Here is a 72,089-nt window from a genome sequence, read left to right as displayed (position 1 = left end):
GGCGAGACAGGGTGGGCACACATAAGAAGAGAGGCTACAGTGGTGCTAACATGATTTAACTGGCAGTGGTGCTAACATGATTTAACTGGAGGCTGCAGGAACAGAGAGTTGAGAGAGTGTGACTGGCGTCAAGAGAGGACGGGCTGGTAAGTTGAAGTGAAGGTTGGCAATGGTTGGCGCAGAGCAGCGGCGGGCGGGGCGGGCAAGGGAGCTGCGTTGACTGTATTTTAGAGGGGAGCCGCCAAAGAAAGGCTGGCGCAGAGCTGTTGGGAGGCCGCCTTTGAGGTGTTGGCACAACAGAGGAAGAGCTGGATGTGCAGTTTGCAGGTGCAGCTGGATGCAAGACAAAGGAAGGTGACAGGCTGGCAAACCGTGGGCTGGTGTGGGCCGCGTAGGTGAAGCCGACAGTGGACAGCAGAGCGGGTGCCGAGTGAAGAGAAGAGAAGGACAGTGTGGCTGCTTGGCTGGTGGGGCCGATGGCACTGCAGATAAGCTGCAGGTGACAGAGGATCAGCACCACAGAGAGTGAGAGAGAGGTGTTTGGTGTAGCTGCTGCTGTGGCGACATATGCAGAAGTGATGGGCTACAGAGAGAGTTGAGGGTTAGTTGGTGGGGCGCCTTCTGAGCAAAGAGTGGCCGGGTTCTTTCTCAATCACCGCGAGAGGTTCGCGGTGATTGAGGATGTGGTGTGATTGGCACAACAGGCAAGCGAGAGGTTCGCAGTGATTGAGGATGTGGTGTGATTGGCACAGTAGGCAGGCGAGAGGTTCGCGGTGGTGTATCCTCGGCAGTGTGACAGGTCAGAGTGTTGATGTGTTTGTGGTTGCAAGGGCTTGGTCGTCAGACGCAAGGTTGTAATTCCTGAGGTGGTGTGGCCGTGGTGGAATTCCCTTGGTAGTAAATCCAGGCCTGAGTGTTTGTAAGTTGTGTGAGTGAGGCTTCTATGTCGGGAGAAGCTTGTATGAAGTGTATTCTGGGAATATATTGCTGGGTGTTTATCTTGGTCTATGGTGCCCCTATTTGGTGTTGTCTCTCTGGCGTGGGTTGGGTGGTGAAGTGTGAGAAGTGTTCCAGCCCGATGGCTGGTGGTGCCTCCGTTGTGTTTGTATTTCCAAGTTTGGGAGGTGAAGGGCTATAGAGGCAGTGGTCTTTCTTTCTTTTTTTCACCTCACACTAATCACCTAGCTAATTAGGATTAGTAGATAATTAAGATTTTTTACCTCTTTTTAACTAGCTCTCTGTACCCCCAGCCAGTGGAGGGGCTTGATCTCCCTCTAGGAGCAACATTAGGGCAAGTTCTTCTGGGCAAGCATAGCTAGCCTCCCCACAGTCCACTCCCCACAGTCTAGCCCATCAAATCGGCATGTCAAACCGCCAAGCGAAGCTCACGAAAATCGTAATTTAGCAGGCGTCGTTTTTTTGAGGAAAAAATGAAATGTCTTCTTCTCCATATCAAATTGCTCTAATTCCTCTTGGCCTTAGGGGTTTTCAAGGGTGCTCTACAAGTTGGTGAAGACAGATTTGGATTTGATCAAGTCTACAGTGAGATCCAAGCTCTTCATCAAATCTACAGGTGACTTTGGTAAAATAGAGATTAAGCATTCAATGTTTGGTCAAATCTTGTGTTTCTTAGCTTAATCCTCTACTAGACTAATTGCTATTGATGGCCTTGAAAGGATTTGAGCTCATTTAAACTCTAAGGCCTCAGATCTAGACTCCCTGCATACTCTGTTTTCTGTACATAAAACAAAGGATTAATTTGCTAATCAATGATTAATCAATACTAATCACTATATTTTGGTACAATTGAGGGTTCAAATTAACCAATAGGTATCTAATATAGATCCCTATAACTTTAGATTGCAATTCGGAGATGGTTTGACACTCCAACCATTCCGTACAGATTTATTACCCTTGGTTTAATGTAATTTTTGGTAAAATTATGCTGGTAAAATTATGCTGATCATCATCTTGCATTTAACCCACACATGAATTCAAGTTATTCACAGCCAAAGTTGCATTTGGGAATGTGCATAAGAATGAATGCTATATGCATTATGTATTGGGCACATTACATCATTGTAAAAATGCGCGATCAGGCACTACCCTTGTCCATAATAAGGCAAGAGGCAAGACCTCCCACATAGATTTGGGTTTGCATTGCATAATGATACAAGATAAACATCAAAAGCCCAAAAGAATTGTCAACAATACATTAAAACATGTTGCTCACATCATGGAGCAAGAACTGACGGTCAAGCTCATGGCCCCAGCATGAAAGAAGAAGAACATCTCTTTCCAAGAGGAAGATCAACACCGAGAAGAAGAGCTAGATGAAGTATTGAAGGAAGACATGGACGCGTGAAGAGAAGCTGCCATGACAAGAAGACTGAAGACAAGAGAAGATGTGAGGCTCTAAGAAGTGAGGAGCCATGTGAAAATCTCTGAGAGAGAGAGAGAAAACCCACAACCCAATGTAACCTGCCCCAACAGAGTAAAACCACCTCTAAGCCACCGATGATGTAGGCCATGTGGTAGATGTATGTGTGAGGACTTTAGTCAAGGTCACGGGCACTTATAGTAACCTTGGACACATAGAGAGAGAGAGAGTGTCAAGGACTATGAGTTTAGGGGCACTGGTCTCGCAGACTATCAAGTAAGAAGGAAACTTGGTATAGGGTCCAAGTGTACTAGGATTATTCACTTGAGGGGAGGTGCGCTAGGATTATTCACTTGAGGGGGGTGCGCGGACTATCAAGTAAGAGGGAAACATGGTATAGGGTCTAGGTATGCTAGAAGTATTCACTTGAGGGGAGGTGTTGAAATATACAAGTGAATAGGGTGTGTGCGGGAACAAGCCCTTGGCAAGAGGCTGTAAAAGAGAATCTGTAAATGTAAGAGAACCTGTGAAAAGGTGAGAAGTATCTACTGGGAGAGAATAAAGGGTAGCATGAGGAGATTTAGGAGGTGTGGAGATATTCTGCAAAAGAGGTGGAGTGAATCAAGGAGAAATCAGTGGGATTAGATGTAAACCCTATAAATTGAGGCATTGGCCTAATGAGAATTTGCTAGTTTTTGATTACCCATGCCTACATTAAGCTATCAATTAATTACTCACTAATCACATCTTAATTATCATCTAATCTCTTTATTCATGATGTTGATTCTAGCATTTAATCCACCATAGCTCATCACATTGCTGCAAATTTAACAAAGGGAAGGTCCTTCTTGAGCATAGTTTATACTTACAGTTCTACCATAATTTCTTTGAGGCCTTGGAAAATACAATTGCCCATGCCGAAACAATTTGGAAGGTAGAAGGAACTAAATGAGATCATAGTCAAATTTAGAAGATAATACTATAGCTTATAGTGAGAGAGTGGTAGTTGCAGTGAGTGAATGTTATAGGAGTGTTGCATTACAACATGTGGCTATACACACGGATATATCTGTCTGGATAGCCGCGTATTGTGAGTAGAATTTCCACAAACACAATGTGTGTTGGCTTGTAGTGGGATGTAATAGAGATGCCTAAGAGATACCAATTATTACACTAATGTGTGTTGGTTTTAGTTGGGAGATAATATAGGTGCCTAAGAGAGACTAATCGTGGTGCATCTTCACTTTTTAGGAGAACCGATATCAACACAATCATATTTAGAAAGAAGAACTCATAAAAAATATGAAATTAACATTGATATTGGTTTTGGGATGGGTCTTATCTGAGAAGGGTGAGGTACCTATGTTTGGTCCATCTAGTTAGGCCATCTAACTAGGCTTAAGAGTGATATCAATTGTGGTGTAGGTGGCTTCATGGTTCTTGGCTTTCTGCTTGGATCCGAAAGGAATATCTTGCTCATGTGTGTTTGAATATGGTCTCAAGATTCCATGAATTCTTCAAATTTTCCCGTACCCTTTGCTAAGGTTGAGCGTGAGGTTCTAGTTTCTTTGGTAGCCTTTGGTTGTGCCATTTCCAATTTTTCCTTGGTACTTTACTTGGTGGTAGAAGAAGCTAGGGGTAGTGATGGTATGATCTTAGGTACCCAAATGCTTATGTTACCTTCATAATATCATTGTGCCTCTAGAAGAGCATTAGGCACCCACCATCTTTGGGTAGCACGCCTCCACTTTGGGTAGCACGCCTCCACTTGGGTTGTCTTCTTTGAGGGGATGGTTTTGACTCCGTTGCTTTAGATAGCCAGAGTTGTGTTTGACCTGGATAAGATCCTTGGGCTTCTAATAACTCCTTCTTGACAAACCATGTTTTTGGTTCTGGGTTGGTTTTTCGTGCAATGGTGTGGTTGTCACTATCTTATGCTACTCCTTTCTCTTAGGTATCGAAATTAGCTTTTCCCCCTCATAGTATCCTTGCGCCTAGAGTATTTCCTTTGGGAACCACCATTTTCAACCTTCCTTTCTCTTAGATGTCCAAATTAGCTTTTCCCCCTCATAGTACCCTTGTGCCTAGAGTATTTCCTTTGGAAACCACCATTTTCCACCTTCCTTATGAAAATTTTGGTGTTTTTGGGGACTGGTGGGCTTAAGTACTTGTGAGTCAGATTCTGCAAGGTTAGGAACATTACTAGCAAGGGTGTTAATTGGGTTAGAGAGGCCAGTTGTGCCACGAGGGTGTTAATTGGGTTAGAGAGGCCAGTTTTGCCACGAGGGGTACATGATGAGGGTTAATCTGGCATGGGGGGTGAGTCTTTTGAAGGAACTTGGTTACTTGCGCCTTTGGGCAAGTAAAAGCTTTGCTAGACATGGGCTCTTCTTCTATCATCAGAATGGTAAAACTTGTTCGAGGAGGGGTTTTTGCAAGGTAGCAATTCTTGAGTCCCACTTGATTCTCGAGGGCTAATTGTTTGCAAGGTAGCCATTCTTGAGTCCCAATTAATTTTGCATCGATTATGCCCCATCCATCCTCGTCTAAGAAGTACTTCTTCATGCATGGTACCTATAGGCATGACATAAAACTTTCCCTCCAAGGGGTTATTCCTAATGTGAAAAAATGGTAGGGAAAGCTCCTTTGCATGTGGTTTGTAACAAATTCACTCCTTCCACCTGCTTTTATGGGGGTCAATGGTGGTTTCCTGTAGCATGCACCAAGTCTCATGGGACATTAGGTTATGGCTAGCTCCCATGTCTATGAGTGCTAGCTTTTAATTTAGATCAGTTTCTATGGTCATGCCCAATGGCAGGCTTCACCTCTCCCAATCTTCCTCTTCTAGGTTTGGGAAATATTAATGGAGATGTGACGGTTATTTAATTGGTCTTGCTTAGCCTTAGCTTCATGCCGGGCCTCCCTCTTGTTTAATTGTAGCCTCTTTTATTTTATCTTCTTTCTTTTGGTGAATGTCCTTCAAAGCATTTGCAGTCAAAGGACCATAATAGTCAAAGGACCATAGTAGCCTCTTTTATTTTATCTTCTTTCTTTTGGTGAATGTCCTTCAAAGCATTTGCAGTCAAAGGACCATAGTAGCATCCAAGTTTGCTATTATTGAAGAAACTTTCATTTCCACACCGTCAAGTGTTTCGATGTGCATGCAAATCCTTGAGGAGTGAGTTTACACACTAGGAATGGTCCCATTCCCTTGTACTTTAGCCTAGTCTTTTGGTTCTTGGTGTTGTAGATAAGAATTATATCCCCAACTTTTATTTCCTTGTCTTGAACTTATTATCAAACCATTCCTTAAATCCATAGCTTTTCAATGATCATTTCATAAACTGCATGTAGTTTGGCTTCTCCTAAGCATTCAAGCTTAAATATTTGATCAATTAGGATGTTTCATGTTAACCTTTCCTTGACAAAAATACTTAAACTTGGTACTAAGAATTCCATGGGCATGATGGCATTTGTTCCGTATGTCAAGTTGAAAGGTTTGGGGTGGATGGCCACCTTATGTAGGTAGTTATGTATGCCCATAGAGCAGCTGGTAACTATCTCAGTCATTATGTTGTGAGGCTGAGAAAGCAAACCCAAAAAACATGTATATATGTATAGAGTCTTGGTGTTTTTGTGCCAAGAAATAATGGTTGGCTTGTGTCTAGAGTAGGTGTTATGGCATGTCTGTTTTACAATGTAGGGGGGTGTGCCTTGATTTTGCATCATTACATTTTGTATACTTATAGCATTGTCTATTTGCATGAGTGGTATGTGTGTTTGAGCTCAAGTCATGAATGATAGTTCTTCCAAAAGACTCTTGATGTGATCTATGTGTGTTAGTACAAGGTTTTGGGACTAGCAATGGCTTGGAGGTGTTCAAACTAGTAATGGGGAAGAGACCCTTGATGGTCTCATGCATTGTTGTTGGGAAAGTCACTTGGTAATCTCAAAGGGTAACATGAAGGTGTTCCACAATTTAAAATGGGGAAGAGACACTTAATGGGTCTCATGCATTATTGTTGGGAAAGTAACTTGGTAGTCTCAAAGGGTAACATGAATATTATCTGAAATGGGTATTGGGATGTTGTTGCCCCGCTGCTTTGGCACATGACCATAGATCTAGTGGATTTTTTTGCATATGTACAAAGGCAAGATAGGTTTATGGGGTATTTATTTTTGGAGCACATGAGTTTTTTGGGTTATCATGGTAAAATTGTGGCAAGAAGGTGAGAAGGTGTTGAATAGAAATCCCATGGGCAGAGCGTCAACAGTGAACTGGTCATTGCGGGAGGAGATCAAAGGCAGATCATTAAAAAGATACAAGGAGAAAAGCTTGCGGGGTTTTTTGTCGAGCAAGTTTGGGAGGAAGTGTTGCTGAATTTTCTTTAAGCAGAGAATTATGAGGCTCATAGGATAAGTGGAGATAGTGAACAGCATGAACCTATTCGATGCTACACAGTTTGAAGATGTTATCCAAGCTAATGAAGAAGTTGTGATGTCAGGTGAAGGTGGTGCTTTTTTCAAGTGACTATCCTTGATAATCAGTAGAGGCCGAGATGCTACTGGAGAGGGCAAAAGTCTATGATGAAGACCTCCTTGTGAGGGTAATGAAGATGATGGAAACCATGAAGATCCAAGGAGTTTATGAAGTTCTTATCAACCTCAACTTGTCAAGGAGTTGCCTTAATTCTTACTACTAGCGGTATTCCTCTTGGTGATGTGTTTGTGAGTTGAGTGCATTCATTTGCATACTTACTACTATAAGGGTTAGCATTAGCAAGAGTTTTGGGTGTTATTTTGGCTTGCTTATTTCATAGCCAGTGGATCTTGTGTTGTAGAAGAAGGTTGTCTTCGGTGAGCTTGAGTCTAGTTGGTTGTGTGATGTGTTATGCGGTGTTGTGAGTGTACATTCTCTTTGTGTAACCACTTCTAAACATGGTATGGAGCTTAGTATGGGTTAGCAAAGCCAAAGCCAATCCAAGGAGTGAATGGTTTGTTGGAGTTCGTGAATGTGAATGTGGGGGTATTTGTAATAAGAGATTGGGTTATAAATATGCTCTTACTGTGGAAATGAAGAGACAAGGGAAAGCTTGCACATAAGCTGGAGTCACATCCTATTGAATTTTCTCAACTTGCAACCACCAAAGTTTTATATGTTGCGTGGGTGTGTGGGGGTGATCAAAATATTGGCATCATGATTCTATCCCTTGCATTAGAACAACCATGGATACAACATATCTCAACTGAGGGTTTTCCACTAGATATTCTATGTTCTTTCCACACAAACTATGAATGGTTCATCTTACTCCAACTACGAGCAGGATTGAGTAATGTACATATTCCTTGGGATTTACTAGAATGGGTAATTGCAAAAATAGTGCAAGAAGAAGATATGGACTGTAGCTGATTTTATGTGGACATCAAGTTTCTTTTGGTTAAACATAATCATATATGAAATTGGTGGACATGTCCAATAGTGGTTTTTTGTATAAAATCAAGTTCCTTTGCCATATATCAACAGTGTATGTTTCCTTGGGATGGCTATATTGATGGGTTGTTTTTCATCCCCCTCCTGAGATCTTATGTGTGAGGCTTAGTGCTATGGGTTTTGTTCCATTGAAGTGTGTTATTGGCTTTGCTTGTTGTCAATTGGGTGCATGTTTACCCAATATATAGCAAGATACCATATCAGCTTTTTTGGAGTATTATGAAAATTTCTTTGGGAGTGCATGTTTGTTGAGCCCAAGGGTTGTCATGATTGTCTTTGGAGTTCAACAAAGAGTCATAGGGTGTTCCTCTTGTATATTTTAAGGTTGGGAGTTTGAAAGAGGGTAGCTATAGAGGCAAAGACTGATTCACCTCACATCCTTTTGGTACCCCCATATTTCAGGCACCTTTGGTTTTCCAATTGTGCTGATATGGCTCAAGATTTTCCACTTTTCCATGGGTTGCTGCATGAAGATGCTAGAAACTTTGTGGAGCAATTGGAGATCACTTGCTTGATTAAAATAAGGCAAGAGCGTATCTTTATGCTAAGGATTCTTTGTTACTGCTTATTACAGGATGAGGCTTGATAATGGTTAAAGGGCTATGAAGCTTCTTTGCAAGCAAGAGATCCTCCATAAGAGCTCACTTATGAAGCTACAAAACAAGAGTTCCTACAACACTATCAGAAGACTGAAGATCCTGATCAGGTGTGGCATGAAATTCTAGGGTTGGAGCAGTGGGAGAGGAGAAAGATAGTGATTTGCAAATGATTCAAGGAGAGCAAGGGTGAGGGAGGTTGGTTGTGGTAGGTTTCCTTGATTGGGGTTGTGTTTTCAAGGTGTTTACACCTACCCATGACGATTTTCCCAAAAGCGAGGTAGTCACCCAAGAATGTCATGATTCTGACACGTGTGTGCCATTTTTTATGTGTTGTATTTACTGCTCTATTCTCCACGTTCCCATGCCTTTTCTTGTCATCATGTATCTTCTCTCCATTTGATGTCTCCCATCGGAGTGTTGTGCACGTGTCCTCATCTAGTTGCATTGTGTAGATGGGGATTGACATTATTGTGCACTGAGTTTCTGTGTCTGCCTCTATGGTCACTTAACCAGTTGGTTACTACTCCCCATCCGTTCTTTCTCATTAGGGTCTGAGTCTGAATCCGTTGAGTAGCATTTCCCCACTTATAGTATTTTCAGACTGAATGTGCCGGAGCTTAATTTTTCAGCTATTTGGTATGGACCCATCCATCGTATTTTAAGCTTACTCGGGTGTTGTTTGAGCTTTGAGTTGAATAATAGCACCTTGTCTTCCTCTTAAAATATCTTGAACTTTCTTTTTCTATGCACCCACTTCTTTCTTATTTTCTAGGTGATGTCTGCCACCCATGAACTATGGAGCCTGCTTTCCTCCATTTCCATCAGGTGCAGGGTTGAGTCTTTCAGTCAAGGCTATTCTGGTTAATTGATTTCTTAGGGTTGAGTCTTTTAGTCATTTCTATTCTGAGGCTTGGAACCACATGCTCCATTGGAACTACTGCTTCTAAGCCATAGACCAACGAAAACGAGGTGAATCCAGTGCTTACCTTGTATGATGTTCGGAACGCCCACAATGCAAAGTGCAGCTTCTCATCCCAATATGTTCTGTTTTGATTTATTGTTTTTATGAGGATCCACTTCGGCACTTGATTTGTAGACTCTGCTTGACCATTTGCCTACAGATAATAAGCAATTGACTTTTTATGGAGAATCATGTGCTGCAGAATCAGCTTCTAAATCACCTCATTTATGAAGTGTCCTCCTCGGTCTAACCAACTCCACTGGGCATCCAAACCTCATCATGATGTTTTCGTATAGAAACCTGGCTACTGCTGCAGCTGAATTATCTTTGAGGGCTTTTTCTTCCACCCATTTGGTGCAGTAGTCAGTCAAGAATGTACTTATTACCAGTCCTTCTTTGCTGATGGTTTGAATGGTCCCTCAAAATCTATTCCCCACTTCTAAAAGGGTTCAAGGGGTAGGATCGACTGATGAGGCATCCAATCAGTAGAGCTGACGACTGTGTAATTTGCTAACACACCACATTATCGAGCATGATCCCATGCATCTTTAAGTATATTGGGCCACCATAAGCCTGCTTGCAAGAGATTTCTTCATGTTGTTTCTTCAGCATAGTGTCCTCACATGACACTCCTTGATGTGCTTCTGTGAGGACAGATGGCTGTTCATGATCTGGCACACATTTGTGGACTACCTGGCACACATTTGTGGACTACCTGGTCAATTCCTTGCTTGTACAGGGCTCCTATAATCTCAAGGTAGTGCCTACTTCGAAGAGCCATTTTCTTCCTCTGATCTCTGCTCATGTCAGCACCACAGGCAATGTGTCTTCTGAGATGAATTGTAGTACGTCAAAGTACTAGTTTCTTTGCATGGGTGTTGACTGAACAGTAAATAGGTTTGCATTCGAAAACTGATCAGCCACCCCTTTGGGCTGCTCTCATGTGTCTATTCTGCCAAGGAAATCTGTCACTACATTCTGGTTGCCGGGGTTGTGCACGATGGTGAATTGAAATTCTTGTAGTAGAAGCATCCACCTTGCTAGCTTCCCAGTTAGATCTAGTTTATTCACCAGATACATTAGGGCTTAATAATTGGCATGGAGGAGTACAAAATGATTTCCCATTAGATAATGGCAAAATTTATTGACTGAAAAAATTAGTCCCAAGGCTTCCCTCTCAGTAGTGCTAAAATTTTTCTATGCATTTCACAACATCTGACTGGCATAGTAAATGGGTTTGTATCACCCTCCTTCCTCTGTGTACTACATCAGCACATTGCCAATTTTGCTGAATCTGATGCGTCCACGAAAACATGAAAGATCTTGTCCCATTAGGTGGTTAAATGATTGATGCACTGGCAGGTATTCCTTTCAAATTATGGAAGGCACCCATCCATTCTTTTGTCCAAAGGAATTCTACCCCCTTCTTTGTTAGGCTGTACTGTTGCTGTGCCACATCAGCAAGGTACCTGAGGAATCGGTTGTACCATTTTATTTGGCCTAGGAATCTGTTGAGTTCCCTAAGGTCCTATGGTGGATTCATCTTGTTGATCATCTTAACCTTGCCTAGATCTATAGCAATACCAACTTTGGACACTATGTGCCGAGGAGTGTTCCGCCCCTCACTTCTGCTGATGCACACTTCATTAAATTCAACTTTAGCTTCGTTTACCTGCACCTTTCTAGGCATAGGTGTAGCTGATGCATATGCTCCCCACACTACCCAAAGACATTAAAGTCATCCACAAACACACGAATGAATTCAGCTAGGCAATCATAGAAATTTCTTGTACCATGCATTGGAATGTTGCGGGTGCATTCCGAAGTCCAAAGGTCATGACATTTGATGTGAATGCTCCCCACTCCATGATGAAGGCAATCTTCTCCATGTCTTCAGGTGCCATTCTGAACTGGTTGTATCCACTGAATCCATCCAGGAAAGAATAGATTTTGTGGTCTGCCAAACTGCATCCAACATAGAGTCTGTGAATGGCAAGGTAAATGGGTCTAGTATTGTTTTTGCATTTAGCTTCCTGTAATCCACACAGACTCTGAGTTTGCTATTCTTTTTTGACACAATCACAATGGGGCTTACCCAAGTTGCCTTTTCTATTGGTTAGATGAAACATGCTGCTAGCACTGTCGATTTCCTCCTTGACTTGCTTGGCATAGTTGGGGTTCATCATGTACCTTTGTTGCCTGATTGGCACTGCATCCTCTTTCAGGTTTATTTTGTGTTGGTAGAAGCTTGGGTTGATGCCGGACATATCTGTGTAGCTCCAGGCAAAGACATCTTTTTATTGTGTCAGCAGTTCTTGGAGTTTATTCTACATTTCTTCTTCCAGGTTTGTGCTAATTTTTACTGTTTGTGGTTCCTCCTCTGTCCCTATATTGAGCTCCATGATCTCTTCTTCTTGTACACAGATGGATTGTTATAGCTCTCTATCCTTGCAACGTATTGCTTCCATCCATTCCTTTTGCTCTTTGGTTAATGGGTCTTCTTCCGTGTTTCCTGAGGCTTCAGCTTTTTTTGTTTGCTCTTCTAACACTGCTTCTATGTCATTTACTACTTCTTTTTTTGAAGTTTCTTCTTCTCTTATCTACTCCTTTGACATTGCTTCTGTGTCAGTTGTTGTTGCAGCTTTTTCCTGCTGTGGGCAGGACATTCAGTACTTTAGCTAAGTATTTGGACACAATCTTTTTTATGTCCAACTGGAATAGGGATATGAGATGTGGGTTTTCCCTAAGGATCCTTTCTTCCTCGTCTTCTTTAATACCTTCCAGCATGTTCAGCCCTTCTACATACAATAGTCTAACAAGTTGGATTGACTTCTCTCTTTAGATTCATGGAGATTTTCACCTTCTTTTTCCCTTTTCTGATTGTGATTTGTTGTCTGTGCCAATCGTGTTTGATCTTGCCTTGTTAGAGCCATGGTCTTTCTAGCAGCATTCGATATGATCCATCATTTTCCATGCAGAGAACAAGAAAAATGATAGGGAAATCATATTCTACAATCTGAATGTGTTCCCCTCGGACCAATCCTAGGGACTGGACTCTTTGTTAACTGTCATCTTCACAGAAAAATCTTCATAGAAAAAGGAGCATGGTCATAGTTTGTGAGGCCAAGTTCTTCGGGTTTGAAACTCACTATCTACTATCAGCTTAGATAGAAAGCACACATAGAACCACAATGCTCACTCTCTCACTTTTTGCTCACTTAGACAGTACGCAATGAAATAATGCTCACTCAGACAGTACGCAATGAAATAATGCTCAAGGGCTTTGTATTACCTACAGACTTGTACAATGCTATGTGCTCCAAATTAACTCTCTACCTACCGATCCCTTCTATCTCTCTAAATATCTACCTTCTAACTGCTAACTACTTCCTTCTTTCTATCTTGGAAGGTCCTTCTTCTTGTCCCTTCCAGCCGTTGCCTACTATTACAAGACTCATTCTATTAACATATTATTACAATAAAGTATATATAATTACAATGGGCATGCGTGTGCACTGTCATCGGTCTATTGGTGTGCCAGCCATTTCCAGTCAACATGTGTCTTCCATCTAGTTCTTCAAGTCCCACCAGTTAACTCCTCCTGTTGGATGCTCAATAAGCACATCTACCCCCACCAAGGTTTAGACCAATGCATCCTCATGCAGTGAAACATGTTGCACCTCCACCTACTCCTATCATTTATCATGTTATGCAAGTACCAGCTCTACCCACAGACCCAATTACTTTTTGCACAGGCCTTGGGAAGAGTGGTAGCAGAGCATAGTGCCTATTTTGAGAGATGGTGGTCGACATAACCATGGAAAGGCTACCTAGATAGGCAAGCTAACTCAGAAATTCACTCAAGATGGTGATCCTAGGAGACATTTGGAGGTATTTGATCAATTGTGTGAGGCGTTTGAAGAACGAAATGAGATTTCCAAGACCAATGCCTGTAGTATAACATTAGACGGTAAAGTTGGGGATTGGTATAGAACTCTCAAGGTGGTCAAGGAATGCTTGAACTTCACCACTCTTAGGAGATTGTTCTTGAAGCAATTTGTGCATGAAGGAGTCTTATGGGGGGGTGTAGCTTTATAGCTACACAAAGCCAAGAGAGAATAAGAAAAGTCGGTTAGAGATTTCATTAGCCATCTCAAGCATTTAAACTCTTGCTCCCTTCCGCATGAACACTATTCGAATAATCAAACACTTAATAGATTCATCCATGGGCTTAAACATGAAGCGATCTATAATGGCTTAGTCATTAGAGGGATCACTACATGGGATGAAGTCACAACAAATGCCATCCAACTAGAAGATAATCTGATGGTCAAGGGAACCAAAGTATCGGATTCTAAATCTATTGCTTAAGAAGTCACAGGATATAGCACTTCTACAGTTGAACCCCTAACTAAAGGTAACACTTTAGCGGAGATGAATTTCACAGATTTCATGAAAGCACTCCAAGTGGGAATAAAAGCCAATAAAGCTCCAGAAAACATACACATATATATCCAAGGATATTCGACCTGTGAGTGTCCAGTAGTCCTAAGGGCACACTATAATGGAAATTGTACTTTTTATGGACGTTATGGTCATGAGGCTTCACAATGCCGCACCCATTTGCAAACCCTTGCTAATGTTTCCAGACCTCAGTAGTTGGCTTTACCAACTCCATCATAGCCCACAAGCCATAATGCCTATTGTAACATCTCAACCCAATGCTAAGGAAACGGCACAACAACCTATTGTTGCAAGGGGGATTTACAATGCACAAAATGTGTCATTACCTCCACCGGTTTTGGGACCTCAATCTCCACCCCCGAGGATGACACCATCGAATCAAATATGTTTCGAGGAACCTTTTGAGTGTCTAGAATACGAGGTGGGCTTGGACAGTGCCTCACGTGTCACTAAGGACTCCCCCATAGAGCTTTACTTGGACTAGTATGTAGTCGATCCAAGAGGTGGAGTGAAACTAGTATACCAGCTAGCCAAAGTAGGAAGAGGTTAAGACATCAACAACTCTACTATCAAGAGAATGTCTCTTCAATGTTATCATTATCATGGACCACACCGAGTCTCTGAGTGTCTCATTAGAAACGAATCACCCATGTTACATCTTCCAACATGTCACCTGGAACCTGTAATCATTGTGGCATAGATCATTGGATCAAAGATTGCTCAATGAAAGTGGTGGTTGAAAATTAACAGAATGGTCCTACCATCACACCTCTTAACATGATTGGAGTGGATTTCTCAGAGATCAATTCTAAGAAATCCTAACCCACTTGTGAATGTAATAACGAGACTCATGGCTCAAAGCACACATGTTGTGTAAAAGAAAGTAGAAAACCAGGCTACTTCAGTAGTGGGATCCAAAAAGAAGAGGAGCCATAGAAGAAAGAAATCTATGAAAGGGAGAAAAACAGAGAAAATGGAATGAGTGAGCTTGGAAACACCCGACAAACTAGTATACAAGAATGATATTGATGAGGATTCCAATTCAGTGGACACTCATGCTAGTTCTGAGCAAACTAGAGACACTCAAACAAAAACTAAGGAGACTAAAAAAAGAAAGGATGCAGGCCCTCAAGAAACCAAACAAAGAGAAACTTGGTTCATACCCTCACCCTGTAAAAGAATTGGAACAACTTCATGAGCTCAAGGATATGGTCACACATACTCAGAAGGAGTTAGAACCAAGACTAAAACAAGTAACATCTTTAACATTGTTCATCCAAACAACCTAAAGCCTATCATAACCCACAAACCCTTGGATATACCTAGTGTCATCCTTGAGGTCAACGAGAACTTACTTGTCCCAAGCATGGATTCTTAACTATTTAGGAGAATGTTTGAATATGAGAACCCCGAACCCGTTCAAGAGGTGGAAATTCCAATATCACCAGCATCCTCATATGGTAGAGAGGTGACGTGTGTGCTCCCTTGAACATTCCTAAATTGTTGGAGTTCATGGCTTCTGAAACAAAGACCACGATGATGACACCCTTGTGTGGAGATCCCAAACTCTTTATAGAATTAAAAGCTCTTTTAAATGGAGAACTCAACATAGGACTACCACCATTTGCAAAAACCCACAAGACTCACTATGGAATTTTGCCAACTCAAGTCATAGAATATTCAGGAACCCAAGTAGAGGATGAGTACTCCAAATCAATGGGGTCAAAATTCCATTAAATGAATTGGGTCAATACTTTGATGGTGATGAATCCAACGCATTACTACCACTCATTGCCAAGGGCATCACAGTAATGGGAGCCCTTAATGGTGGTGTGCAAGAGTTAGTATAATCACCAAAAGATTACTAGGAAAAATGGCCAAGAAGTCTCAGACATTGTGGTTTAAATGGATGATGGGACTATTACCAAACCAATGGGAATGCTACGCAACCTTAAGATCAAGGTGTTGAAACATTAGGTGAGGCATACGTTCTTTGTGATGGACTTTTTCAAGCAGCCTAATTCTTATAAAATGATCTTAGGAAGACCATTTATGCGTGAAGCTAAAATGGTCCATGATTAGTCCAAAAAACCATGTCTACCTACAATTTGATGACTCAACCCTTAGATTAGACCTCATGATTAGTCCAAAAAACCATGTCTACCTACAATTTGATGACTCAACCCTTAGATTAGACCTCATGATTGGTCATGTACATCGAATGGGTAGTGGTGGGCTATTCGACTAGAGATCTAATACTACCATCTATTCAATCCCTTTGCAATATTGCTATACTTGTAGAGAAGAGACAGATGTATGGAAGGACCCACCCTACAAAGATCTTAAAAAGCAAGCTATTGAGCCTGAAGATGATCTAAACTGGATATATATGATGGCTACAATCGATATCTGGGGAGCTAGAGGATCTACATGGATTACACTTGATAGTGAGGAGCTCCATAAGGTTATGCCCCTACGAATGATTCGTGCTCTACCTTCTAATACACCGAAGGGACTAGTTATAGTGAACTTGAGTCCACATGGGATGACTCAAGCTCAAGCATCAATAATGGTGAGGATTCTGAAATAGAGATTAAAAGTGACACCAACTCCTTAGTTACCATACAAAAAATAGAGCTAACAACATCAAAAGAAATTGCATGGAGTAGCTTTGAATCTGATATAGATTCCCAATATGAAGAAAGGGATAAAGTTCTTCAAAACACTAAGGAGCATCTCTAAAGATGGCGGATACATAAATGTTATACATCAAATCATCATAGAAGGCAAGAAAGAACAACTACTGCCCAATGGCTCCAGTACATGGGTGTAGTAGACTTACATCAAAAGTTTATAGACGATTGGAGAGACGTAAACGCTCTGTAGTAGTGAATCATCATAGAAGGTTGCAAGAAAGAACAACTACTACTACCCAATGACTCTAGTACATAGGTGCAACATAGGTGCAGTAGACTTACATCGAAAGTTTATAGACAATTGAGGAGAGGAGTTACAAAAGGTCAAATATTGTAGGCCACCCCCAATTGATATATATAAGGTGAAAGTCTTTGATGAACCGAAATTGAGTCACTTAGCTAGGAGGAAACAAAATGCTGAGAACTTACAAAGAAGGATGAGAGGCTAAGGTTACAAGGAATGAGAGGCTAAGGTTACGGGTGAAGCAATTGATGAAGGAAAGGAAAATGAGCCTGATTTACATCTAGCACCTCAGCATTACATGTCATACACCATAGGGGAATGCAAGTTAGTGTTTGATAATGCCAAACATAACCCCAAAGTGAGAGTGGAGGAGTCTATGTGACGGACCTGCGGAGGTCAAGGAAGTAGACTTGGCTAAACTAGGAGAAGATCATATGCCTATCTACATAGCCAAGGATTTAAATAAGGCTAAGGAGGACTGAACTTGTAGCTCTCCTTAAGGAGTATAGGGATTGCTTTACGTGGAGTTATCATGACATGAAGGGAGTGCCTGCTAGTGTTGTACAACACACCATCCCAATGGTATTACATGTGAGACCAATCCAGCAAACGATCCTATCCAATGAATCCTAAATATGCCAAATTTGTAAAGGAAGAAATTGACAAACTTATTGAATGTGGATTCATTTATAAGATTAAACACCCATAGTGGGTTTTGCCTATTGTGGTTGTGTCTAAGAAAGATGGAAAACTTAGAGTGTGTGTGGATCTCAAGAAGGTGAATGTTGTCACCCACAGGGATCACTACCCCTTGCCTTATTTTGAACATGTGCTAGAGCGAGTTGTAGGCAAGGAAGCTTATAGATTTTTAGATGGATACTTAGGCTATAATTAGATTTTCATTACACCTGAGGACCAAGCTAAAACAACATTTGTTATAAAAGGTGGGGTGTATGCTTATCATGTTATGCCATATGGCCTAACCAATGCACAAACCATGTTTCAAATGTAGATAAACACTGCCTTTAAGGAATTCCTGAAAGGCAGATAAACACTGCCTTTAAGGAATTCTTAAGAGAGTTTGTTAAAGCTTTCTTAGATGACTTATGCATTCTTTCATCTTAGAAAGAGCATCTAGCATCCTTAAGAAAGATCTTTGAAAGGTGTAGGATTTATCATGTATCATTGAACCCTTTCAAATGCTAAGTTTGGGTCAAGCATGGAGTGATCTTGGGACTAATAGTGTCCAAAAATGGTATGTACAATGCTATGACTTTGGAGAGGATTTGAGGTCTAGACGATTGATCGCACATATTTTTAGTGATTGTTAGGCATGTTACATGGGGGTGAGGGGAGAGCATGTTTTCAGGGATCTATTGTGGGTCTTGTTCACATGTGATTGCACCCCGTAGTATGAGTCACGTGTGGGGCTTGTGTTGAGCATTGGTTGTGGTGTTTTTTCACACGCTTGTGCACTTTGGGTAGTGTTCACACACGACCATGGGTTATTATTCTTATTACTTTTACCCTTCAATTGGGCACCATGGTACCCTCAAACTATAAGGGAGTTCAAAGATTTATGGACTACTAACGACAATTCATATTATTCTATGCCAAGATAGCTAGACCTTTGTACAAGCTTCTCATTATATTTGAGTGGATAGAAGAATGCCAACAAGCCTATGACACATTGAAGCAAGCTTTGGCTCTAGCGCTTCCATACTACGAGTGCCAAACTGGGATGTTATCTTCTATGTGCATATTGATTCTTCTAACTTTACAATTGGATCCGTCCTAGCCTAGCCAAGGGAATATAAATTGGACTACACTATTAGTTTCACAAGCCGTCAAATTGAATGAGGCTAAAACTAATTATACCACCATAGAGCGTGAGGGTTTAGGAATGGTATATGCTGTTAAGAAATTTACGTATTACCTTCTTGCTAATAAATTTATTTTTTATGTTAATCATCAAGCCCTCTTGTACCTTGTTAACAAACCATGCCCTCTTGTACCTTGTTAACAAACCATGCTCCATATGGAGAATCACAAGGTGGTTATTGACTCTTCTCGATGATTTCACTATAGTTATGAGGCTTAGCAAAAAGAGTGGTTTAACTAAAACCTCAAGGACAAGGAGAGCGAGGTAGGAGATCTTGTACTTATGTATGGGATCTGTAGTGAAAGGAAAAGGCTGAAATATAATGAAAAGGGACCATTTAGGGTTTGTGAAGCTACTCCACAAGGTACTATACTTGTTGAGATTCTTGATGGAGTTGAAATTGTCGATTTCCTTAATGGTGGTAAGTTTAAAAAACAAAAGAATCCTTATGTGCTTCTCATGAGACAAGAAAGCTATCATGGAAAGGGCCACTCAAAAGAAGATCCAAGCCTAACAGGAGGCAAGAGAAAGACGGGCAAAACTTCAACATCCGGAAGTAAACCATAGACCTACTGCACAAGCTTATATTGGAGAGGTAATTGACAACATGGAGGATCCCATTGCAACTCTCATAACACCCATTGAATTTCCTAGCCCCTATGGTAAAGCGCTCTATAATGCTATGTTTGACATGGATGCTAGTCAAAATCTACTCTCCTTTGCTACATGGAATCAATTGGACAAACCTCAACTTGAAAAGTCAAACATGAGAATAGAGGGTATAAGTGCCAAAAATACCAAAGCACTTGGTTTGCTTAGAACTATAAGGTGCACTTTTGATTGGTAGCTTTTTGGTCATGCCCGTAGGAACTTTAAAAGAACATGTCGTTCTTGAATGGAGCTAGATGATAGCGCCTCAATGCAGAATCAACTGGGCCACAAGGAGTGTCTCAATGGAAAAAAAATTCTAACCCTACACTTTTACACTCCACAAACATTGCCTCGAGATTAAATGCGTTGGACCAGCAACAAGCATTTTAATTCCATAATAACAAAGCCTCAACATCAACATGATCCAATGTCGTTCCCTCCCTATCAACATCTACTTCACTACCATAAGGTTCTTCATCTTCAAGCTCCACATCTGTATAGACTACCTCCATATTGAACCAACTACTAGCAGGGCATCAGCAACAAAGAAACACAAAACCTACCCTTACGTGGGTCCCTAAAGCCTCTCCACTAGTTCTCAATCTCACCAACCCACTATTTAAAAACCCAAGAGGCCCTGTCTCGCCAAACATCGATCCAAACCACAGGTTACCTCTCGATGGATTCCAACTCGTCTTCTTCAAGCTTAAGGATACTACGAGGATAACACATGGATTTAGGTGCCCAAGAGGATGCAGATGTCTATAGCCTCATCATTAACAGACACATATGTCGGCCAATCAACAATCTCTGCTAACCCTAATGCCAGAGCAAACAAGGGAAAATAAATTGATATACCTTCATTGCCAACATCTCACAAGATCGAAAGCTATTCAAAAAATGATCTGCCCCTTAAGAAAAGAAAACTGTGATAAAGTCTCTAGTTCCCACCATGAGGCCTCTACTAGTTCTTCAATGCCTATTGAGCCTCCATTTTCAAAAGTACTTCAAGGGAGCCTAGTACTCGAGGAAAGGCCTACTACCTAACAAGTTCTCGCATCAATGTCAACACGTCTTCAAGAACCTGCAAGTCCTATCCGTACTTCTGAAATCATACTACCACCGTTAATCCTCGATTACTCCATGACATCAACAACCAGGTGCACCCCAAAGCAAGAGTCCCAAGTGGATAAAAGTTGGAGAGGATGGCTACAAAAAGCTTACATAAGCCTCCGTTAAGTCCAGGGATGACGTGCAATAGGAAGGGGGTTGTTTACATAAAGCCTAAATCTTTACCCCCTAAATTTTGCTCCTCGACAAATTTCATATCCATATCAGGAGGGAGCTTGTTGGCAAAAACTAACCCATGACAATATAGCTTGCACAAACATGTACATCAATATAGCACCTATACACATACTAAAAATCTGACTAACCATTTTAAAAAAAGACGATGAGAAAGAGCACGTCCAAATAAGATAATGAAGTACGACTCTGATGTGACTTTACAAACTATGACCATGGAATTTTTGTGGATTGATACGAGTGACTCTATCTAGACCTGAATTGCCTAGAATGGTATTATCAAGGGCAGATAAGTATTCCTCCTTTCCAAACCCATTCATGCTATTTTTATGCACCACTAGGGGAGTGATGTTGTGGAGCCACCTTTTATGAACATGTTCTACCTATAGTTTCATCCCCTTGCACCATGTTTTACATGTGCACATCGTATGTTGTACGTAGCGCATAGTGCCCTACGTATGCCGGTAATGTAGAACTTATTTTATGCGCTATGGGACAAGACTATTACAGTCCATGGTAGCAGAGACACCACAACGACATGATGACGTGAGTGTCCATTACCCAGTGTGCGAGAACTCTATCAAGTAAGAAATGCACAGGAAGAGCTTGTAAAGTAGGGGAGGAGGGCAAAAACTTATGCCCTTATATTGTCATTCTATGAAATAATGTTACCTACTCCTTGTCCCTTATAGAGCATCGTGGGTCATTTCCTAGATAGCTTAGGTAGCGGCAGCTACTTAGCTCACTTACCTATAGTACCTATGCTCTTTCATAGCCAAGATGCACACAGACCATTGCCTTCCCATCGAGCTGTTGTTGCAAGTTATGTTTTAGGAAACCTGAGTGAGGGGGAAGATCAACCCAGTGTCGTTGAATTAGAGCATGCATGTGAGCTATGGTTATTTGATGATAAGCTTGCTAGATGAGTTTGCTTTACAGGTTATTGAGGTGTAGTCATGCAGACCAAATCCAGATCTACAACTTGCAGTGGACGTGCAACCTCGATACGGACCAAATTTTTTCACTTTTTCAAGTGTATCCTCACGCACTCTTAACTTTAAAACTATTCTTGTACATCATTACATGCATCCTTAGAACTAAACAGTCCTTATGATGACTGAGTAAAATTTTCTTTCTAAGTGCCACTTAGAGAAACTTTAAGGCCATATTCTTTCTTAGACTTAGTAATGTTCCTACCTATCCATGACTGACCTTAAATTATGTCGATGAAGTATGTGAAGTACTCCCTCTGAGCTTTTAGTGACCTTTAGCTCAGTTGTAGGTGAGAAAACAATATTTTTTTTAAAGAAGATAAAAAACACACAAAAAAAAGACCAAGGAGATAACTATCGTTATATAGGATCCTAGTAGGACTCTTGGTTACTAGTGATGGTACCTTGAGACCGATGCCTTGTTTCTTATGGGGTAGGACCTTGTGTCGTGAAAAAACTAATAAAGAGAGGCTAACCATTACCGTCTTAGGATATTCCTAGCGGTCCTTAGATACTCTTGGCAGATGTCTCTTGACCGTTGCCCTTGTCTCCACGGGTTGGTGCCTTATACCTTATATTATAATTACTAAACAAAAAAAAGCACCTTTCTACTTAGCATTGTCCATTAAAGTTTAACTTGAGATTGAACCATAACCCATAGGTATATGACTAAGACTAGTTTAGGTATAGATAGGCTTATTACTAACCTCTAAGTTAAAATAACCTTACCTTTCCTCTTTGTAGCACAACTTGAATTTTACCTAGTCATTAAAAAAAATGCATGCATAACCATGTTTCATCTTATTGTTAAAAAGAACTCTTTACTAGTTGATTTGTTTTTCACACAGGTATCCAACACTTGGCCTATCATTACCTTCCTACTATCGACGGCATCGACTTATCTTCACCAACATATTATGAGGATGGAATTTGCATTAGGAAGGGGGGCATGTTAACCCTCATTGGACACCTCTCTAGTGTCGATGCCATTCATTGGCAACCGTCACTTCATTTGGCCATTGACATTGAAAATGCTAATATTGTATATTTTACGTGTGCGATCATTGCGTGTCTGTGAAAGGCATGTCACAGGATTAATTATGGAGATTGCATGCTTAGACTAAGTGTTTGCACAAGCCTAGGTGGCCTTGGATAGCCATGGACTATATTTTAAGTATGGCTGGTCAAGGTGTAAATGCTTAGGGCCAAGATAAGGGTCAATTTGCATTCTCACCATTCATTCTATTATGCATAATCAATAGAGTGCTCTTCTTCTCCACTCTCTTGCTCGTTTATGTCTTGCTTGCCTATTCGATTTGAGCTCTTGTGTGTGTGTAGACAGAGAGTGAGTGAGTGTGTGAGATTGATTAAGAGAGGCGTTGAGCTGCGTTTGGAGTGCAGAGACATCGGGGAGGAGTGGATCTCTCGGGTGCTTGTGTGATGGCGCAACCTACAAGGATCACAAGCACACGTATTCATGAGGTGAGTGACACACCCTGCCCCTGCATTTGTGAGCTAAGTCATGGAACATTGGCTTCTCGGTTGAGTTGTTTAATGCTCTTGAGTGTGGTTGGGCAAAGCCCCACGTTATTGGTTTGTTCCTACACTCTTTCTACAGTGAAAGGCCTTTCACTCTTAATATATCCAAAGGTTTAGAAGGTAACACATTTGGATGTATAATCTCAAGCCATTTACTAGCCTTTAATCTAGCCTCAAATATGTCTTTTCACTCACGTGTACCACCTTTTTGGCTTCCTCTAATGACTTATGTCTTGTTTAGGATCAAGATGTTCTCTCTTCCTTTAGATATTCTTACTTGGGTCCCTTTTTTAGGTAGTAGCAATCCTTAGTCTCGCAACCTATTTAATAGTGGAGGAGCTAGTAACACTCTGAGCCACTTTGTAAAAGGACTCTTTCATCTTCTTTATCAACCTTCGTCACTCTTCGTCTTCTCAAGGTCTTAACAACAATGTGAGTTATAGTTCCTACTTGAGCTTGCTTGTAACCTAGAAAGGACCTCTAGTAAACATGGTATAACAATACCTTCCATTTTTAGACACTAGGCACATTGATTATAGTTGTTAGATTAATAAAACTCACAATGGTTCTCTCATTAGACAAGTTTTCATTATGTCTATAATCATCTGCTACACCAATGTAGGTACTTCAAGAACTTCCTACTAAAATTATAGTTTGTGTAGCTAACTCTTAATGCATTCTTGCTCTTTTTATTGCTTTTATGTATATACATTGATAATTATCCACCGTTGGTATTCTTGGTCTTGTTTTGTAAAACCTTTTTTTGGAGTTAACTTCTTCTTCATGTTCTTAATTTGCTATGTTTCGATTTACATAGTTTTAAAGGTAACTCATCGCATTGCAACTATGTTTCAATTTATAGAGTTTCCAAGTTAAAGTTCATTGTTAACACCAAGGTCCCTAGTGTTGGAAATGGGGTTACATGAACACACACACACACACATACACATATGCGCACACACACATCCATCTCATGTTGATGCAAGTCATGCTCTTATTGTTGCCAGTTTATGTAATGAAGAGGAACCTGCTCCTTTGGTGAAGCAAAGGAATTATAACAATGGATGAGTGCTATGCAATTTAAATATGATGCTTTACTAAAAAATGGTACTTATTTTGGGACTTGTCTAATGACGCTTTTATGTGTATCTGCACACCCATATGTAGTAGATCTGATAATACTATTGTAGAATCTAATGAAGAATATCGTAAATATGGTCCTCGAAGATATCCGCAAAAAAAACTGAAAACCACATGAACGCCCCCACTACACACCTAGAACAAAAATCTGACTGCAAAACTATAGTACAAAGTACTGCACACTTCAAGGTTCTCTTTCTTCCAATTTTTGATCTTGCAACCTTGGTCAAGTTTGGGGACACTAAGAAGCTCCTCAACTATGTAAAGGAGGAAGTATATTGGGAGTAATGAGGTAAGAGCATTATTGAAGAACTCCTCGCCCCCCGGTGAGGAAGTACCTCAAGGGTTCAAGGCCTTTTGGAAACGGCAAAGGGCATCACATGTCTTTGATTCTTTCCCTACTCTTTGGAAAGTGGGACAAATGATTTAGAGAAGCAACCCCAAATGAAAGAGAGCTTAAAGCGCTTGATTTATAGGTACGAAATGGATTTCTTAAACATGTATGTCTATTATATCTAGTTTCCCATTTGTGCTTGATGAGAACTTTGTTTAAACTTGATATCTAATTGTAGATGGATAAGGTCCATGTACATGGGTGGTGACGTTGGAGAACCTCCTAAATCCTCTACGCGTATGGATAGATGTGAATAGTGTAGATTCCATGTACCTCAACATCATGGAAAGACAAGGAACTCAACCAATGGGGATTTCAGGAATGGCTTGACTACGCATATATGCTATTATAAAACGTAGTGCTAACGTCACATTTCTTGCTATTCTCGTGTTGTAGAATTCAAGCAATATCACTCTTCTTGAGAGCAGTTGGATGATTTTGTGCTTGTGTTATGTAATTATATCTTGGTGTATAGGATGAATAAGAGTATTTGTCCTTTGATTATATCTTAGTGTATAAGATGAACAAGAGAATGTGTTTTTTGAGTATATCTTGGTGTATAGGATGAACAAGAGCATGTAATACATGTGAGGAAGGTTCTAGACACTCTAAGGTAGCACAACTTGTATGCGAGAAAGAGAAAATGTACCTTCTTCGTAAACAAAGTTAAATATCTTGGTCATGTAGTTTCAAAGAAAGGGTTAACTCTAGATCTTGCTAAGGTCTAGGCTATGGTTAATTGGCCTACTCCCAAGTCAATTAGCGATATTTGAAGCTTCTCAGGTTTTAACAAGATGGTTTCAAACCTTTGTTAAAGATTATGCCAAGGTAGTTGTACACTGCTTTCTTTGTAGCTCAAGAAAGAGCTACCATTCCAATGGTTTACCAGAGTGTCAAGGTAGCTTTCAGAAGCTTAAAGTGGCACTCGTACTAAAGCTTCTTGACTTTAACAAATCATTTGAAGTGGTGTGATCGATGCTAGCACAATATTGCCATTAGTGCTATTTTGATGCAACAAGGCCATCCTATAGCTTATGAGTCTTAAAAGCTTTCGGCCATTGCATAAAATGAATTATTCTACCCATGATTTAGAGCTCTTGGCTATGATTTATGTACTTAAGATCTGGAGACATTACTTCCTAGGACACAGATTTCAATTAACCCCATTGACTGTAAAAGCTTAAAGTGGGTCTTATCTTAGTCCCTGTTCTTAATATGAGGCAGAGGATTGTACCAAATTTTAGGAGTTTTGACAGTTAGCATCTTAATGCAATGTTATTTCTTATAGGTGGTTGCTTAGCACTTTCACATATGAGAGCGGCATGATCATTGATATCTTTGTTGGATGTGGGGGGTTGGGACATTAAAGCAAAGAGATGCATTGGCATTATGTTGGCATTGAAAGGACAATTACATTGTTGAAACCCTCCTCTTAGACATTCCTCAACTTGATGGGTCACCTTAGTAGTTTTACTTCTAGTGGTGTATGACATGTTCTAAGGAAAACATAAACTTAATATTTTCTTTTGTCGTATATAGCATTGTGGGAGAGAGATAATGCTTTAAATAATGTCGGAGTGGGGTTGGTGGAAAATAGTGGTGTCACTTGACAACATACTGGTGGATATGTATGCCAATTGTGGCTTACTTGTAAAAGTACATACCTTTTTGTTAGCTCATAAAATCCAAACAACGATATAGGCTGCCAAAGCATTCTAGATGTTTTTAATTCATATATTTATAAAAAAGCTTGCTATTTTATTTTATTTGCAAAAAAGCTCACCTAATGAATCTCACCAAAAAATCACACCCCCCTAATTGCTCTTCTTTGCACTTCTTGTTTACGATGGCAGCATATTATAAAGCTTTATTGTACTGGACTTTGTATAATAGGGGTAAATTGCGAGTGTAAATATCTCACCAACTGGAAAATAGTCTCAAGATGAGATTATATGGATAGTAGCATCACACATTGGGATACAACTTTGTAGAAGATAGTTTCTCCAATCTTTAAGCACAAACTCCATGAATTTTTTTAAATTACCATATAATTCAAGGTCCATGTGGAATTAGTCAGCCAATCATTGTATAATTGTTTCCCACATACAAGGGAGTTCTTGAAGTCTATTTCCACTAGTCATCATGTCTCAATCATTGTTGAACTTTCACATAAACAATCAACCTATTGTCTATCACCCATAGCTAGTCTTCCACGCATGCATACAAATGGTCAAAGACCCTCTATACTAGGTTGGATATTGCTTTGAAAGTCAAATTATTCACATGCACAATATTGAGTATGTTGGCTTTGATTAAACATACTACTACTTTGAAGTTTAGCCCTTGTTGAGATGAGTCCTTATACACCAATGCACTCCTAGAATTCCAAACTTCTCACATACATCTTTTTAGTTTGTACATGAAAGATCTCCAATTCCCTATGTTGCAATGCCTTCATATTGGTTTGCTGGCTTTGCCACAATCTTAAAAAACTTATCACATGTCACCTCTCTCTCTCTTTGATTAAACATACTACTACTTTGAAGTTTAGCCCTTGTTGAGATGAGTCCTTATACACCAGTGCATTCCTAGACTTCCAAACTTCTCACATACATCTTATTAGTTTGTACATGAAAGGTCTATTTGTAAGTCCCATTCCCTATGCTATGGTGCCTTCATATTGGTTTGCTGGCTTTGCCACAATCTTAAAAAACTTATCACATGTCACCTCTCTTTTCCACACATGCATACAACTGGTCATAAACCCTCTATACTACGATGGACATTGCTTTGAAGTCCAATTATTTACATGCACAATATCGAGTACGTTAGCTTTGATTAAACATACTAAATTTTGAAGTATAGCCCTTGTTTGAGATGAGTCCTTCCTTATACACCAATGCATTCCTAGAATTTCAAACCTCTCACATACATCTTATTAGTTTGTACATGAAAGGTCTATCTGTAAGTCCCATTCCCTATGCTATGGTGCCTTCATATTGGTTTGCTGGCTTTTCCACAATCTTAAAAAAACTTATTGGTTTGCTGGCTTAAAAAACTTATCACATTTCACACCTCTCTCTCTCTTTCAACTTATCACATTTCACACCTCTCTCTCTCTCTTTCTCTCTCTCTTTCGAATTCCTCTAAAAAAACATGGATTGGGCTCTTACAATTCCAAATGCCATCCCCCCGCCGCCGCCAACCAAAAAAAAAGGGTTGCAAATACCCCTTTTTGCAAAAGGGTGTCTTACCATTATGACACTATTTAGTGTTTTTATTATAAACAAAAGCTATACTTACAGAGACAATCATATCCTAAATTTTCAAAAACAAAATAAACCTCCACCCTTGGATCACTTGATGATTGAAAATAATTATTATACTTATACATATAATAAATGCTAATCAAAGTATATCTATATCAAATCTTTTTTTTTTGGCAAAATAAACCTCCACCCTTGGATTAGTTGATGATCGACCGCAATAGCTTCCTCAACCCATTCCTCAAAAACACACACACTCACTCTCTGCGACGACGCCCGAGAGACTCGTCACACAAGCAAGTTCGCGCTCTGCGGTTGGAGGAGAACTATGGCCACGGCCTCAAGCGCGTGCGGTGGCACAGTCCCTCGCCTTGGTCAATGTTCGCCTTCCTGCTGTAATTATAATGACAGAGCAAGGTCCAACACTCTCCAGTTCACAGGAAACTCCCTCTCTCGTTCAAAGGAAAACCCCACGTCTCGTCTCTCAGGTAACCTGTGTTCTGATCGTTTTTGCGACGTGGGATTATTTTTCTATGTGTAGCTGTGTGGCATTAAGCTTTTGGCTTCACAGTTGCCTCTTGTTCTTCCAGTCCCAAATCAGGGAGTACAGGTACCCTTCTCTCCATCAAGAAGACTCCTTGCCATTCCAGCAGAAGGAACAGTCGTGGGGATAGATGCTGTGCAAGCCGCACCAGAATTCAAGCTGGAGACGCCTGTCATTGTCATTGATAACTATGATAGCTTCACATACAACCTTTGCCAGGTCAGTCTCTTTGTGTTGCCTTTCTTGTAACATGCATCATCATGAGAGAGAGAGAGAGAGAGAGAGAGAGAGAGAGAGAGAGAGAGAGATGGTATGGAACAATTTCTATGTCAATACTTTCAAAAACAACACCAGAAAAAGAAACAAACAAAGGCATGCAGTGTTTTGTACACTTGTTTGGCAACATTTGTAATTTTCCACTATGAAAGGGAGGAACTTGAAGATCAGCAAGCCACCATTTAAAGTACATTTCTAGACCATCTCATCTGATGGAGGACTAGTATGGCGGTGACAATTTGGCTATATTACAGTTGGCCCTCCTCTGGTTTTATGCTGAATTATGTTGTATGCAGCTGGCTCCCCCTTGATTTGTAAAGAACTTGAGTTTTATGACAGTTTAATATAATACTAAATATATAACTACTTCAAAAAAAACATTTCTAGCACTACAGATAGCTGCAATGACTCAAGGTCATGCTGGTTGCATCTGATCTACACGCTCATTAGAGAAGCTGTGATTGTATGCATATGTTGAAGTCTTTCAAGCCGTTTCAATGCCTGAATTGCACACATAACTGGGCAAACTGTGGTTGCAACTCATCGTTTGAGTTTCGGAGGATGTGTCAAACAGCAAGGCTTTTGGTTTGAGAAGAAGGGGGGCGGTGGGGGGGGGGGTATGGTCATATACCTTCTCGGTGTGTGCATGATGGGCTGGATGTAGGGTAAAGGCCTAGGGAATGCTGTAGAGACCTTGGCTATGGTGGATGGAACTCCATCGTGTATGTGCTGGGGTACGTGCTGCTAGAGAGAGAGAGAGAGAGAGAGAGAGAGAGAGAGAGAGAGAGAGAGAGAGAGAGAGCAAATGATTGCACCGTACAATGAAAGCTTTGATTAATGTGTAAAACTTTACAAAGTACAATGCCTTTTTGTAGGCTGAAGAGTAGCCTTACCTTTTGACACATACTAACATGGATTTCTAACAAGGCCCTAGGTTTGGCCAAGTGTCCAAGTGTCCTCAAGGAGATGTACTACAGCTGCCTCCTCTCTTTTTGTCTATCTACGGACTCTGGAATGTACCGCATCTTGTGATCTGTTTCACTTTGTGAGGTGTTTTTTGCAACGATCGCCTGTATGAAGCACTGAACGTGGGTCTTTCCCTGCTCTTTAGATTTGATGAAGGTGTCGATGGTCTCCTTCCTCTCCACTCAACTGATGTCACATGCATCATGCACTTGGATGCCACGTAGACACATCTAAACAAGAAGGTGCATGACCTGGAGTGGAAACTGGTCCCATGTGAGCCTAGTCCGGGATGAGTCAACCAAAGTTCCACTCTACGCGTCCGAGGTCAAGTGACCAAACTCCACAAGTACTTTTTGAAGCCAGACAACCTCACAAATTGCTTCTACTCTTTGCTTTCGTGAATGATGATGCAATAAAGAGAGCTTATGCATCTTTCTCTTTCCATCCTTTTATTGATAATAGAACTGGTAAAGCGTGCAACATGGCTCACAACCATTGGGCTAGGTTTGTGAACTTGCCATCGTAATTATTGGGAAATCGATATTCTCTTCAATTCATGCTTACAGAAAGGATATTTTGTCCAATTATGCACTCCCTTGTTGAAGTTTGGAATTGGGAGAGATCATTTCTTTTAGACTGGCTAGCACACGAGCAAAATGATGGCTAAAATGGAAGTTGAAGCTCTTCTGAAGGTGTGAAGTGGCATGTTTATTTATTTTTTTTCCGAGAAAAGATCCTTTCATTAGTTATATAAAAAACGCCCGTTGGGCTACAAAAAACCCTCTCTTGCTCATAAGAAAGCAGAGCAGAGATCCAATCAAGGTAGCTAGGGAGACTCTCCCTAGGTGCAAAAAGGTACAAATATCAGTACAAAGAACTGAGAGGCTACATCATACAATAGGAGGGGAGAAAAACCAAACAGGTGGCCTGTAGTGCCAGCGGGGGGTACCCGCGTGTAGGGTATAGAAGGGGCCGCTGCGCCAAGTGGTGTGAAAGGCCTGGCGCCGCAAGATCGCCTCATCCGAGTCGCCCCGGATGCGGTCATACTGTCCTCGCAGGGTGTGGATCAACTCTTGCCAAATCCCCCGAACAGTCTCTGCTGGTGGCTCCAGTCTCCCCTCAAAGGCCCTGAAACACCGGGCTCTCCAGGTGAACCAGATGGTGAAGCTCCCATTGTAGATCCCTCTCTTGTGTCCAGTCGTCGGGCGGACGAGAAATCCGGTGAAGGAACAAGGCGAGGCTGGCCCCTAATGAATCTGATGGCCTGGTTGTCCTGCTCCGTCTCATATCCAAGAGCAGGCCCTGACGAAGTCGACCAAGCAGCGGCACCCCACGTATACATGCCCTCTGGAGAGGGGGGGGGCCAGAATGCGCAGCATCCGCAACCAAATCTGTTGCGCCTGTGGACAGTCCCATAGGCAGTGTCTCTGTGTCTCCAAAGGGTGGCCGCATCGGACGCAGGCCGCCGGAAGACCACTGTAGACAAGCCAGGTGCCAACTGCAGAGCCCCTGTGGGCGACCAACCACTGGAAAGTCGAGATCCTGCATGCCTGTCGACTAGCCCAGAGCCTGGTCCAAAAATCCTCCAGGAACTCCTGTGAGAGTCCCTGTAGCCGCCAATGCTCCGATGCAGCTGGAGAGACCATCCTCCTCGCAGTCAAAATATGTCTCCCCAACCGAACAGTGTACTGCAGAAAGGTGATCTCTGTGGCCTCGGGGGATGCATAAAAATCATGCCACTCGTACTCGCCAGGGTCCCATTGGAGCCGGGCCAAGGGGCGCGTAGCATATGCCCATATGCGCCAATCAGAGTCCACATCTACAGGGTCTGGATCAATATGCCACTTCCGGGAAGCGGCGGGCACTACCCGTATCCTCTGAAAGATGCACTTTGCAACCAAAGGCGACTCCGCCTCCACTCTCTGAAGTCTGCCCTCATCCTTGATCTCATAGTAGAGGCATCTACCATCCTTAGTGCAAGCTGTGACAGCAATCAGGATCTCCAACTGTGTAAAGGCTCCCATCCACCGTGGGGCCGCTGGCTCGAGAGGCGTGAACCACTCCTCTGTGAGTGCCTCCTGAATGTCATCCCTCATAATCAGCCCCCCTCTGAAGTGACTCAGCCTCTCCACCTGGATCTCCTCTGGGAGACTGCATAAGGCCTGCCAGTCTCCAAAACTACGTGCTGGGCCTGCCGCCAATGGTCCCCAGGCTAGACGAGGCTGAGAACCCAGCATATGACCCTGCTCTGTGCGTACCGCTGGGCTCCAGATGAGCGGCTGTCCCGCTCCTCATCACAAGTAGGTGGTCTCTGAGAAAGCCCTGGTCTCAGCAACTCCCAAGCTCGCAGGATGCTCAAGGCAAATCTGTCCTCCCATCCTCTACTGAGGCCTGTCCCTCATCTCTATGAAGATCCATCGTATCTCTGGTGTCCAAGTGCCCCCTGCTGGGGGAGCCCTAGCCTGCAGTCGCTGAAAAAGAAGCTCCTTCCAAGGCTCAGCGCCTAGAAGCAGCCCCCGAACAATAAGCTTCAATAAGGCTCTACTCTGATCAACTGGATCTAAAATGCCCAAGCCCCCCGGGCCAGCGGAAGAGTAATAACTGCCCAAGCAACCTTGGCCCGGGCTGGCTGACCATCCCGCCCAGACCAAAGAAAGTTCTTGATCAGCCTCTGTACCTGGCTGATGCAAGAGCTCGAGAAGATCCAGCAAGACGTGATGTACCACATGGTCGCTAAAAGCACCTGATTTGTCACCACCACCCTCCCAGTCAAGGATAGCCGAGCTGTACTCCAATACAAAAGCTTCTTCCGAATGCTCAGAAGAAGCGGGGCGATCTGCTGCTCAGGTGACAAATCTAGTCCAATCTGGCATCCCAAATACCGCGCTGCTGTGCCAGGAGGAATCCATCTAAAACCCGGGTCTGGGCTCCATGCCGGAGTGGGAGCGCTACTGATCCAAAAGGCCATTGTCTTGCGCCAATTGATCAATGCTCCCGAAGCTGCACTAAAAACCTATAGCGATTGCTCTGCCCTCTGAAGATTGGCCTCCTGGCCATGCAAAAACAATCTCGTGTCATCAGCAAACTCAGCATCAAGCAGGTCCTCACCCTGGACTGGGAGGTGGAGTCCTCTCAAACGAACCTCCTCTGCCGTCAGATACATGCTCATAGCCTCAGCAAAGAAGAGAAAAAGAAACGGGGCGAGAGGACACCCCTGACGGACTGATCTGGTCAACTCAAAACTCAGCCCCCGTCCTCCTGCCATCAGCACCTGGCTATGAGGTGTGGAATATAGAGCCACCACTTCTCGAATCCAAACTGGCTCAAAGCCCAGGCGAAGCATAGTGCCCTCTAAGAAACCCCAATCGACTCTATCGTATGCCTTCTCAAAATCGAGAAGCATCACGACCAGGTCCTCACCGAGAAATCTAGCTTGGGCCGTCGCCTCCCAGAAGGTGAAAATGTTGTCAAGGATACTGCGTTCCTTCACTAATCCTGTCTGGGTAGCATGAATCAACTCCCCAAGGAAGGGCTGGATCCTCAAACTCAAGGCCTTTGCTAAGACCTTGTAGACAGTATTGAGGATCGTAATAGGTCTCCAATGCCGAATATCATCTGACACTCCCTCCCCCTTGGGGATAATGCCCTCTGAAAAGCTCTATGGCATCACCCCAGTGTCCAAAACATACTAAAAGCCCTTGCGGAGGCCTGGCCCCAAAAGGTCCCAATAGCGCATAAAAAAGGCAGGCGTCAATCCGTCCTCCCCAGGGCAACTATGGCGCAGAAGGACCCTCAAAGCCTCAGCAAGCTCAACCTCTGAAAGAGGCTCACCCAGAACTGTGCGCATACGATCTGTGACCCTCCTGTGCACATGGGCCCACATAGTCTGTCTGCAAGCATCCCGTGCCTCCGTGGCTGGCTCCGCTGAAAGCAGGTCTCTATAGAACTCAGTGGCAATGGCTCTGATCTCCTCGGGCTCAGTGGCTACCGATCCGTCCTGCCTTGTGAGCTGGCGTACTCCTGCTCGAGCATGGCGGGGTCCAGTAATCTCAAAGAACTCCCCAGTCACTCTATCACCAAGCTGCGTCCACTGAGAGGCCTGGCGATGATAGTAGAACTCATGTCTCTGCTTCTCTGCCTCTCTAACCTCTTGGCGTGCCTGGCTCAGCTGGGACGCCACCCACTCACATGTAGGCTGCTGCTCCTGAAGGTGCTGGAGCGAAGCAAGGCTACGTCTCAACCGACGCTCCCGCTCTCGTGTCTCTCCCAGCCGTATCAAGGCTACAGCGTGCAAAAAAGAGCTGAGCCGATGAGTCCCTGGGCAGACTGGCCTGCTGGTTCCTGGTCAGAGCTCTGGCTATCATGCCATATCCTCTCAATGTCCTCAGAAAGACTAGGATCTGTAAGTACCCTCTCTGGGATCCTCAACTGCAAGTTGGTCTCCCGTGTTCTCTCCTCAAGTGTCAAAATAAATGGCGCATGGTCTGAAAAAGAGGTGCCAGCGAGAATGCCAACGGAGCCCCCACGCTCCCCGAACCTGTCGCCCACATAGAAGCGATCAATCCGTGATAGATTAGTCCCTCCCTGCTGGCGATCCGACTGAGAAAAACTAAGACTGTCCTGAGAGCGGGAGAAAGCCTCATGTTGCCATGCATCAGTGATCCGCAGTGTCATGCAAAATCGCTCCCAAGCTGCAAGCTCCGTGCCGTGCACTGTAACATGACTACCTCCCACCCTATCGGCCGGGTCCTCAAGCATGTTGAAGTCTCCCCCAACATACCAATGTGCGGCCTCTGGCAATGCATCCGTAACAAGGGTCCAGAACTCTGCTCTGGCACTAGCATGGTTGGGCGCATAGACATTGAGCACGCCAAAGAGCTCATCATGCATCCTCAGAATGACATACCAGGCACAATGACCCCGCGATCCACAATGGCCTGCCGCCATACATCCGCAATGACCATACATACTCCTCCCTGCCCACCCAAGGGGGCAAACCCAGCAGACCAAAATGTGTCCCATCTACCAGGCATCACCGAACCGTATCTCCGGATCCTGCTCTCACTCAAATGGTACTCCTGCATCATCAGAATATCAATACTGCCCCCAACCAGGCATCTCTGAAGCTCCTACCTCAAGCAACCACGATAACGTACATAGTGTGCGCCGCCAAGGCCCTGTACATTCCATGAGATGATCCTCATGGATGACCTGCTGAGGTGGAGGCTGTCTCAGCCGTACGGCGGGCCTTCACAAGCGGCTTGGATGGAGAATAGTTCCCATCCGAGCGGCTACGAATCTGCCCACCCAGTGTGCTGCAAGAATCTCGGATCAGGCGCGAGTGGCTGTGTCCCATGGCGATTGCCTCCCGCTCAGAGAGAGCAACCTCGTGTATGCATACATAACCAGGGTCGCGTGCTAGGTCTGCCACTATGCGAACCACCAAATGTCGAATCCCGGAGGCATCCACACTCCCGGTATCAAAGAAAAAATGAGCCAACTCCCAGAGTCGGCCTATCACGTCTGTCACCTCCAGATTGCTCACATGGTGAGAAAACTTAACTGCCCGAGTCTTCAAAATGCTAAGAGCGAGATCCAGAGTCCACGCCCGGTCGCTAGGGCCACAGAGAGGGAAGGAGAAGGCCACCGCTGAATCAAGTGCCTCCTTTCCTCGGGCCGGAGGTATCACTACATGAACTCTGATGGGTGCTGGCTCATGGGGGCCCTCCGCTCCAAAAAGCCGTGTGAAGGAGTAGTCAAAAGCCTCCGAGCGCTGTCTAGTGTTGAGACTACTCAGCCGACTGCGGATAGAGGATATCCGTAAAGCCCGAATCGGCATGGTAAGTCTCCTCTGTGGTGCTCGAGCAAGGTCAGTGCTCAGTGCCCGCCGGACTGCAGGTGAGTGCCAGGGAACTGCCAGGGCCTCCCGGGGAGCTGAGGCGAGCGGAGGGGGAGGAGGGGGGGGGGAGAAGGGGGTGGAGAAGGAGCCGCTGACAAAACCGGAGCGGGAACGGGAGGAGGCGAAGCTGGAAGCAAGGCGGGAGGGGGGGATGGGGGAGGGGGGGTGGGGGCGAAGGAGGGGGTGCTGGCATCTACTGGTCCTCAGTCTGCGCTGGGGTCTCCTCCTGGAGGGGAGCAAAGCTGTTCCTCACTGGAACCCAATGATGCTGAGACTGTGGCTGCTGCTGCATCGGTCTCTGGGCGTGTTGCTGTGGCTGTCTCCCTCTACGGCGCCCCTGTCCAGGCTGCCACTCCTAGGTCTCAGTGGGATGAGCAGGTGTCCCGGAGGCTGCCTGCCGAGCCGCATCTGTGGGCGGGCCATCGGGGGCCTGCTGCTGCGGTGAAGGTCGGGGTCTCCTGCGAGGCAGGCCTTGGCCATGTGGCCGACCTGCCTGCATATAAAACACTGGTTCGGGAGCCCCACTCCACTCTCTGATCAATCCATCCCCCCCCCTTATCCTAGGTAGCTGAATGACCTTCGGAAGGGAGGAGATGTCAGGAACCAAAACTCTGCCCGAAGGTAGCCCAGCTGCTCTAGCCACCACTGAAGCTACTGTGGGGCCAGTCTCAAGCACCGAGCCCACCAATGCTCCTAGCCTGGAAAGGAGCGGAGGGTACTTGCGGCGGAGTCCAGGGAAGCAAACTGTGACATGGAATAGGCGCTCTCCCTGCTCGGCCGCTGCTGGGTCGAAGCCATGCTGCCAAGGTCTGAAGAATGCCCGAGCGCCCTTGATGTCAAGGGGACTCATGGCTAGGACTTGGGCCACGCTGTGGGCTGTCTCGAACTCAATCTGGTAGTGTCCACGACCCAATAACTGAACGTCCAGGATCTTGCCCACATCTGCAAGAAGGCGGGCCTTGAGAAGATCCTGGATCTCCCCTCTGCTGGGGCGAGTGCTGACTATACGGCAGATGGTGGAATGTGCCTGGAGGCGCTCGCTTCCTCTTCTGGCGAAAGAGAAAGCCTGATGGGGATATCCTTAGGGGCGGGCGAGGGGGCTGCGGAAGAGTCCCTCTGAGGTGGGGCGGGAGGAGCCTCCATCAGTGTCTGAAGCTAGATTGAAGGCGAAGCAAATGCGGAGAGTCCTGCAAGAACCGAGCTGCACAAAAGGCGGAGGGGGCAAGGCGGAAGACAGAGAAAAACAGAGGGGGAGGGACGTAAGGCGGCGGCGAAAAAGCAGGGGGGGTGGAGGCAACGCAAAAGGGGGTGTGGGGGAGAGAGGGCGGAGGCAGGCGGAGGGGGTGGGTCGCTGAAGAAGGGGAGAAATAGGGGGGCGCGAAGGAGATGGATGTCATGTGCACAGTGTGTATCTACTGTGTGCTACACGCACGTAAGACTAGTTTCGAGGCTTGGGGAAGCTTGGAACTAGGCAGGCTGATTGACGAGCTGAGTTAGGGAAATACTAAGGGGCGGGCACCCAAGTATGGACGGGCGGGCGGCCAAGTGTGGACGCCCGATGACCGGCCAAGAGCCTATAAAAGGGTGGCCAAGGTTAGTTATTGTATTATAGAGAGTATCGCGAGTTTGTGAGAACTCTATGGTCTTGGAGCCTGGATCTAGTGCAGACGTGCACCTGCTTTGTGCAGCCGAGGCCGAAAGCAATCTCGAGGCCCGCGAGGGCAGCTTCGTGGCGGTATGGGACGTCGCGAGGAGGAGATTGGTCGGTACGTCATCCTAGTTAGCTCAGCTCGTGGCTCGGTGGGGACAGCCAAGACTATGGGCTCGCCCATGGCTGTCATGGTTGGGAGGTGAGTCAGGCCTGCACCCCCTTACTTGTTTGTTTGTTCGTTTGTTTGCAGGATTCGAGTTTCGAACCAAGATCGATCACGAGGAGATCAGTGGGAATTTGACAGTGGTATCAGAGCATACCTCGTGAACGAGCAAGTCGGTAGGTAGAGAAGAAGAGGTCGAAGAACGGTATGTGTTAAAAAGCTTGCTGTTTTTTCTGTGCATACTGCAGTTTTCAGAAATAGTATGTATTTTTCTTCATCAAAGACACCCATGTTGATGGGAGGTGGTAGTCTAAGTAGGGTTGATTGCTTTGCAAAGAAGAGGCATGTTTGTTGTGCATACGCCTAAACTGCAGGGAGAGAAACAGAAAAAAAAAGAGAAAAAGCACGTTTGCTTTTTTGGTTCGAACAGGAGAGAGAGAGCGGTTGTGGACGGAAGCACTGGCGGCTGGCAGGTTGTGCGCTGGCACGTTTTGCAGGTGGTGGCTACCGGCGGCTGAAGGCGCCTAAGGCTAGGCGGCCAAGCAACCAGGCCAGGCCGGCGCCCAGGCCACGTGGCTGTGTGGCCAGCCCTGCTGTCACATGCACTCTGCACTCAGTGCATGGTGACAAGATGGCTCATCATCAGAAGTGTATCAGTTGTACAGTTTTAGAACCCAATAGGATGATATTTGTCGTACGCCGTGACCCCATTGTACATCCTCAGTCCAGGATAAGTCAGGCACGAGCTACGTAGGTCATTCCTCAGCCTTAGTGGGTCAGTCAGTCAGTCAAGTCCCTTAACCCACTTGGAGAGAATCATTCATGCATGTAGAGTCAGTAGAAGCCTTAGGGTTTGCATCAGAAAGCACTCTGCATCTTGCATAATATGCATACATATGCCTGTGCATCATTTAGAACAGCCCCAAAGCCTTAGGGAATTTACTGGGATTTATCTGGTATTTTTTCCATATTTATTAGTATTTATTTATCATTATTTGCATTATTGGGCATTTATAAATATTAAGTTTATTAAATGACCAACCTCCAGTTAGTATAAATAGGCTTGCCTAGAGCCTCTTTTGCTCATTCAGTCTTCATTGTGCTAAGAGCTCTCCTCTCTCTTGCTTTCAGCCCAAGACTAATCTAGCCCTAGTGCCCATAAGCTTTCTTCTCCAACCCCTTGAGATCCATAGCTTCAGCCCAGCCCTAGGTGCCTGTCCTCAGCCTATTTCAGCCCTGAATTCAGCATCAGTTCATGCCATAGATTCAGCATACATCTTCAGCTCAGTTCCACGCCTGAAAACCAGCAGCATTCAGCCTGCATATCTGCGTTTTGGTGCAGCCGTACAGCAGTCCATCTGCGTTTGCTCCAGCCGTACAGTTTCCAGCCCTTCTGTTGCTGCTGCGTTTCAGTCCATCAACACTCCTAGATACCTGCGTTTCTGTCCACAGCAGAATCCAGCCCTGAAGCAACAGTCTACAGCAGTTTCCAGCCTTGAAACAGTTGTTTGCATCAGTGTCCAGCCTTCTCTGCATCATCAGCACATTCAGCAGTCATCTGGTGAAGGTAACTCAGCATTCATATGTGTTTTCAGCATTCTAACAGTGTGTAGAACAGTCCACCTTCTTCTTCTTTGAGCCTCAGGTGTGCAGCCCTTCCTCATGCCCTTGGGAGGAGTGCATAGGCTCGAGATCAAGTCATTGAGGTGTTTCTACAGCAGTGTACAGATCAGCCGCTCTCCGATCCTCCGAGATCTTGCGTTTGGCTTATCTACAGTCCAAAGTCATTCTCTCTAAAGTAATAAAGCAAATACTATCTCGTTATCGGGATAGGGGGCCCTTCAGTGGGTAATTCGGGACCCAATCTGGTGTACAGTTCTCATATCTCTCTCTCATCTCTTTAAAGTTTGAAGTAAATGAAATGGATTGCTAAACTCACGAAACTCAGGATACAGAAGACGGTGTGAGCATATTGTGTGACAGGATCAACCAATACAAAGACTTCCGCTGCATATCACATTGGTATCAGATTCAGATAGTCCACACACACCGTATCCTAGCGTGGGGGCATCCTCGGATGGTTAGATTGCGTTCCGGCACGACCACCGACTTCAGCATCATGTCTACAGGAGAGAGTACTCATCAGCCGGAAGACGTCTCCCCCGAAGGAGACCTTGCTCTTCCGCCTACAGCAGACACCATAGCTCTTCTTAGAGCTCAGAACCAGCTACTCATGGAGCGTCTCCAACTCTTGGAGGCAGCAGCAGCACGTCCTTCTACACCTCCAGCAGCACCCGACTACATCTCCCTCTTTTTTCAGATGGAACAACAAAGGAGACAGGACGAGGCCCGAAGGCGAAGAGAAAAAGAAGAAAGACGGGACTATGAGGAAGCCCAACGCAGGATCGACGAAGACCGGCGTCAGGCTGAACTCGCCGCTCGGGAACACCAACGTGAGCTTGATCGAGAACGTATGTTACTCGAACACCAACGGGAAAAGGAGGCCATACACTTGAGGTATCAGCAGCTCTCCTCAGTCTCCCCAGTCATAGGTGTCACCAGCCAGCATCCCGCAGCAGCAACCACCATCATTCGCAGTCAACCGAATTTCAGCAAGTATGATGGTAAGTGTGATCATTCTTCAGTTAATCAATTTGTTCATCAATTTAATGCTCATTTTCCATTAGCTAGGATCACAGACCCACAAGACAAAGTCCACTTAGCGGCTCCCCATCTCACTGGTGAGGCAGTCACTTGGTGGCAGAATTGGTCTAGTATTCATACTGACTAGGCCACAGGTGTCACAGCCTTTGACTGGGACATCTTTGTCCATGACCTGAAGACCAGATTTCTCCCGCCCCAGTACATGACCGGTCTGAAAGACGAGTTCTATGGACTCAGATAGAACGGTTCCCTAGTGCTTCAGTTTTCCGGTAAGGTTATTACTTTAGCATAGCAGTTAGGGTTATCTGAGCAGGCCAAGATGGAGCAATTCATTCGTGGATTGGACTCCAACATTCGGTTCACAGTTCGTAACTTTGAACCAAGTACATATGACCGGGCTCTGACTCTCGCTCAGAACGAAGAAATGAAGCTCAACGGGGGCAAGCCCAAGCAGACATCTCAGTCCAGTACCAAACCCCAACAGCAGCAATCAGCTGCACAGACAGGGAAAGGTAACGCATCTTCCAAAGATGCTAAGAAGGACAGCAGTAATAGCTCCAGTTCCGGGGGTAAAAAGGATAAAGAACCTAAGAAAACCCCTGATGAAAAGGCTAAAGCAGGCATTACTGGAGGTTATCTTCCTCCAGAGGAGCAAAAGAAGTACCAGTCAGAAAATAGATGTTTTTTCTGTCATATTATAGGGCATGGTAAGAAGGATTGCCACAAATGGCAAGCGGCACAGGCTGCCAAAGCTCCTTCTGCCACAGTTGCCACAGCCTCCCCAGCTCCTCCAGCCCCGCCTACTACCTCAAATGCAGTTCAACTTTTACCTTCCATGCATCCTATGCCATCTGTGGTATTTGATGCTAAGCAGGAGGGTGAGAGCGATGCTGCTCAGAAGAGCCTTATCCGAGCTTATGGCTCTGCCCAGGGCCGACAGTTTGTAGTCCTTTTCGATATGGGCAGTTCTGAAGATGCCATCTCTCCCCAGTTGGCTAATAAATTGAACTGCACTTTAGTCCCATATCATCTGGATGTGGACGGGTTTACACCTGGTCTTCGCACCCACATTTCCCAGAAGGCACAGCAGTTTGCCTTTGAAGTTCAAAAGGCCTCATTTCAACGAGATTTCATCGTCTCCCCTCTGTTAGGGTGTGACATGATCTAGGAATTCAGTGGTTCCGTCAGTATGTGCCTATTCCCGATTGGGGGCAGGACACTTTTACTATTTGTAAAGGTTTTCCTGAGCCTGTCATGATTCGTGGGGATAGAAGCATTCTTGGCATTCCATTGATTTCGCATCTCCAGGCCCGACGAGCTATCCGCAAGGGAACAGAAGGAGCACTGCTTTATGTTCGTGCTTAAACAGCCCCTCCCTCATTAGTAGCATCCCTTACATCTTCAGTCCCTCAGTTAGCAGTCCTCCTATCCAGACACCAGGACATTATGCTTAGGGACGATCTCCCACCCAGTCTCCCACCCTCTCGCCTTGAGGACCATCACATTGATTTGGTCCCTGGATCAGACCCTCCTAGCAGGTTTCCCTATCGTCTTTCCAAGACTTTAGAGGGCGAGTTGGAAAAGCAGTTATCTGAGCTTCTCCGAGCCGGATTCATTCGGCCTTCTTCCTCCCCATTTGCTGCACCTATCCTATTTGTCCAAAAGAAGGACAAGTCTGTACGTCTTTGTGTAGACTACAGGGCATTAAACAAACTCACTATCAAGAATAAGTTTCCTATGCCCAGGATAGAGTACATTTTGGAGCGTTTAGACGGTGCTAAATTTTTCACTAAGATCGACCTCAAGAGTGGTTACCATCAGGTCCGCATTTTTGAAGCTGACATTCCAAAAACAGCTTTCAGGACAGAGCGTGGTCACTACGAGTTCGTAGTCATGCCTTTTGGGCTTACAAATGCACCCGCAACGTTCAATAAGATGATGTCTAGGATTTTCGCAGTCCACATTGGGAAGTGTGTTTTCATATTCCTTGATGACATACTAGTCTTCTCAGCCACTGCGGAGCAGCATGAGAAAGATGTGGAGAAAGTCTTGCAACTTTTGCGAGATAATCAGCTCTACATAAATGCCAAAAAGTCTATCGTTGGTGTTAAGGAAGTTCAGTATCTGGGCTACATCATCGGTTCCGATGGGATTAGACTGGACCCCTCAAAGGTTCAAGAGATCTTAGATTGGGATATTCCTAAGACCGCCCAAGAAATCCGTTCATTCGTAGGTCTTTGTCAGGCCTATAGCACACATGTCCATCAGTTTTCCAACCTTGCAGCACCTCTTACCGACTTGCTCAAGGGGGTGAAGACTCGCAAGCAGAAAGTCTCAGTTACAGGTAAGGCACTTGATGCATTCCGTGCACTCCAGAAAGCTGCCTCAGAAGCACCTGTATTAAAGTTAGCATCATGGGACGAACCTTTCGAGGTCATCACCGATGCCAGCAATGTAGCCATAGGTGCAGTCCTCCAGCAGGACAATAGACCCGTGGCATATTACAGCAGAAAGTTGGATGTCGCCGAAAAGAATTATTCGGTATATGATAAAGAGCTTTTGGGTGTGATCACAGCGCTCAAACATTGGAAGCCTTTTCTTTATGGACAGGCTTTCACAGTGAAAACAGACCACCAAGCACTTAAGTGGCTTCAGACTATGCCAAGTGCCCAGTGGAGTGATCGACAAGCCAGGTGGAGTCAAATCTTCCAACAGTTTGGAGGTATGATTGAATACATCCCTGGTAAGCATAACCCAGTAGCAGATGCTCTCAGTCGAAAGTCCAGCATCCAGGCAGTTCAAGAAGCTACCATTCTCGAAATCACGGGGAAGGACTTGGATAGTATGAAAGACCAATATGTCGACTCCCCTGAGTTTGGTACTCAGTATAGTTTGGCCCTCACTTCTGAGCCTGGCCACTATTCAGTACAGAACGGTTGGTTGTTCTACAAGAACCGTCTCTGTGTTACTCGAGAAAAGCGTTCTGCTCTTCTCCATGATGCCCATGACTCCTTAGTTGGAGGACATAGGGGTATCAACAGTACCCTCGAGAAATTAGAACGATCCTTTTATTGGCCAAAGATGAGGCGTGATGTCTATGCACATGTACAAGCCTGTAAGATTTGTCAAAAAGTCAAGGTTCCCCATACAAAGAAGGCAGGTTTACTTCAGCCTTTGCCTATCCCCGACGGACCTTTCATCGACATATCTATGGACTTTGTAGGGCCTCTACCAGCATCCACTGGATCCTGTAACACTCAGTGTTTTACCATTGTGGATCGCTTTAGTAAGTTCTGCATGCTCATCCCATGCAAGCATACGGCCACAGCCGAGGACGTAGCACGTCTGTTTCTCAAGCATTGGTATCCAATTTGTGGTTTGCCTAGCACCATAACATCAGACAGAGATTCCAAGTTTACCTCGCATTTCTGGAGGGCATTATTTGAAAACTTTGGAACTAAGTTGCAGTTGTCTAGTGCATTCCATCCCCAGACAGATGGCCAGACAGAAATTTATAATCAGTTGGCCTTTGATGTCCTCAAGTCATATTGTCATGACCAGCAGTCCAAATGGGAGCACTATCTTCCGTTGGTTCAAGCTATCTTGAACGACACTCATTCATCCAGTGTCGGACGGACTCCATATGAAGCAGCCTTTGGTCGCCGTTTTTCTTCTCTTTTGACGAGAATGGTGTCTCCATCTTTAGAGGCTAATAAAACCACGGAAGCATTTTCCGAGATCATTGAGTCAGTCAAAGACCGCTTGACCAAAGCTCAGGAAGCATATAGCAGACAGGCAAATAAATCTAGACGAGATGTCCACTTCAAGGAAGGGGATTGGGTCTATTTGCGTATCATGAAGCAGAGATTGAAACAAGTGGGCAAACGTTGTCCCAAGCTTTCATTCCGTAGTTTTGGCCCTTTTCCAATAGTTAAGAAGATAAGTGATGTCTCAATGAAGTTAAAGTTGCCTGCCAGTTGGACAATGCATGATGTTTTCCATGTTTCTTGGCTAAAACCATATGTTGGTCCAGAAGTGTTTGATGTTTCAGATGAACAGCAGCCCGACGTGGTAGACGAGGCAGAAGTTATTGAGCCTGAGCAGATCCTTCTTCATCGATGGAAGCATGGTTCCAGTCGACGGATTCGTCAGTTCTATACGAAGTTCCGAGATCGAGGCACCCACGAAGCCGTCTGGCTCGACGAGGAGTTCTTCCAGGAGTACCCCCAGTTATTGGCGGACTACTTGGAAGCCATGAACCTGCCGCCGAGCTAATCAGGAGGGAATGTCACATGCACTCTGCACTCAGTGCATGGTGACAAGATGGCTCATCATCAGAAGTGCATCAGTTGTACAGTTTTAGAACCCAATAGGATGATATTTGTCGTACGCCGTGACCCCATTGTACATCCTCAGTCCAGGATAAGTCAGGCACGAGCTACGTAGGTCATTCCTCAGCCTTAGTGGGTCAGTCAGTCAGTCAAGTCCCTTAACCCACTTGGAGAGAATCATTCATGCATGTAGAGTCAGTAGAAGCCTTAGGGTTTGCATCAGAAAGCACTCTGCATCTTGCATAATATGCATACATATGCCTGTGCATCATTTAGAACAGCCCCAAAGCCTTAGGGAATTTACTGGGATTTATCTGGTATTTTTTCCATATTTATTAGTATTTATTTATCATTATTTGCATTATTGGGCATTTATAAATATTAAGTTTATTAAATGACCAACCTCCAGTTAGTATAAATAGGCTTGCCTAGAGCCTCTTTTGCTCATTCAGTCTTCATTGTGCTAAGAGCTCTCCTCTCTCTTGCTTTCAGCCCAAGACTAATCTAGCCCTAGTGCCCATAAGCTTTCTTCTCCAGCCCCTTGAGATCCATAGCTTCAGCCCAGCCCTAGGTGCCTGTCCTCAGCCTATTTCAGCCCTGAATTCAGCATCAGTTCATGCCATAGATTCAGCATACATCTTCAGCTCAGTTCCACGCCTGAAAACCAGCAGCATTCAGCCTGCATATCTGCGTTTTGGTGCAGCCGTACAGCAGTCCATCTGCGTTTGCTCCAGCCGTACAGTTTCCAGCCCTTCTGTTGCTGCTGCGTTTCAGTCCATCAACACTCCTAGATACCTGCGTTTCTGTCCACAGCAGAATCCAGCCCTGAAGCAACAGTCTACAGCAGTTTCCAGCCTTGAAACAGTTGTTTGCATCAGTGTCCAGCCTTCTCTGCATCATCAGCACATTCAGCAGTCATCTGGTGAAGGTAACTCAGCATTCATATGTGTTTTCAGCATTCTAACAGTGTGTAGAACAGTCCACCTTCTTCTTCTTTGAGCCTCAGGTGTGCAGCCCTTCCTCATGCCCTTGGGAGGAGTGCATAGGCTCGAGATCAAGTCATTGAGGTGTTTCTACAGCAGTGTACAGATCAGCCGCTCTCCGATCCTCCGAGATCTTGCGTTTGGCTTATCTACAGTCCAAAGTCATTCTCTCTAAAGTAATAAAGCAAATACTATCTCGTTATCAGGATAGGGGGCCCTTCAGTGGGTAACTCGGGACCCAATCTGGTGTACAGCTCTCATATCTCTCTCTCATCTCTTTAAAGTTTGAAGTAAATGAAATGGATTGCTAAACTCACGAAACTCAGGATACAGAAGACGGTGTGAGCATATTGTGTGAGAGGATCAACCAATACAAAGACTTCCGCTGCATATCGCACCTGCGCAGCCAGCCCAGGCGGCGCCTAGGCCAAGCGAGCGCCCAGCCCAGTCCACGCACGGCAGGCGCCCAGGGCTACGTTGCCACAAGCCCACGTGCAGGTTGGCGCAAAGAAGCTCAGGCTGACGCAGGTGACGGCAGTACGTCTGGCTACGGCAGCACTCGACGTCAGCAACGCAGCAGGCCGCCGGCTATTCCAGGAGAAAAAAAAAACAAGGAAAGCCACATTTTTTTTAGTGCTTTCGTTTTTTTTTGGGGAGTTTAAAATTTTTTTTAAAGGTTTAAAAGTCATCCTCTCTCCAAAATTTAAAGGTGTTTATTTTTTTTAAGAAAATAGAATATATATATATATATATATTCAAGAGAAAAAAAAAACACAAAAGCAAAGCAAAAGCTAAGCCTAGCTTTTGGAGATTTTTTTGGCTTTTGGGAAACCTTTATAAACCCCCTCAAGTGGGCTTCTTGCCACACATCTCTCAAGTTCTCAAGTTTTCAAGCTCTCAAGCTCTCAAGCTCTCAAGTTCACTCGCACTTTTATCGTGCAAAGATCGAATTTTCTCTCCACGTACCCTCTTCGCGATGTCGACCCAAGAATCGGAGTTGGAACCCCTTGTGGAACGCGAAGGCTTGCCGGCTACGGAAGGTACCGAGGCCGATCTTTTTGATGATTTTGTGTCAAAATCAGATTTCCAAGTAGCTCTCGAAGCTTCTTTGACAGAACGTCAGGCACAAATCGTAGCCCAGATGCAAGCTTTGCAGAACTCCATCGCTCTATTGACCACTACCCTCTCTACTTTCTCGGGTATGGATACCTTGGCTTCAGCTTTAGGCCCCAATATTACTCCGGAACCGTTCGGGAGCGAGCAAAAGCAGAGAACCAAGGAGATCGTGGACACGTGGCTACATAGTGGCAAGTTTACTTTCAGTTTCATCCATATGATGATGGAAAGAAGATCCAATTAGTAGTAGGTTTCCTGTCCGGCAAAGCTTTGCTTTGGTGGAAGGAACTCAACCCTAAGCCAACGACTTGGGCACAATTTGAAGACGTTTTCAAGAAAGAATTCCTCAAGAAAGAGGATGATTACGATGTTGTTGCCTGGTTTTCAGCTTTGACCATGACCTAAGCAAAAGGGTACCAAGTCAAACGCAGGACCCAAGCCAAAGGCAGCTAACTAGTTGTCTTTGACAGGTACGTCAATTGCTGTACTTTCTCGTCCTAGTACTTGTTATGATTGTCTGTTCAATTCTAAGGTATTTGGCTTGCATGATCTTCTCCGAGTTTATGGAGAAGTGAATGGCCATAAGATTCACATTCTTTTAGACCCTGGCAGTTCGCATAATTTTGTTAACTACAAACTGTTGGGGTAAAGGCGTAATGCCCACCCTTATAGTGTGTACAAGCCCATAAGTTATAGTACATAGTACACTTAGTACTTTTAATGTACTAAGTGCACTATGTGTACTAGTGCAATATACATGTGTGATAGGGGAGTCACACACTCATGCCTCATGAGTTGACTTATCCCCACAACTCTCTCTCTCTCTCTCCCTTGCTTCTCTGTGTATGTCTCCCACATGAACTCTTAACCTAACCCTAATTCTCTCTCACACACAACTGGTATCAGAGCTTAGTGATCCCTCCCTCTTCCCTCTTCTCCTTGATAGCTGAACGAGCTGCTTGCTTTGCTGCTGCTATACTACAGGGCATCAACACTCGCAGCAATGCCTGCAGGGCATCAACACTCGCAGCCAATCAAGCGAAGAAGCGCAAGAGCACGCACGCTAGGCGAGCGAAGCGCACAGCAACCAAGGCTAACAAGCTGGCTACGTGAGCGACTCTAATCGTGTAGGCGCTAGGCGAATACGTCAACAAGCGCTAGGCGAATACGTCAACTAGCGGAAACCACTAGGCGAAGGCAGGCGTTGGCGAACAGCGTGGAGCGAACCAGGCGAAGCAGGTCCCTCCGACTCGCCCGTGCAGAATGGCGTGACTCACTTCGAGGCTGGGGACACGCGCGCCGCTGAAGTGTCCAGCTTCCTCAAGACCAACGACCCTGCTGGGTTCACCATTGTGGATGTGTTGGGCTGGGGCGCCCTCGGCCACGCCGTTGCCTTCTTCATCCTCGCCACCGCCTCCAACGGCTACGAACCCCAATTCTAGGTGCCCCGGTTTGTCTGATCTTCTGTCGTTGTGCGTGCTGCCTCCGACAAGCCTGTGAAAGCCGACAGGCAGCTATGGGTCAGGGAGCTTCATAGCCGCCAGCCATCTGAGCATCACCAACAATCTGCAGCAGCAAGAATTGCCCCCCTCTTCTGCAACAGCCTCTGCTATCAAAATTCAGCCTGCAAATTGAAGAAAAATCAGAAATTACAAGGTATTTTCCTCAAATTTTTTTTGGGATTTGCAATTGAGCAAGTACAATCAACAATTGAGCAGATACAGGTGTTAAATTGCTCAATTTTGAGCAAAATTGGCAAAATTGGGTGACATTGGTCACAATCAGGATCAATTTGCAGGACATTGGTCACAATCAAGATCAATTTGCAGGAAATTGAATGTCGAAATTTGGGGCTTTTGATGTAATTGTGCAATTAAGCACTCATACATGCTGTATGATGTGAGAAATCGCACATTTGGGCAAAATTGCAGCAAATTGCAGTGCAAATCAAGGGGCTTTTGTGCCGATTTGGTTGATTTGCATGCAGGCAATCGCATTTGATGCTGTGGATAATGTGCTGATGCCTTACAAGCACTCAATGTGCCTGTAAATCAAGGGGCTTTCATGTATTTGATGTATATGTGGCTAGGGGGAAGCATCGTGAACACTCTGGATGCCTTCATGTGCGTCAATGTACCATGTATGATCAGAAATTGATCTTAAATCAAGGGGCTTTTCAAGCTCGTATGCTTGTTGAGCTTGGCAAAGCAGCAGGCAAGACTTTTATGCCTTGAATCCTCAAAAATCAGCTTGCAGTCAAGGGGCTTTTGCCCAATTTCTGTTTGGAACTGTTGTATGCAGTGTACAGGACTGTAAAAGTCTGATTTTCACTCATTTGGACAGCCAGGAGAGCATTTATTGCTATTGTACTTGCTGGTACAGATTTGGCATAGCTTTGTGCAAGTTTTGGCATGGCTGTACACTGTTTTGAGTGACCAAAAGGTTCAATTTCAGCTGCTGAACTTGCCGGTACAGGTTTGGTACATCATTGGTGAGCACTTAGTACTGCTGTACAGTACTTTGGAAGGGCAAAAGAGCACATTTAAGGTGCTGTCCAAAATCTGCAGCAACCAGATTTTGGTGTTTTCATCACATAAAGTGGGAGAAAAGTTGCATTCTTGCTTCCGCAGTGGGAGATAAAGCTTGGGAGAACAACTGTGAGCACTTTGTGTGCTTTTGGTGCAGTGTTTGCACATTTTGCAGGGAGTCAGGCATTGACAGGTTGCATATTGCTATGGCAACCACAGGTGAGAGCTCTTCATTGCTTCACATCAAGAAGCTTGAAGGCTCGCATAATTATGATATTTGGCAAACCCAGTGCTACAATGTGTTGCTCCAGAAAAAGCAGCACAAGCCTATCAAAGAAAGGGGTGTGATGCCCGCTTCTCTTACTGCTGAAGAGTGGGAAGATATGGATGAGCTGGCAAGATCTACTATCATGTTGTGTGTGTCAGACTCTTTACTTTTCAGCATTCGTGAAGAGAAGACAGCTTGGGGAATGTGGCAGAGATTGCAGGACTTGTATGCCCAACAAAGTGCCTCAAGCAAAGTGTATTGGTTGAGAAGAAACTCATAGGCCTTCAGATGAAGGAAGGGGCTTCTATGACAGCCCATCTAAATGAGTTTAATGGTATTGTCAGCCAGGTCATCAATCAAAAGTTGGCAATGGACGTTGAGTTCAAAGCCACTTTTTTGTTATGCACTTTGCCAGAGAGTTGGGACACATTCAGGACAGCCACTAGCAATTCGAATGCTATGCTGTCATATGCAGATGTGGAGGGTGCTCTTCTTCAAGAAGAGATGAACAGGAAAAACAACTCTGTTGGAAAGTCCAATGCAATGAATGCACGTGGGAGATCCCAGCAAAGGGGGAAAAGCCAAGAAAGGGGAAGGAGCAAGTCTCGCTCCAAAAAGGATTTGGAATGCCATTATTGTGGCAAGAAGGGACACATTAAAAAGCAATGCTACAAATGGAAAAATGATCAAAAAGAAAAGGGAAAAGGCAAAGACAAAGAGAAGGATGAAGCCAAAGATGCAAAGCCAAAGAGCAAAAGTGGAGTCAAGGTTGAAGAAGTCAATGTGTCACATGCAGGTGACAGTGAGGATGAAGTCCTATTCATGTCTTCACTTGATGCCCATTCACTCCATGCAGGAGATGGTCATGATATGCACTCATGGATCATTGATTCAGGTGCCTCCTTTCATGTCACAGGTTGCAGAGACTTGTTTGTCAGGTATACCGCTGGCAATGAAGGAGTAGTTTATTTGGGTGACAACCATGCATGCCAGATTCTTGGCAGAGGTGATGTGAGGCTTGTGTTTTCAGATGGCTCACAGCTTATGCTCCATGATGCCAGGCATGTGCCTGAGATCAAGAAGAACTTGTTTTCTACTGGACAGCTTGATGATGCTGGTTATGTTACCACATTTGGTGGTGGAAAGTGGAAGATTAGTAAGGGCTCACTGGTTGTTGCATGAGGCTCTAAGGTGGACACTCTTTACTTGATGCATGCTAATGTTTGTCACCATGCTAATGTAAATGCAACCGAGCTGCCGAAAATCTCTATGTGGCATAGCCGGTTGGGACACATGAGTGTCAAAGGAATGGAGCAATTGTCTCGTTTTGGTTACTTGCCTTCTCTAAAGTTCTCAAGTTTTCAGTTTTGTGAGCATTGTATATATGGCAGGCAACTCCAGTGTCCCCACAAGAAAGCTCTTGGACAGAAAGATGCTTAGTTAGAGCTTGTGCATACAGATGTATGTGAGATGCCTCAACTTTCTTTGGGAGGGGCAAAATATTTTGTGTCTTTTATTGATGATGCCACACACAAGGTGTGGGTTTATCCTCTTCGTTTGAAGAGTGATACATTCTCAGTGTTTGAGAAGTTTGTTGCTCATGTTGAGAGTCAAACTGGCAAAACATTGAAGGCTTTGCGTTCCGACAATGGTGGAGAGTATATGTCCAAACAGTTTTAGGACTTTTGTGATGCTAAAGGCATCAAGAGGGAGCTCTCTACTCCTTATGATCCTCCACAAAACGGGACAGCAGAGAGGATGAACAGGACCATTCAAGAGAAGGTCCGTTCTATGTTGTCACATGCTGCATTACCTCATGGTTTTTGGGCTGAAGCTGTTATGACAGCCGTTCACCTTATAAACAGGTCACCTAACACGAGGCTTGGTGGGAAAGTGCCAGAAGAAGTATGGACAGGGAAGCCTCCGTCATACAAGCACTTGAGAGTGTTTGGTTGCGTTGCGTACGTGCACATACGCAGGGAAATGCGCACCAAACTTGATCCTAAGTCTCACAAATGCATATTCCTAGGATATGGTGACAGAGGTGAAATGGGGTATAGACTTTGGGATCCCATGAATAGAAAGATCATACGCAGCAATGATGTCATTTTTGATGAAACATGCATGTATAAGGAGCCTGCAAGGCAACAGGAGCCTGGCAGAGTCATCTTTGATGATGATGGACATCATGGACAACAACAAAGGGCTGTAAATCAGCCATTACAGCAGGAAAACCAGCCCTTAAATGGTGCTGAAAATGGTCCAAATGGACAGCCAGAGATGGCAGAAGATATCCCTATGGATATACCACAGTTAGAGGAGATACCGGGCATGTTTTTCAGCCTTATGGCATGGAACAGGAGCCACCAATGGGTGATATGCAGGCTGGACAGCAACCTGCAAATGATGGTCATTGGGTACGAGGTCCACAAGACCCTCCAGAGCCCCTGACAGGTTTGTTCCAGGGGTTGACTACTTGATGCTCACTGACTGTGGGGAGCCCTCATGTTATAAGGAGGCTTTACAGAGGGCAGACAAAGCTCTATGGGAGCGTGCCATGAAGTCAGAGATGGATTCTCTGCATAAAAATGAAACATGGAAGTTGGTGCATTTGCCTGCAGGCAAGAAAGTTTTGCCATGCAAGTGGGTATACAGGCTCAAAGTTGCACCAGATGCAAAGCCAAGATACAAAGCCAGGTTAGTGGCTAAGGGCTTCAAGCAGGAATATGGTGTGGACTTTGAGGAGATCTTCTCTCCAGTGGTCAAAATGACCACACTTAGAGCTGTGTTGGCTTTGGTTGCGCATGATAATCTGGACTTGATTCAGATGGATGTGAAGACTGCTTTTCTTCACGGTGATCTCCATGAGGAGATATATATGCAGCAGCCAGAGGGTTATGCAGTGAGTGGAAAGGAGAAGCTTGTATGCAAGCTGAAAAAGAGTCTTTATGGGCTCAAACAGGCACCAAGGGAATGGTATCATAAATTTGATACATTCATGAAATCTCAGAAATTCAGGAGAAGTGACATAGATCACTGCTTGTACACCAAGAAAGCTTTGGATGGCAGTCTATTGATCCTCATCTTGTATGTTGATGATATGTTGATTGCCGGGAAATCTCGTAAAGAGATGGATTCCTTGAAGAAGAGGCTGCATGAAACCTTTGATATGAAGGATTTGGGTGATGCAAATCACATTTTGGGTATGCGGATACTTCGGGACAGAAATCAGCATGTGTTGTATTTGTCTCAGAAGGAATACATTGGCAAAGTTTTGCAGAGGTTCAATATGGACGGGGGGAAGAAGACTAGTACTCCTTTGCCTCCATATGTGAAACTCAATGCTATGGACAGCCCACAGTCAGATAGAGACAGGGCTGATATGGCCAAGATTCCGTATGCTTCAGCTTGTGGCAGTGTCATGTATGCCATGGTTGCTACTAGGCCGGACATTGCATTTGCAGTGGGAGTGGTTTCTAGATACATGGCCAACCCTGGCAAGAAGCATTGGGAAGCAGTGAAAGGTGTCATGAGATACCTGAAGGGCACACAGGATATGTGCATATGTTTTGGCAAACAGGATGCATTAGTGCATGGCTACACGGATTCGGATTATGCCGGTCATCCGGATAACCGGAAGTCTACTACCGGTTATGTGTTTACATTCACAGGAGGTGCTGTGTCATGGATATCCAGGATGCAGAAGTGCACAGCCTTATCTACTACAGAGGCCGAGTATATTGCAGCCACAGAGGCTTGCAAGGAGGCATTATGGCTATCTCGGTTAGTGGTTGATTTGGGTTATACAGGGGATGTTCCATTGTTGCATTGTGACAGTCAGAGTGCCATCCAGTTGGCAAAGAACCCTGTCTTTCATGCAAAGACGAAGCATGTGGATGTGAAGTATCACTTCATCAGAGAGGTGATAGAGAACAAGCAAATTCAGCTTGTTAAGATTCACACGGATGACAACCCGGCTGATCTGTTGACAAAGAGTTTGCCTCCGGAGCGGTTTGCTCATTGCAGACACTTGATGGGCATTGGATGAGGCCAGTTTCAGCCTTGATATGGCCTTGTATATTATCATGTACATGCTGATTTTTTCTTTTCCTTTACTTAAGGGCACTTTGCCTTTAAGTGGGAGGTTGTTGGGGTAAAGGCGTAATGCCCACCCTTATAGTGTGTACAAGCCCATAAGTTATAGTACATAGTACACTTAGTACTTTTAATGTACTAAGTGCACTATGTGTACTAGTGCAATATACATGTGTGATAGGGGAGTCACACACTTATGCCTCATGAGTTGACTTATCCCCACAACTCTCTCTCTCTCTCTCCCTTGCTTCTCTGTGTATGTCTCCCACATGAACTCTTAACCTAACCCTAATTCTCTCTCACACACAACAGTCTCATGTATGCCATGGTTGCTACTAGGCCGGACATTGCATTTGCAGTGGGAGTGGTTTCTAGATACATGGCCAACCCTGGCAAGAAGCATTGGGAAGCAGTGAAAGGTGTCATGAGATACCTGAAGGGCACACAAGATATGTGCATATGTTTTGGCAAACAGGATGCATTAGTGCATGGCTACACGGATTCGGATTATGCCGGTCATCCGGATAACCGGAAGTCTATACCGGTTATGTGTTTACATTCACAGGAGGTGCTGTGTCATGGATATCCAGGATGCAGAAGTGCACAGCCTTATCTACTACAGAGGCCGAGTATATTGCAGCCACAGAGGCTTGCAAGGAGGCATTATGGCTATCTCGGTTAGTGGTTGATTTGGGTTATACAGGGGATGTTCCATTGTTGCATTGTGACAGTCAGAGTGCCATCCAGTTGGCAAAGAACCCTGTCTTTCATGCAAAGACGAAGCATGTGGATGTGAAGTATCACTTCATCAGAGAGGTGATAGAGAACAAGCAAATTCAGCTTGTTAAGATTCACACGGATGACAACCCGGCTGATCTGTTGACAAAGAGTTTGCCTCCGGAGCGGTTTGCTCATTGCAGACACTTGATGGGCATTGGATGAGGCCAGTTTCAGCCTTGATATGGCCTTGTATATTATCATGTACATGCTGATTTTTTCTTTTCCTTTACTTAAGGGCACTTTGCCTTTAAGTGGGAGGTTGTTGGGGTAAAGGCGTAATGCCCACCCTTATAGTGTGTACAAGCCCATAAGTTATAGTACATAGTACACTTAGTACTTTTAATGTACTAAGTGCACTATGTGTACTAGTGCAATATACATGTGTGATAGGGGAGTCACACACTCATGCCTCATGAGTTGACTTATCCCCACAACTCTCTCTCTCTCTCTCTCCCTTGCTTCTCTGTGTATGTCTCCCACATGAACTCTTAACCTAACCCTAATTCTCTCTCACACACACAAACTTGTGCAAAAATTGAGTCTTGATACGACACTCAGCGACCATATCTATGAGATACGCCTACTTGTGGGAAGGCAAGTTTGGGATCGCAAGGTGGAGATGCTTCCAATCCAAATTCAGGACTACAAAGATACTCTGGAATGCTATGTTATGTATCTGGAAAATGTAGACTTGTTATTAGGGATTGAGTGGTTTAAGACTCTTGACGTCCAGATAGATTGGTCTAGTCATATTTTTCTTTTCAGCATAGGGACACCAAGTATAGTATTTTAGGTGATTGTATTCATCCCTCTCAGGGACCTCTTGTAAATACAATTGATTTTGGAAATATAATGGATTCTTCTTTGTATACCGCTTTCCATTGTGTATTGATTCCACTTTCTTCTTTTCTCATCCCTTCTTTGGATGTAAATGAATTAAGTGTGTTTGAAAGCAAAGAATTACAGAAGATACTTGATTCATTTCAAGATGTATTTCCTAAAGAACTGCCTTGGGGTTTACCACCTGAACGGGCAGTAGATCATCGTATTGACTTGATCCCTGGTACTCATCCTGTCAGTATTCCACCTTATAGGATGAGCCAAGCCGAGGAAGATGAGTTGGCTAAACAACTCGAAGATTATTTGAGGATGGGCCAGAGCCGTCCAAGTAAATCACCTTGGGGTGCACTTGTGTTGCTTAGGAGAAAGAAGGACAATACTTGGAGAATGTGTATAGATTACAAGAGATTGAACAAGCTGACCATTAAGAACCGTTATCCTCTCCCTAGATCAGATGACCTGATTGACCGGTAGATGACCTGATTGACTGGTTAGCAGGAGCGAAATATTTCACGAAGATAGATTTATGTACTGGCTATCACCAGATACGTATTCATGAAAGACATGTCGAAAGAACCGCCTTTCGGACTAGGTATGGCCATTACGAGTTTCTCGTATTACCTTTTGGGTTAACCAATGCTCCAGCCACTTCCCAGCAAATGATGAACGATCTTTTTCGTGAACATTTGGGGAAATTTGTGGTGGTGTTCCTGGATGATATTTTGATATATAGCCGTACTCTTGAGGATCATGTCAGACACCTCACGATTGTCTTATCTATTTTAAGACAGAATCGACTATATGCTAAGTTGAGTAAATGTGAGTTCTTTATGACTGACATCATTTACTTGGGACACAAGATCACTAGAGATGGATTGAGCATTGACTATGACCGAGTTCAGAAGGTTTTGGACTGGCCTATACCACGAACAGTGAAACAACTTCGTTCTTTTCTCGATTTTGTTGTTTTTCTTCGGAAATCTGTACGGGAGTACTCTCAGCTCACACTACCGATGACCGACTTATTGAAAGGTCATGGACGTAAGTCCAATCAGCCTATCACTTGGAATAACGATTTGGATATGGCCTTCAGACTTTTGAAAGATAAAGTCAAGGAAGCACCTATCTTAGCATTGCCTGATCCTAGTCGGCCCTATGTTCTTGAAACTGATGCTAGTGACTATGCTATCGAGGCTGCTCTATTTCAAGATGGTAGACCGGTTGCTTTTGAAAGTAAAAAGCTAGACGACACTCAATCTCGTTGGCCAACCCTTGAGAAGGAGCTTTATGCTGTGATTCATGCTCTCAAGGTTTGGAGACATTATTTATATGGCTCCAAGTTTGTGGTATTGAGGACTGATCATCAGTCAATCAAGTATGTGTGTGATGCGGATGATTTGAGAGGAAGGAAAGCTCGTTGGGCAGAGTTAATGCAAGATTTTGATTTTGAGATCCGTTATCGGAAAGGGTCCATGAATAGTATTGCAGATGCGCTTAGTTGGATTAGAGAGGTGAATTCTTTGTCGTTCACCGAGATTTCTACTGACTTATTTCAGTCATTGAGAGGGCTTTGCAGGACTGATAGTTATTTTGGTCCATTTTGGCAGAAGATCCAGGACGGGAGCTCATTGATTGACCAAGACTCGATGACTGAGCAGTCTACCATTCAGGCTGCAGGAGGCCAGTGGATGATTCGGAATGGTTTGCTATTCTGTAATGACAAAATTTGTCTACCACAGATCCCGGACATTAGGTCTAAGATTCTTAAGGAGTGTCACGACGCCCCTTCTGCTGGACACCCTGGGGTACACAGGACACTATCATTAGTGAAACACACTTTTTATTGGCCGAAGATGAAAGGGTATGTAGAAGATTATGTTCTCAAAGTGTCAGATTTGTCAGGCAAATAAAGCTGAACGCTTTAGACAGGCTGGGTTGTTGCATCCTTTGCAAATCCCAGGTAATAAATGGGAAAGTATTTCCATGGATTTTATTACCGGATTGCCAAGAACACATCAAGGTCACGATTCTATTTGGGTTGTGGTAGATCGCTTGACAAAAATGGCTAGATTTTTACCAACCCGGAAGACTATTACAACTACGCAATTAGCACGGCAGTTTATCGAGCAATTGTTTAGACTGTACGTGTTACCCGCAGGACATAGTCAGTGATAGGGACTCTAAGTTTACGAGTGATTTTTGGAAACTTGTTTTTGAGAAGTTGGAAACAACTTTGAATTTGAGTTCCTTTGATCATCCTCAATCTGATGGCCAGACTGAAAGAGTGAATCAGATTTTGGAGGATATGCTTCGAGCATATGTATCCAAAAGACAGAGTTCATGGGAGGATTATCTTCCTATGTTAGAATTTGCTTATAACAGTACTAAGCATACGAGTACAGGATTTAGTCCTTTCATGCTTATGTATGGTTTTCAACCTAGATCACCTGTTACAGTAGGATTCTCAGGACTTCAACATGATGCAGCACGTAATTTTTTGCAAGATATGCAGGAAATGTTACAAGTTGCGAAGGAATCTATTAGAAGTGCTCAAGACCGAGACAGGTTTTATTCTAATAGACATCGTTCACCTAGAGAGTTCTCTGAAGGAACGATAGTGTATTTGCGAGTTCCGAAAGATTCCGAGACTTTACGGACAGGTAGATCTCCGAAATTATCCCCTAGATACTGTGGACCATTTCGTGTTACACGACGGATTGGTTCAGTTGCATATGAATTGGATTTGCCTTCTCATGTGAAAGTTCATCCTGTATTTCATGTCCTTAGACTTAAGGAAGTACTGGGTGGAGCAGATCAGTTAATTACTCCTCAAGAAATTATAGATGTCGACATGACATTTGTTCCGCACGAACCTGAAAAGATTCTTGGATTTCGTGAACGACGATTGCGTAATACGCTTATCACGGAATACAAGATCAAGTGGAAGGATTGTGTTGAGGAGGACGCTACATGGGAGACATTGACTACTCTTCAGAGAGATTACCCTGGCTTTTTAGTGAGCTCTTAGAGGAAGGGGAGTATGTCATGTGCACAGTGTTGGGGTAAAGGCATTATGCCCACCCTTATAGTGTGTACAAGCCCATAAGTTTTATAGTACATAGTACACTTAGTACTTTTAATGTACTAAGTGCACTATGTGTACTAGAGCAAATATACATGTGTGATAGGGGAGTCACACACTCATACTGTGCGTTGACTTATCCCCACATGTCTCTCTCTCTCTCTCCCTTCTTCTTCTCTGTGTGTGTCTCCCACATGAAACCCTAACTCGCTCCTTCAACTGGTATCAGAGCTCTGGTTTTAGGGTTACATTTTTTTTAAGGGTTTTTTATCTCAGCAGTACAGCTGCTTTACTAGGGCGGCTTGCTTCTGGTTGGGAGAACTTGCTGTCGTACAGTTGTGGGTGAAGCGAAGGGTTTTACGGCTTGCAGATCGTCACATGAGCCGTCAAGGATGGTGCGGTGAGCGTGGAACGAACACGCGAATACACGGCAGGTGACTTTCTTGAAGCGTCGTGGGGGACTGTTGAAAAAGGTCCACAATCTCTCCGTTTTGTGCGACGCAGAGATCGCCATTATCGCTTGATCTGTGCCGTGGCCGTCTCGCCACACTCCGTCTAGTGCTTTCCCATGTGCCTGCCTCGCTCCCGTCGCATGCGCCTGCATCTTGGTCGCCTTCAGCAAAGCAGCTCCCGTCGTTGTCCCCTCCAGCACCATATGTAGATAGGCGAACCAGCTTAGGCTTCTGTGTATAGAAGCTCCCACCAGCTGCAGTCCACAGAGCGGTCCGTCTGCACACAAAAGCTCCCGTCTGCACATACTTTCTGTAGCTCGCCTTAGGAGCTCGTCGTCTGTTGCCTTTCAACGATGCTCCCGTCACGTCAACAACTAGCAGCACCTCATCAGAGCAAATTTGACACCCCCCCCCTTTTCTGCAACAACAGAAATCAGCTGATTTCAGAGGTATTTGCTTCAATTTTGGAATTTGTTTGTCCATTTTCATCAATTGAGTAGGTACAGGTCCAAATGGCTTGCCAAAGAGGTGATAGTCCAAGTGGTAAAGTGTTTGCCTAGGACTGAAAGGTCATGGGTTCAAACCCTGCTTGGACCCCTCGGCGGCACCTCTCATCCGCGCTCTCCATAAGCTTCCCTTTCGGCGTCGATCGTGTTCTGGCCGCCTTTCCCAGGAGGACTCCAGTGTAGCCCCTCCGCTCTCTGTGGTCGAGTGTGCTTGTCGCCCTCTTCAGAGGGCCGCGTAGATGATCTTGTAGCTCACAACACCAGTGTGGCTGGGACGTTGAGCGAGTTGTAATGTTAACTATTAGTAGGATCTCTCTCCCGGGAAAAAAAAAAAAAGGTCCAAATGGCTTAGATTTTGAGCACAATTGGCAACATTGGGTGACATTGGTCACATTCGGGCCAAAATTGCAGGAAATTGGATGTCAACATTTGGGGCTTTTGATGTAATTGTGCCATTGGGCATTCATACATGCTGTATGATGTGAGCAATCTCACATTCGGGGCAAAATTGCAGGAAATTGGAGTGCAAATCAAAGGGCTTTTGTGCCAATTGGGTTGTTTTGCATGCAGGCACTGGCATTTGATGCTTTGGGCAATGTGTTGATGCCTGTCAAGCACTCAATGTGCCATTAAATCAAGGGGCTTTTATGTATTGGATGTATATGTGGCCAGGGGGAAGCATTGTGAAGACTCTAGATGCCTTCATGTGCATTAATGTACCATTCATGATCAGAAATTGATCTTGAATCAAGGGGCTTTTTCAAGATTTTGTGCTTGTTGAGCTTGGCAAAGCAGCAGGGAAGACTTTTATGCCTTGAACCCTCAGTAATCCACTTGCAGTCAAGGGGCTTTTGCCTAATTTCTGTTCGGGACTATTGTATGCAGTGGTGGGGACTGTCAAGGTCTGATTTTCACTCATTTGGACAGCCAGGAGAGCATTTACTGCTATTGTACTTGCTGGTACAGATTTGGTACAACTTTGTACAAGTTTTGGCATGGCTGTACATTGATTTGAGTGAGGAAAAGGCTCATTTTCAGCTGCTGTACTTGCTGGTACAGATTTGGTACATCATTGGTGAGCACTTAGTACTGCTGTACAGTATTTTGGAAGGGGAACAGAGCACATCTAAGGTGCTGTCCTAAATCTGCAGCAACCAGATTTTGGTGATTTTATCACATTCAGTGGGAGGAGAGTTGCATTCGTGCTTCCGCAGTGGGAGATAAACTTTGGGAGAACAACTGTGAGCACTTTGTGTGCTTTTGGTGCAGTGTTTGCACATCTTGCAGGGAGTCAGGCATTGACTATGTCAAAGGTTGCATATTGCTATGGCAACCACAGGTGAGAGCTCTTCATTGCTTCACATCAAAAAGCTTGAAGGCTCACATAACTATGACATTTGGCAAACCCAGTGCTATAATGTGTTGCTCCAGAAGAAGCAGCACAAGCCCATCAAAGAAAGGGGTGTAATGCCCGCTTCTCTTACTGCTGAAGAATGGGAAGATATGGATGTTGTCTGTGTCAGACACTTTACTTTTCAGCATACGTGAAGAGAAGACAGCTTGGGGAATGTGGCAAAGATTGCAGGACTTGTATGCCCAGCAAAGTGCCTCAAGCAAAGTGTATTGGTTGAAGAAACTCATAGGTCTTCAAATGAAGGTAGGGGCGTCTATGACAGCCCATCTAAATGAGTTTAATGGTGTTGTCAGCCAGGTCATCAATCAAAAGTTGGCAATGGACGATGAGTTCAAAGCCACCTTTCTCTTATGCACTTTGCCAGAGAGTTGGGACACATTCAGGACAGCCACTAGCAATTCAAATGCTATGCTGTCATATGCAGATGTGGAGGGTGCTCTCCTTCAAGAGGAGATGAACAGGAAGAACAACTCTGTTGGAAAGTCAAATGCAATGAATGCACGTGGGAGATCCCAGCAAAGGGATAAAAGCCAAGAACGGGGAAGGAGCAAGTCCCGCTCCAAAAAGGACTTGGAATGCCATTATTGTGGCAAGAAGGGACACTTCAAAAAGCAATGTTACAAATGGAAGAATGATCAAAAGGAAAAGGGCAAAGGAAAAGACAAAGACAAAGATGAAGCCAAAGATGCAAAGCCAAAGAGCAAAAGTGGAGTCAAGATTGAAGAAGTCAATGTGTCACATGCAGGTGACAGTGAGGATGAAGTCCTATTCATGTCTTCACTTGATGCCCATTCACTCCATGCAGGAGATGGTCATGATATGCACTCATGGATCATTGATTCAGGTGCCTCCTTTCATGTCACAGGTTGCAGAGACTTGTTTGTCAGGTATACCGCTGGCAATGAAGGAGTAGTTTATTTGGGTGACAACCATGCATGCCAGATTCTTGGTAGAGGTGATGTGAGGCTTGTGTTTTCAGATGGCTCACAGCTTATGCTCCATGATGCCAGGCATGTGCCTGAGATCAAGAAGAACTTGTTTTCTACTGGACAGCTTGATGATGCTGGTTATGTTACCACATTTGGTGGTGGAAAGTGGAAGATTAGTAAGGGCTCACTGGTTGTTGCATGAGGCTCTAAGGTGGACACTCTTTACTTGATGCATGCTAATGTTTGTCACCATGCTAATGTAAATGCAACCGAGTTGCCGAAAATCTCTATGTGGCATAGCCGGTTGGGACACATGAGTGTCAAAAGAATGGAGCAATTGTCTCGTTTTGGTTACTTGCCTTCTCTAAAGTTCTCAAGTTTTCAGTTTTGTGAGCATTGTATATATGGCAGGCAACTCCAGTGTCCCCACAAGAAAGCTCTTGGACAGAAAGATGCTCAGTTAGAGCTTGTGCATACAGATGTATGTGAGATGCCTCAACTTTCTTTGGGAGGGGCAAAATATTTTGTGTCTTTTATTGATGATGCCACACACAAGGTGTGGGTTTATCCTCTTCGTTTGAAGAGTGATACATTCTCAGTGTTTGAGAAGTTTGTTGCTCATGTTGCGAGTCAAACTGGCAAAACACTGAAGGCTTTGCGTTCCGACAATGGTGGAGAGTATATGTCCAAACAGTTTTAGGACTTTTGTGATGCTAAAGGCATCAAGAGGGAGCTCTCTACTCCTTATGATCCTCCACAAAACGGGACAACAGAGAGGATGAACAGGACCATTCAGGAGAAGGTCCGTTCTATGTTGTCACATGCTGCGTTACCTCATGGTTTTTGGGCTGAAGCTGTTATGACAGCCGTTCATCTTATAAACAGGTCACCTAACACGAGGCTTGGTGGGAAAGTGCCAGAGGAAGTATGGAGAGGGAAGCCTCCGTCCTACAAGCACTTGAGAGTGTTTGGTTTCCCTGCGTACGTGCACATACGCAGGGAAATACGCACCAAACTTGATCCTAAGTCTCACAAATGCATATTCCTAGGATATGGTGACAGAGGTGAAATGGGGTATAGACTTTGGGATCCAGTGAATAGAAAGATTATACGCAGCAATGATGTCATTTTTGATGAAACATGCATGTATAAGGAGCCTGCAAGGCAACAGGAGCCTGGCAGAGTCATCTTTGATGATGATGGACATCATGGACAACAACCAAGGGCTGTAAATCAGCCATTACAGCAACAAAACCAGCCCTTAAAAGGTGCTGAAAATGGTCCAAATGGACAGCCAGAGATGGCAGAAGATATCCCTATGGATATCCCACAGTTAGAGGAGATACCGGGCATGATCTTTCAACCTTATGGCATGGAACAGGAGCCACCAATAGGTGATATGTAGGCTGGACAGCAACCTGCAAATGATGGTCATTGGGTACGGAGGTCCACAAGACCCTCCAGACCCCCTGACAGGTTTGTTCCAGGGGTTGACTACTTGATGCTCACTGACTGTGGGGAGCCCTCTTGTTATAAGGAGGCTTTACAGAGGGCAGACAAGGCTCTTTGGGAGCGTGCTATGAAGTCAGAGATGGATTCTCTGCACAAAAATGGAACATGTAAGTTGGTGCATTTGCCTACAGGCAAGAAGGTTTTGCCATGCAAGTGGGTTTACAGGCTCAAAGTTACACCTGATGCAAAGCCAAGATACAAAGCCAGGTTAGTGGCTAAGGGCTTCAAGCAAGAATATGGTGTGGACTTTGATGAGATCTTCTCTCCAGTGGTCAAAATGACCACACTTAGAGCTGTATTAGCTTTGGTTGCTCATGATGATCGGGATTTGATTCAGATGGATGTGAAGACTGCTTTTCTTCACGGTGATCTCCATGAGGAGATATATATGCAACAGCCAGAGGGTTATGCAGTGAATGGAAAGGAGAAGCTTGTATGCAAGCTGAAAAAGAGTCTTTATGGGTTCAAACAGGCACCAAGGGAATGGTATCATAAATTTGATACATTCATGAAATCCCAAGATTTCAGGAGGAGTGACATAGATCACTGCTTATACACCAAGAAAGCTTTGGATGGCAGTCTATTGATCCTCATCTTGTATGTTGATTGCCGGGAAATCTCGTAAAGAGATAGATGCCTTGAAGAAGAGGTTGCATCAGACCTTTGATATGAAGGATTTGGGTGATGCAAATCACATTTTGGGTATGCAGATACTTCGGGACAGAAATCAGCATGTGTTGTATTTGTCTCAGAAGGAATACATTGGCAAAGTTTGGCAGAGGTTCAATATGGACGGGGGGAAGAAGACTAGTACTCCTTTGCCTCCATATGTGAAACTCAGTGCTATGGACAGCTCACAGTCGGATAGTGACAGGGCTGATATGGCCAAGATTCCGTATGCTTCAGCTTGTGGCAGTCTCATGTATGCCATGGTTGCTACCACAGTCGGATAGTGACAGGGCTGATATGGCCAAGATTCCGTATGCTTCAGCTTGTGGCAGTCTCATGTATGCCATGGTTGCTACTAGGCCGGACATTGCATTTGCAGTGGGAGTGGTTACTAGATACATGGCCTACCCTGGCAAGAAGCATTGGGAAGCAGTGAAAGGTGTCATGAGATACCTGAAGGGCACACAGGATATGTGCATCTGCTTTGGCAAACAGGATGCATTAGTGCATGGTTACACGGATTCGGATTATGCCGGTCATCCAGATAACCGGAAGTCTACTACCGGTTATGTGTTTACATTCACAGGAGGTGCTGTGTCATGGATATCCAGGATGCAGAAGTGCACTGCCTTATCTACTACAGAAGCCGAGTATATTGCAGCCACAGAGGCTTGCAAGGAGGCATTATGGCTATCTCGGTTAGTGGTTGATTTAGGTTATACAGGGGATATTCCATTGTTGCATTGTGACAGTCAGAGTGCCATCCAGTTGGCAAAGAACCCTGTCTTTCATGCAAAGACGAAGCATGTGGATGTGAAGTATCACTTCATCAGAGAGGTGATAGAGAACAAGCTGATTCAGCTTGTCAAGATTAAGAGTTTGCCTCCAGAGCGGTTTGCTCATTGCAGACACTTGATGGGCATTGGATGAGGCTAGTTTCAGCCTTGATATGGCCTTGTATATTATCATGTACATGCTGATTTTTCTTTTCCTTCATTTAAGGGCACTTGCCTTTAAGTGGGAGGTTGTTGGGGTAAAGGCATTATGCCCACCCTTATAGTGTGTACAAGCCCATAAGTTTTATAGTACATAGTACACTTAGTACTTTTAATGTACTAAGTGCACTATGTGTACTAGAGCAAATATACATGTGTGATAGGGGAGTCACACACTCATACTGTGAGTTGACTTATTCCCACATGTCTCTCTCTCTCTCTCTCCCTTCTTCTTCTCTGTGTGTGTCTCCCACATGAAACCCTAACTCTCTACAGCTGAGCTCTTCAGAGCTCCTTCACACAGTGTGTATCTACCGTGTGCTACACGCACGCAAGATAGTTTCGAGGCTTGGGGAAGCTTGGAACTAGGCAGGCTGATTGACGAGCTGAGTTAGGGAAATACTAACAGGCGGGCACCCAAGTATGGACGGGCGGACGGCCAAGTGTGGACGCCCGATGACCGGCCAAGAGCCTATAAAAGGGTGGCCAAGGTTAGTTATTGTATTATAGAGAGTCTCGCGAGTTTGTGAGAACTCTATGGTCTTGGAGCCTGGATCTAGTGCAGACGTGCACCTGCTTCGTGCGAGGCCGACAGCAATCTCGAGGCCCGCGAGGGCAGCTTCGTGGCGGTATGGGACGTCGCGAGGAGGAGATTGGTCGGTACGTCATCCTAGTTAGCTTAGCTCGTGGCTCGGTGGGGACAGCCAAGACTGTGGGCTCGCCCACGGCTGTCATGGTTGGGAGGTGAGTCAGGCCTGCACCCCCTTGCTTGTTTGTTTGCAGGATTCGAGTTTCGAACCAAGATCGATCACGAGGAGATCAGTGGGAATTTGACAATGGAGAGGGGGGGGGTGGGCGCTACAGAGCTGGGGCGGGGGGCGCGAGAAGACCGGGGGGGGGGGGGGGGGAGAGCAAACGCGAGGGCGGCGAGAATAGGGCAGGCGGGGGGAACAGTCACGAGGGCGGGGAGGGGGGAGTGTGTGCAGGTTGCAGCACGAGCGAAGGGGGGGGGGTGCTTCAGCGAGCAAAACTCTTAGTCAACGGAGCATGCGACCTGCAGTCAGTATACTGTGTTAAATAGTGCGTAGTTTGCACGCCTGCCAAGGAATTCAGTGGCATGTTTATTTGTTGTTTTTTCTTTTTTTTTTTTGGGAGGGGGGGTGTGAAGTGGCAGGTTTCCATCCCTGATAGATGCAAGAGGGTCCACTAGACTACTTGGTCTAATTGCAACTTATGGGGTTTCATCAATATCCACAACTAGTGCATGAATGTGTAAATGTTGCAACTTGTGTGGCGAGCTGTCCTTCCTGTAGGTTGCTCTACATTTTGTTTGTTGCTTGCATCTCCACATTTGTTTCAGCCTTGGGCTTGTGTCATGTTGTCTAGCTGGCTACAATGTACACATGGAACATGGACAAAACCTAGATAAATTACTCCAAAATGTCAATGACGTTTTTTCCTTGTGTAGGGGTGCGGCTATTGTATCTTTTTCAGGGCATATATTGCCAAAGAAAGTGATTTAAGTTCTGACAATATTAGTTTCTTGTGTTTACAGTACTTGGGGAGTTTGGGTTGCCCGTTTGAAGTATATCGCAATGACGAGCTCACGATTGAGGAGCTGAAGCAGTAAGTTTTGAAATCTGAGACTCTTGGTCAAAGTAGTTGTTTAATTTTTGTGTGGTTTGTAGAAAGTATCTAGGGTGTATGCATTGCATTTACGCTTTTCTTCAATTTCAGGAAAGAACCGTCGGGCATTCTTATCTCTCCTGGTCCAGGTTTGCTTTCGTTTCTCTCTCCCCAAGGTGGTGGATTTGCTTGCAAGAATGGAAGTACAAAATATTTGCGTGTGGAGTCTGGGCCAATCTTTTCTTTTTGTTTTGGCGGGTAAAAAAACAGGTACACCACAAGATTCGGGAATTTCTTTAGAAGTGGTTATCAAGCTTGGTCCATCCATTCCCTTGTTTGGCGTATGCATGGGACTACAATGCATGGGAGAAGCTTTTGGAGGTATCAGGAGACTATAGTAAAACGGTCTTTCTATGATGCATGCTTATGCGTTTGTAAGTTTTTCTTTACATCCTGTCCTTGCAATTCATGATAGAGTCGAGGCACCAAGAACACGAGTGAGTATGTGGCACTATGTTTTTTTCCTTTTCTATGATGGTTTTTGAGGTAAAATGTGCATGGTTTAGAGTATACATAAAAAGCTATAGAGGGTTTGAAGATCTCTCAAATAATTTTGGCCCGAGACCAACAAGACTTTCAATAAATCAACTTGTAAAGCTTCTATATGTAGTGAGACTTTTCAAAGTTTCGCATGGCCCATTCTCAAATGTGTGTTGCTGTTAGGGGGTAATGTTTTGGAATAGTCCTGATTGTAATTAGTGAATATGTATAGGTAACTCCAATCCTAACCAGCTATCGGCTTAAGTATTTTGAATTTTTTAAAGTAGTGCTGATCCGTTTTCAATTTCCAAACCTTATTATTTGGAAGCCATTAAAATGGCTAAATGCTAATATGGTCCCAGCCAATGTTTTTTGTGTAAGTGGTGTGCTAAATTCCTGCATACTACTCAAGGTGATCATGTAGACTGTTCAAGAATATGGCCTTCTTATTTGAGTATGACTAGATTAATCCTCCCATGATGCTGTTAGATCAATAAACAAGTGAAGGAGGGGAGAGAGAAAAAGAAGAGGATAGGGAAGCAGAGGTTTGGTTCCTTTTTAGTTTGAGAGTCGTAAATTTCATACCCATTGATTCTGTGTGTTCGTTCGGCTTTTTAAGATTTCAAACTCGAACGTGCATTGGAACTACAGGGTGCTTTGGTTGATATCTGGCTGCAGGTAAAATTGTCCGCTCTCCACTTGGTGTAATGCATGGGAAGAAGTCTTTAGTATATTATGATGAACATGGAGAGGATGGCTTACTTGCAGGCCTCCCCAAGTAAGGTCTATGTGGGCTCAATCTCATATGCTTGAATTTTGTGGAGCAATTCACATATAAAGAGACTATGAATTGTTTTTGCTGTCATACTGTGTGATGCAGTTTTTAGTAGACTATTTGTGGTCAGGGAAGACGTTTGTGAACACCCTATGATTTTCTCCGGTCTTTATAACATGTTCTTCCTCATCTGTGGGTGGAATTCGTTCATCACATGCACCAGAGGACAAACCTACAAAAAACAATTGTTTTTTTTTTAAAAATAGTCCACAAGCAGACCTAGACCAGGCTCGGTTACACGCCCATGACTAGGAGTGTGAAAAGGGTCAATAGGTCCCTACCTTCCACACCGGTTGACATTGGGTCTAACAAGCTGGTTTAAGGATAAGAGGGCCACAAGTCAAATATAATGCAGAGAGAGGATACAAAAGTCAACTTACTGGTTTCTTTTGTTTATTTGAGTATCTTTTAGCTTCTTTTCCTTGTATGTAGTAGATGCGACACATATCAATGAAAGTATATTTTTTATCAAAGGGGTTTCCTTTCTTCCTAAATGACATGACAGGGATGCATGGCTTATATGGGATGAAGGGATTAGGCTTTGTGAGTATTCTTGTGGGAAACATGGGATTGCCATCAATATCTGCTTACTTTATGTTCTCCTTACTTGGAATATAAAGCCTAATCTCTGACATCATAGCTTACTGTGTGTTGCAGTCCTTTTGTTGCAGGACGCTATCATAGTCTGGTCATTGATAGAGAGAGTTTTCCAAGCAATGAGCTTGAAGTCACTGCATGGACAGAGGATGGTCTCATTATGGGTGTGAGACACAAAATATACCGTCATGTGCAGGTAATAAAGGGCTCTCTCTCTCTCTCTCTCTCTCTCTCTATATATATATATATATATATATATATATATATATATATTAGTTGGATGTTCCTTGCAGCTCAATATCTACAAATAAACTCTTAAAGTGGTGCCTGATTAGTTTTTGTCTTTGGAACAGGGTGTGCAGTTTCATCCAGAGAGCATCATAACTGAAAATGGTATGAAGATCATGGAAAATTTTATCAGTATCTTGCTCAAGAAACCCACCTAATAACAACAACGAGCTATAAATTGATAGAAGGTAGTAAGTTCATAAGCCAAGGTTGTATATGAACTATGGTGACTGGTTAAAGGCGAGTTAACATGGCTGTTGGTTCAAGACGAGTTACACATTGATTATGAACTAATGAGGCGGCCGGGTAAACACTCGTACACATCCTTGTTTGGAAATTCAGTAGTAAGATTTGGTCAACTCCATATAGCCTTTTTTTGAAAGCCGACTTCAATGAGGCTGAGTTTTTGGAATGTGGATGAGTGTGTGGATGTCTACAGGAGTTGGACACCATGATAAATAACAGTCTACCTTACAAGTAGCCAAAGAAACTACTTCTTTTTTGATCTGCCAAGTGTGACAATGCTTTTCTTTGTGCATAGCAACGGTCTTCCTCTTGGCTATAGCAAGGAGAAACTTCTACACCTTACATATGCACACTGCTGCAACACGTACACGGTGCTTCTTCACCTTAACCTTAACTAGACCTCGAAGGGGGTAGTACACTAATCATGTAATTTCTATGTATAAAAGCTATCTCAAGGGTATAACGCCCAAAACGTTTACATGCATTTGTGTCATTAATTGGAGTTGTAAGGTCACCAAAGTCAACATAAAGTTATGGTGGAAGATACCTGTAACTATGGAGACAATCCTTTAAACATAGCTCCCTTTGTCTCAACTAACAAATCAAGTGTGTTTTTAAGTATTTATGTCCAGAATCGATTCGATGCCAACAAGTGAACCTTCAAACGAATTGCCATATGTTGCGGTGACATTGATTCTGATTGAATCCATCAAGGAAAAGTTGCATTCACCATGTTGGTTTTAGATGTCACACGTTTAAGCAACATGGGTCTAAACACTAAATCAAACCTTTTCACCCTTTTCTTGGAAGTTGGTTGCAGTGGTCCATTAACATAATCAGTTTTCCTAATGAATTGGCAAAATAGTTGAGCTTATGATATTAGAATTAAAGATGATGTGCTTTTACCCCGGTATGAAAGAGCTTGGGAGGCTGACTAGTAGGTAGATGTGTTGATATTTTGCCTTTTTAAAAAACATTTAATTGTCGTGTGCGTAGGCACCTTAAAGTACTGATAATTGGAGTCAGCTTATGGTGGTGCTCATGGTGATAGTTGGCAAATGAGTTATATTTTGTTTTTTTTTTTGTTTTTTTTGGGATGTCATCATCTAGAGATGTGTAAAGTATGACAAAGGTAAAAATTCAGGCCATGTCCTTGGCCTCTCTTTTGAGAAAACCCTCCAGGGAAGACTTAGCACCCATTGTGTGAGTATAATACATTAGAGGTGAATAAAGCTATAATCTCTTATAATGAAAAGACACTTTCATGTGTACTCAAGTGATATCACACGTCTTTTGTGCTTAATATCATTGATAGTCCCCCAAAGTTTAGATTAGGAGCAGATTGTCCATTCGGTCAAGGAGAACAATAAACAAACCTCTCTATTTACTCAAGGAAAAGTAAAGAAAACCTTGAAAAGACATTGAAAATTACTCCAAGGCAACTTTTGGTTGGGCCAAGTTATTGATACTGAAATCTCAAGTCTAAGTATACCATGTTTTCAATAGTGATCGACAAGAGCATGAGCAATAGCCACCTATCATAAGGGGAAAGGAAAGAGGGCCACAAAATCAAGATGTATGCGAAAAAGCGTTTGTGTATGAGTTATCCATGGAGTGGTAGGGATAAGTGGTGTTCCAGGGGCATTTTGGATTAGCTCACCATGGGTCACCATGGTGAAGGTACTACTAATGACACTTGAGTGAAGGTAGTGGAGTAATGTCTTTTCACATGACACCAAAAAAGATTGAATGTACTATTTAATTCATTGTTCTTAGATGATCTTTGGATAGGTAAAACAAGACTCAAAAATAGGAGGAAGTACAACATCAAAGAAGGTAAAAAGCACCCATTACAGAATTTTTTCTAAGATGCTCTTTAAGAAAGTTTGAAAGGGCAAGGAGCATTGGCTGCATGCAATCTTTGCTACCAAGTAGAACATAGATAAATTTGAAAGATGGTGTCCCAATTAGCAAAGCCCCTTGTGGGGACATACCCTAAGTAAGTAAGTTACAAAGGGTTATGTGGATGTAGCCCTAACCACTTGACAAGAGCCTGCTTTAAAGATTGAGCAACTTGGATGAGAGAGTAATTCCAATTAGCAAGATAGTAATTAAAGATTGAGCTGCTATTACTTCGTGAGGCAACTGTGCTACACCTCCTCTTCCTTCATCAAGAAATCTCAAGAAAATAGCCATACTTTTTTGGATTATTTGCATTATTATCAAATTTGTTTAAGCCGGTTCGATTCCTCTTGCTAAAGATCTCAACCGGCCATTTTAATTTCTAATCGGTCAAAGGTTAAGCTGGGGCTAGTATCAAAATCACAGCTAGCATGGTAATTTAAAACAAAAGCTGATTCCATGTTGTTGTTCATTAAGTGTTTAGAAAGTAAAATAATGATTAAAATGTGAAGAAATATACGTAAAATCATGGGTGAGTCAAGCTTTTACCTTCGGTAGGTGAAGACATGCCAACTTGATAGTTCAAAGTTTGTATTGTTGAGTTGGCAAGTAGTAGTGATTATGTTCCCCTAAGTATTTTTTTTAAAAGGGAAAGAGATCCTTCTAGGTGCTTTGCAATATCTTATCAAATGGAAAGAATTACCTCAAAATGAAGCAACTTGGCAACCCTCTTGCATGTGGAAAAGGCTATGAAGCTCTTTTAGATGCATTTGATGGGGTTGCATGAGTGAAATAATAATGAATATGCTTGCTGGAAATTTTTGTTATTCACTGTTATAAGGCTTTGGAAGAGCCAATTTTACATACAATTGGTATATGCACTTCTTGGAATCCTAGTACTATCATATACTATGGTTTACAGGAATAATTGAGTGATGTGGATTTGAAAACCTTTATGCTCAAGAATACTTTCTTGAAACAAAAATTACAGATTTGAACCTCTTCACTCATCATAGTGGTATCGGCAATTATCTTGGTTTTGAGGAAAACACCATTCTTGAGTGGGGATGGTTTGTAATGAAGCGGGTTTAAATACTTGGTCATGTAATTAGCCATTATTAGATAAATAAGATGGTTAATGGGCCAAGAAAGTGATCATGGGCATGGTCAAGTGTAGAGTCCAAGATATAAGTGAGTGTGAACATAGCCAAGAGTATATAAGTCAATTATAGGCTTGTTTGTAATTATACAATTATGACTAATCAAGATTACTAATAAATTATCTTGCTCAAGAAAGCTTCCATGGTGACCTTCTCCCTCATGAGATGGTGCACATGTATGTACTCCATGCTATGAGTGCAACTCTTTCCTTCCTCTTCTTGCAGTAT

At 44.0% G+C, this 72,089-nt stretch overlaps 1 protein-coding gene across 2 annotated transcripts; it reads left to right on the top strand.

The window, feature by feature from the left end:
• The first annotated feature begins 28,247 nt into the window (after positions 1-28,247).
• LOC147616633 (anthranilate synthase beta subunit 2, chloroplastic-like) lies at positions 28,248-69,280 on the top strand. Of its 2 annotated transcripts, XM_086777687.1 has the most exons (8): positions 28,249-28,492; positions 28,595-28,767; positions 66,223-66,293; positions 66,405-66,442; positions 66,564-66,674; positions 67,512-67,611; positions 68,326-68,461; positions 68,619-69,280. In XM_086777687.1, exons 1-8 carry the CDS (start codon positions 28,333-28,335, stop codon positions 68,709-68,711), a joined length of 882 nt encoding a protein of 293 aa, XP_086633813.1. In that variant the 5' UTR covers positions 28,249-28,332; the 3' UTR covers positions 68,712-69,280. The 2 variants fall into 2 exon arrangements, with proteins under 2 accessions (XP_086633814.1, XP_086633813.1); XM_086777688.1 differs by lacking the exon at positions 66,564-66,674 and having other exon boundaries at positions 28,248-28,492.
• The last annotated feature ends 2,809 nt before the right edge of the window (positions 69,281-72,089 follow it).

Source organism: Cibotium barometz, chromosome 38 (genome assembly GCF_041138505.1).
Source record: "Cibotium barometz isolate CiBa-2024 chromosome 38, ASM4113850v1, whole genome shotgun sequence".
Lineage (NCBI taxonomy): Eukaryota > Viridiplantae > Streptophyta > Polypodiopsida > Cyatheales > Cibotiaceae > Cibotium > Cibotium barometz.
The sequence above is the reverse complement of the archived record's forward strand: the minus strand, read 5'-3'. Positions and strand labels throughout refer to the sequence as shown.

Coding starts and splice junctions, on each gene's coding strand:
- LOC147616633 (XM_086777687.1), top strand. CDS start 28,333: ATGGCCACGGCCTCAAGCGCGTGCGGTGGCACAGTCCCTCGCCTTGGT. Junction 66,294..66,404: donor ACGATTGAGGAGCTGAAGCA/GTAAGTTTTGAA, acceptor CTTCAATTTCAG/GAAAGAACCGTCGGGCATTC. Junction 66,443..66,563: donor TCTTATCTCTCCTGGTCCAG/GTTTGCTTTCGT, acceptor GTAAAAAAACAG/GTACACCACAAGATTCGGGA.